Here is a 72,089-nt window from a genome sequence, read left to right as displayed (position 1 = left end):
ATGGCCGCCATAAATATATAATGTCTCATATCTCCACTATCAAAAGATATATTTGAATTATTTAAAATGCTATTATACGGTTTTAGGACATAAGGAATCGTTAAGAATTGGTTACGATTTGATTGGATGCAATGGTCATGGAAAAAAATCCAATATGGTCACCAATAATCCATATCTGATCATATATTTGCGTGCAAATCTTCACCAATCACAAAAAAAAGAGATGATGATTATCCGGTCTCAGCCCGATGATAGTGGTCTGAAGTGTATGGTTCTGAGGCTTGGTGGTTCCATATGCAGATGAGCTTCTTAGGCAGTATCGGACACCTGATGGCCGATTCAGGACTACAGGAACTCCTCGAGATTGCATATGCTAGCAACACTGTTAGCCACATGTTGACTGGCAAAGCTGTGTTCGTGGTCACCTGCTGGTAGATGCTGCACTCAATACCATTCTTGTGGCCGATACATATAACGTTCCAGTACCAACTAAGCAGGAAGCTGATGACTTTGAAGCTGTAGGTGTTCTACAAAATCCGTAACGGTCAGATGATTATGACGAGACACACGATTTAGACACAGACACCATCACGACTGACTTGACTGCAGCTGCGGAACTGTATGACAGAGCAATGTCGTGTTCATTCTCTGTGGAAGAAGTGTGTTCATCAGAAGCGTTAGTGCGACTCCAAAGTAAAGTGATTGCGAAGAAGGAAATGATGACTGGGCGGACAGCAACCTTATGGTGATGGTGGATATCCTGCGAATGTTTCTCAAAGCAGAGCGAACGGGAAACTGGAGATTACATCTTCAGTCAGTACGTGAAATGCTACCCTTCTTTGCAGCAGCTGGACACAAATTTTATGCGAACTCCGCATATGTATATCTGCAAACGATGACCCTGCTGCCCGAAACACACCCCGATGTCCATCAGAAATTCGAGGAAGTGTATTATGTAGTGAGGCGTAGTGACAGATACTGGGGAGGACGACTATTCACAGACCTCATTATAGAGCAGGTGCTAATGAGGAGCGTAAAGACGCACGGAGGCATGACACGAGGAAAGGGCATGACCGAAACTCAGCGCCTACTGTGGGTCATGTCCATGCCGGCATGTGCAAACATGAATGATGCCATGCAGAAGTTCACTGGTGTGTCATATGAGACCAGTGACCAATACAAGGATATGTCAAAGGCTAGACAAGCTTGAGATGTCAATGACACCCTGAATCTTATCAGCTACCTCGCACAGAGGGATTCATTCGTTGAGAATCCATCACTGTTCAACATCGCCAATGGCATGACGGCCCAAGAGGAGGTCAAAAGAAATTGGGGAAGATATTCTAGACTCCATGGTCGGGGTATCTGTAGAAGATTATGTCTTCAGGAAAGCTGACCAGGCCACGACACTTGGATCAAGATCAACAGTGAAGATCAAAGGAGAATCTGTAACGGTGGATCCACAGTTGATATTTCAGAGGTTGGTAACTGTAGGACAGCGTTCAGAAGATGTTTCATCCTTATTCAAGTATGAGCTCTACAATCATCCACCTGCACTGTTTGAATCAGCTGCACTCCCCCTGCAGGCAAATAAGGCAACACTGGCCGGTGTGCTCTGGAAGTCTATGAAGGGAAAGCAACGAGAACCCAATGCAAATGTCCAGTATGTGCTAGATGGTGGTACTCTACTTTATCGCATACCATGGTCAAGAGGATCTAAATTTGACAGTGTGTGTCAAATGTATGTTGCGTACGTCACACAGAAGTATGGAGCTGCTGTCGTTGTCTTTGATGGGTACAAAGATGAGCCCGCAACTAAAGATGCCACACAACTAAGACGAACAGAGGCTTGTGCTGGTGCGACACTACACTTCGATGGTGACATGATGATTCAATCAAACAAAGAAGATTTCCTGAACAACAAGGAAAACAAGCAGCGATTCATCCATTATCTGAGCGACAAGCTGGAGAGAGCTGGCTGTAGCATAGACCAGGCAACGCACGACGCCGACGTGTTGATTGTTCAAACAGCAGTTGCCTCTACCCAAACAAAAGACACTGTACTGATCGGGGATGACACAGACTTGCTGATTCTCCTACTGCACCATGTCGAAATGGACGCACACGAGTTGTTCATGGCACCAGAGCCGAAAACTTTTCACCGAAAAAAAGAGAGTATGGGCTATAAAACAATCCAGGGAGTTTCTCGGTCTTAAACTTTGTGATTATCTGCTCTTCGTCCACGCCATTTCACGCTGTGGTACTACCTCTCGCCTGTTTGGTTTAGAAAAGGGCGTGGCAGTCAAGAATATCAAGAATGACCTTGTCTTCTACAATCAGGCCAAATTGTTCAATCAACCTGATCAAGCGAAGGATGTGATCATTGCAGCAGGAGAGAAGGCATTGGTGTCAATGTATGGTGGGGCCGAAGACGAAGGACTAGACAGCTTAGGATAACGGCGGTTCTGTGACAAGGTTTCAAAAGGTACCGCTGCCGTGGAACCCCAAAGTCTACCACCAACCTCTGGCTCCTCTAAGTATCACAGCCTTCGTGTATTTTATCAGGTTATGGATTGGAAAGATGCCTGCATCAATATGAGTCCAGATGATTTTGGATGGAACGTTGTTAACGGGAGATATCTGCCAAAACAGACCGACCAACCAGCCGCTCCATCAGAACTACTGGATGTCATCTGAGGTAGCTGTAAAAAGGACTGTACCACCCGGAGGTGCACATGCCGAACATATGGCTTGCCTTGCACAAATGTGTGCAGAGAATGCCGTGGTTAAGCTGTACCAACTCACAGTTACCATACTTGTCAAATGCATATGATGACGATGGTTGAGTTGCACCCAGTCCAACGGTGTATCAACTGCAATGATCAATCACTGTATTGACAATAGTATCATGTTGTGTCACCTTTCTGTTATACTCTATATGTGATGTGTAGAATTGATGTTGATGAGTGTATTACTAAAGTTCGATGGAGTGAATAAACTTGAAAATACTTACCTGCCTTGATTATATTAGTATACAATTTCATTCAATGAAATATGTTGTATATCAGCACAAATATATGATAAGAAATGGATTTTTGGTGGCCATATTGGATTTTTTTTCTATGATTATTGCATCCAACAAGTCGTAACCTATTCGAAATGATTCCTTATGTGCAAAAAAACGTATAATAGCATTTTTAATCATTCAAATGTCTCTTGTGATAGTGGAGATATGAGGCATTATATATTTATGGCGGCCATCTTGGATTATTGCATATCTAACCTATTTCCGCGACAGTAATTTCTTAGGACTTTTAGTATGTTATTCAAGACATCTTATAGATGACCTCAGTGCCCAAATAAATTCTGTTGGATTTTTTTCCATATTGAATGATTAAATTGGCTAGATTGCCTGGACTATTTCTTTGATATTTTTATCTTATTTATAAAATCGGGTGTTCTTTTTTTATTCGTCTAATATATTTTTTCTTATAGTATCCTTTTTATTCATCGAACACCCTGTATTTATTTCATATTTGTTCAATTTCTTATACTCTAAATTTTATTCTTTGGAATTCTTGTTTGATATCTGTATTGCTTTAGTTGCGCCCTTTTAATTTTGTTTTTGAAAACAAATGTATTCTTCTTTTTTCCTTTAAAATATAAGATTCGGTAATACTGATTTTTTTTCGTTGAGCATCCTGTTCTTCCGTTGATAACCTTGTGTACCTGTTTTGACTATCTTTTGTTATTCTTATAAATGGCATATCTTTTTACACACCATGTGGGTTTGTTGTATTCGTTGAATACCTGTATGGTAAAATATAAAGCAAATACTCAGTGGTATTTGGTGTTATTTTCCAAGGTTGCTGATATTGGCTTACTTTTGTCCTTTAGAACATGTACTTGTAGAGATAATAACGGGCTGTGCCTGTTTTTGTCGCAAATAAAACTTAAAACTAAGTAGACTCGCTTTATCAGTCTCTACGGTAACAAGCCTAGCTATTTAGTACTCTCAGTTTTCCATGGCCATTGCGTTTGTTTCCTTGCACGTCTGGCCATTGGGCTCGGCAAGGAACATCTACCAAGTCCTGCTAGGACAATTAGTCGGTTAAACGGATTATGACCATATAGGTAGGTATGTAGACATAGCTGTTTTACTTACCATGTACGTACGTATACCTCAGGAGATTAAAAGTCCTTAGATCTAATAGCGGAACACATCGGTGACGTGTCTTCTACACCTCCCAGGTACCACCATAGGTAAACTAATTAACGGACACGACTCCGACAAACTGCCGAGCTCCACAACAGGTGACTTATGTAGTAGTCTGGGAGAAATGAGCCTCTAAGTCTGTAATGCAAGCTATACAAGGTCACAACTGATAGTGATGATGATGGTTGCACTTTTGCAAATAAGCAACTATATCCATCTTAAAGAGACGATATCTTGAAAAGATTTTTTTGTAAATAATATGTCAAAATTGTTAGACTTTTAATGTATTTATTGTGTTTCCTAACAACATTTTCAATAAAATTCAGTTTACCAAACTTGCACATGTATCTTAAAATGTTATCAATCTCAATATCGCAATATCTGCAGTTTATCCGTCGCATCTCATTCACATGTCTATTGCAACGAGTCTTGCTATTATTTAACGTGTGATAAGAGGAAATAATGCCATCATCAAAACAAAGTTATCATCCAATGACGAATTCGAAATTAGACCACAGAAAAATGTTTATTTATTCAATTTTTATTTATTTCTTTTAAATTTACATATTTATGTTTTAATTTTTTTTGTTTATATTTTCAAATTACTTTAATTAATTTGAATAGTTTAAATTGTATAAAAAATAATATCATGAAGATGACGTTACTTTAGTTTGTTTCTCATGCATGCATGCATATAGGATTTCAGTGATGAGATTTACTTCATTTTACAGCCTTCCATTTCGGCACTAAGTAAGGGTCTAATCGCCATATATTCCCACAAAACATTATTTTGACACTCGGCGTATGAGTCGTTCCGTTTGATGTGGATGGCATGTGGCATTATATCTACCTCTTCCCCGTACCCGCATGTCGCCAGGCCAACCCAAGGGATATGAGACAGCAAATTAGCCCAACCTCTCCACGGTGACGGAGTCGGACCATCGCCTGACAGTTCTAAAGCGGTTAAATATCGCTAGGGACTACAAGGACATGGGTAACTGTCGGAAGACAAGTCGTCACAAATGTAGCCAATCATATTATCCGGATATTGTTGATAGCGATCATTTTAAAATTTACCTAGACGAAAACAAGGAAATGTCATCGTGTTTATTTCATGCTATGTCACCTTTAAATTTTAATCTACAAATAATAAGATATTTATATCACCATCTACAGTGCATTGCAGTGTCATAAGATGACGGGAATTGGCGGGCGTTCGTCGCGTGCAGAAGGGGAACATTATGGATTAGGTAGGAGAGCTGGGGCACATCGTTGACATTGGCACGTGTAATATGCAGGGAAAAATGTTATTTGTTATTTTTTTGTTTTTTTTTATGATAATTGACGCATATAATAGATAATTCAACCCTATTCAGAAACGACATTTTAAACTTGAAAGAAATATAAAGTTCCAGTTATTTGTAAATATGAATTGATGACAACGACAACGAGTGTTGTTGTGCTCATCGGATAGAATACGGTAGGCATTCTTTTTAATAACTAAATTTTACAGTAACAGTTTTAGAAATACCTTCATTTTGTCACTCAGTTATTTGCCGTAATTTTTCTCTCAGCTTTTAACTCAGTTATTTGTGTGCTTGGCTGGTTTTAGGCTAAGCCTCATTTGCCGCTTCCCCTGACTGCTTTTACCCTTTGATCAACATTTATCGTTTACTCCTTTTTCATAAAATAAGTTATTAGACATACAAAACAAACCAATATGTCTGTTGGGTGGGAAGGGAGATAACTGATTATTGTAGTTCTGGGCACGAAGTATTGTTAGTTTTAATTATGCTGTTGAGTCGATAGGTAAATAAACGCTTATCAAATTTATTCTCTTACAAAATACATATTTAGCACACATTTTTGTCTGGGTATAAGGCTAATATGTATAAATGTTTCATTGTCTCTTACCAATAAATTATTACATAACCTCATACAGTATGCAACCAATGTCTTTGGTCTAGGTTTATAAAACAATATAGACTAAGTCCAAAGGTTAACTATCTAAAATCCTTCGGTTGTACATGTTTCCAGATTCAATTTAATGTGTATGTGCATACAAATATTGTTATTATGCTTTTTTCTTATTCTAAAGTCAGGAATTAAGAATTGTATACAACGTCGCATTCACAAACAACATGACAATATTTGCACTGTAGGGCTATTCTTGTAGCAAACAAAAGTACAATCACATTATTTATACATCAGTAAATTGTACAATTTTTTTATTTTTTATTTTAATTTTAAAAATATTGACTTATTTTCAGGCCAAACATAACATAATCAATAACTGGAATTCGGGCTTTAATATGTAGTTTAGTATTGAGAATAATTTTGAATACTAACACATATGTTATTGTATTAAAAGTATTCTCACGAATGTCAGGAATATTACAGATATTCTGTACATATAAACTTCATACAAAGGTAAGTCTTCAACACAATATCATATACACCAATGTATATGAAAATAACAAATATGTGTACACTTGTTATACTGTACCTGTGCTTATACTATAAAGAGGACCAGACTTTGGAACTAACCCTTTGGTGTTTTTTGACAAGTGTATTTGAATATGATTAATGATCAATCTGTAGCGAGTAGTCAGGTTTTGAGAGTTTACCTACATCAGGGCCGAAGGGATAATTAATCATTTTAATTATGCGGATAAGACATATGATTAAAAGACCTCATCAGAAAAACATGATTTTCCTTTGTAAAATAAATATTTTTATAGATTTGCGGTCGATAAGACAAAATATGACAAACGTCTTTACCCACAGTTTTCATGCTAGCGAGGGTCATTAATCACAAGGAGCTGTCGAATCGAGGGTTGTAGAAATTTACAATAATAATCATACGTCACATTTTATCAATATTATTTGAAATAAATCCTCTTTAATGGAAAGTTGACCATAATAATGTTGTATAATTAACTTTTGAATAATTTATACAGTGACAAGGATATCTATTTCGGTACCTGCTCGGAGTGGGGTCCGTTGTTTGTAAGAGGGTCGGGGAGGACCTCCCCACCACGTACTCGCCGTCATATCAAAATTAAGATAACAAACCGCTTTGTTGATGAGGTGTGGTCCTCGATGATCTGTTAGTATCCCGCAAAACACGTTTAAAATTTTAACCAACATATCATGTACATAGTTAAGCTGACCATGCTTTTTCATAAAAGTCTCGTTTGCTTTTTATCACAAAAAGCAAACGGTACATTACAATGGTAAGTGGGCAAATTGTGTGGTCGTCTGTAGCAAGGCGATAGAATAGACTTAAAATGGCTAGCATATCTATTAGGTCACACTACTCGCTTAATCCTAGAGTCGCTTCCATCGAAGGTATATCCTATCGATTTATAAACTATGAAGAAATATGATGAATTAATGCATAAATATACCCCTTCATATGGAAATATGAAAAATGTAATTGCTTAGATTCAATGTGGCGAATAAATTGAATTGAATTGATTTTTGTCCCTTGTATTTGTATTTTGATTGCAGTGTAACGTACTCAAGGGATTTGTTAACTTGTATTTAAGTTCGTGTTGGTGTAAAATTGGGATTTTTATTTTACGACTCTTTTGCAACAATGTGAATGATTAAATTTTCAATTAATTGAAGAATGATAATTTCAAAAATGCAAACGACCGGTTTAAAGCTGTATCGTATTGATAAACTACACCATGTGGACCGCTTCCAATATTTTTACTTTATTGATAATAAGATTATATTTATAATTATTTACGTATACACATAACGCATGTCCTGGTGTGTGAGTTTACCATCTGGAAAATCATTAGGTCAAGAGAACGCATTGTTATATAAACGGAGGTTCTGACCTATCTTGGGGCAGAAGGTCGGGGTCAAATTGGGTTCAATAGAGGTTAATGTTAAAATCTGTAAATGAGGGATGTGCGGGACCTCACCCCACCAACACCAACATTAAACGACACTGTATGAAATTTATTTTCTATAGTGCTACAAGAATGTGGCCCAGATCTGCCCCCGCCTCCTAGGACAAGTTACTCAGTTAAAACATGGAAATAGTTGCGATCCCCAACATATAGCTATATATATATATGTGATTGGCATGAAGAGATCAACAGCAGCCATGCTAACAGGATTGGCTTCTAGTTCAGATTTGCCCCCGGTGACTTTGTCCCTGGGTCATAACAAGGAAACGGTTGAGATACCCACCATATTGTATATGTTATAATTGCTAGGCATGTAAAACGCCATTGTTACAAGGATTGCGTCAGGGGCCAGCAACCATTCTAGGGAACTTTTTTTCTAGGTCATACACACATATACACATACCTAAGGTTTCCAACCAAAGCCTTCGAAACATACGGGGTCCTTGTGCCCTTGAAATCAATTGTTATGTGGAGATAGAGTGTAGATCCCGATGCCCGAAAGAGTGGAATGGTGCTTTATATCTTTAAAGCCTACCCCTCTTGATCAGTGGATCACATTTCAACTACATTTGTCATGCAGTAACATTTGGATCAGTTGAAGTGCATTATAACGGTAGGGTGGTGTGATCCCTAGAACTGAATGTCTAAGCTCAAAATAAGAAATATTGTTATATCACAATTAATGTAAATATTTTGCTATTTGAACCAAATCGCCAGAATAACTACTCGCGGTAATGCTTAATGTTTACAGGAATTCGTCAATGAACAACCATATGATCAAAACGATTTGAACTGTACCTAGCATGAGCGAGAGAGTGATTCATCTCTTCCTCACTACACCACAAGGTAGATCAGTATCAGATGATGACAAGTTGAGCGTTTTATCTAATTAATGTACGTCCAATTACTCATATTACAGTATTATCAGTCTAGACTATGTTTAAAGAAGTTCTATAATAAGTTTCCTCAATCAACATTTCAAGAAAATAAACTTATCCAATACACCTCTCGCTTGATTTAATGACGGTAACACAAGTTCACATCAAAGACTAGGAGTGGCGATACACATCAAACTAACATATTAACACTATCTATAATCTGCTCTGTGGCACCAAAACGCTTGTTAATACTTCAAGGGAATAGTGAAGGTTCAAACACATTGTTGATTTTTATGACCGCATGTTTTTAAAGTTTTTCGTTATACGCTTTGCGTCATTTTAATGTACGATAGCTAGTTTAATACGCTTTCCCATAAGTAGACAGAGGGTTTGAGAGGTGCAGCACACCTATCGGTTTATTTGATAGATGACACGTTAGACCAGTGTTACCGTGAGCTGATGATGTACTTTTTATCCAGTGTTGCTCTAAACCCATAACATGTGCAATGTTTCTAAAAATCAGAATTTATCCCAACATACGTCTTGCGAAATGCTACTTCGCTTACTGCGAAAGTATAGAGTAATGCCCCTTCCTAAATTCTCAGGATTCTCATAATGAAATATAACCCTAGTGTCATACAATTATAATGAAGCTTAATGTCGCTGTCGCAATACACTAACTACGGTTTAGCCAAGTTTAATGTCATCAGCCTCGGTTATAATCGGAGATAATTCAAGTATGACATAAGAATAATAATCATTAAGAATATTGATTTATGTATTTATTGATTAAATTGTTTCATTCTGATTTAATGATAGACATTACCTGGGATACAATGTGCGAAAATCTGTAAGATTATAATCGGCATTGATTGCGTATACATTTTTGAAAGATAGGTCTCAAACACAAACTACAAATAAAAGAGATTATGATCAATTGAAAATTAACTTGCTATAAACATTTAAATCGTGCAGGACCATCAGCAAACACATGGCGTGGTTTCTTTCCTCGAACGTGGAGGAATTCGACTTGAACAACGCACAAACTTGCGATGTCGTTGAAAAGCTTAAATGATGAGAAAGTCATGAAGCCGATAGTCCATGTGAGAGCTGAGAGGTGGTGATGAGCAAGCAGGAAGTGGAAATTGTAGAAAGAAGACTGTCTCAAAATGGTACTGACGATTCTGTGCGACTAGGATAGCAATAGCTTGGTACATACAAAAAAGGTTGAGTAAGAAACAGCAGATGCGAGCTTACGGAAAGAAGAGGCCACTCCAGGAGGAAATCAGAAACAAAAGACAGATGAGAAATACGACGGCCGAAGAGTGGCAAATAAAGGGTGATATTTACCCTGCCAGCTTAAGTTCTTGTTTCAGACGTCTTAGACGTCTTACCTTCACCTGATAGTCTTCAAAGACGGGGAATGACATCAGACCAAGCGTGTGCTTTTGGAGAAAGCGAGTGCCTTGGAGTGGCGCCGACCAGATGCCAGACAGTACTTGCCGAAGGCTGCTTCACATTGATGAATGACTAGATGTGGAGATTTTGTAAACATTACTGGGAAGGAATGGAAATAAATAAAGGTAGAGAAGTCAGACCCACTATCATCAGATGCGTGAACGAATGCCAGAATAACAAAGCTTGAAACCATCAAATAACCTGGCATTTTTGTGATGACAGAAGATTTGGTAATGGAGGTAAGCCTGTAGCGGAGAAAGGCTCTCTCAAAAATAGAAGATCGTCTCTTTCTCAAGACATTGAACTGTTTTTTCAGACAAGAAAAGAACCTACCATTGAAAGTTCGAGGACCTAAAGTAACAAGAACATGTGGGCAAAATGTAATGATTTTTTGGAGAAGTGCAGAGAGAAAGGATGATAAACAAGTGACTACCGTACTGAAGATTGATGCGGGGGTTTCCCTGTTCAGTTTGTCGGGAACAACGTACTGGAAGTGATCGGGAAAACACGAAAAAAGAGCAACCCAGAGACTCGTCCAGGCATATGAGCAGATATCCATTTGGTTATGGATGAAGAGGGAAAATGATGCATGGCAGCGCACAATAACTGATTACCACTACTGTGAACCACCCATCTAGAGGGTGTTCCGAGTATAGGGTTAAAACACTCACACAGGAAAGAAATCGGCTGAATAGTTGAACGATTCAACTTTTGCGTTGTAAGTCATCTGATTTTAAATTTAACAAATACTCCAATTCAAAGGAAAGCCAACACAACTCAACAGTAATAACCTTTCAATGCAGCTGGCATTGTTGGCCCTAATAGAAAGTATATCATTATAATGATCAGGTTATCTACGGTATGAAGACATAAGTAAGGATAAGTAATGCTCTACAACGAAGATATAGTGAAGCGAACGTATGATTGGCATTCTTTTAACGTGTATTGTTCTCAGATTGATTTTATTTTTAAATCTGTTTCAAAGCAGCGTTATGAAATTTATTTTTAAAAAATGACATAATTTCGCCGTAACACTATCATTTAAAGTTCTCTAGTTAACGGAGAAATTATAAATCGCCATAGGCTTACAACACAAACAACAACAACAACAACAACAACAACAACAACAACAACAACAACAATAACAAACGATGACAACCCTAGACAAATTAATGGAACTTGATGTAAGATCCAACATATATAGAATGTTTTCCGATCGAACTTTGTTACTTCTGTCTGTTTGCGCGGGTTTTAATACAGACTTCATAGATTCAGGCATATATACCCAGACTAGACGATGCTGATAATTTTAATCTATAACCCTTATTATAATTATTTACCACCTACGTGTACAAATAAATAACCTAAAACCAGTCGTGATATGATTTACACAAATATGCGATTATAATTACAACAGGATATGCACTGAAACTTCGTTATTTTGCCTCCATTTCCTAATAATATAAAAAAAAAAATGCGATTTAAAGGTTATTGCGATATATATGATATATATCGAGGAAACGTATCAGTGTTTCCTTAAGAAAAAATCGAAATGGGACTCGGCAGAAAACGAAGTAGCATATGTTATGAGAGGTGTTATATTGAGATTTTTTTTACATCATATGTTTTCCTGTTTAATGGTTCGAGTTCACAGTAACTTATATTTAAAACATTAGAAGGTAAAGAGCCTTACCACTGTTCCACGGTATACGGATTGACCTATCCACATAATATAGGCAATAAAAAAGTATAGCCCTAATAAACATATCTTAAAATATCTATAACAACTCATTTATACGTTGTGGACGCTTTCAGGGAATTAGAACATTTTATAATTTGTCTTAGTAACATTGCACAAACGTACAAAGAAAACAAATATCACGACGGTAGCGCTGGGGATAAGGCCCCTACTTAATATGCAACAGGTCCAAAGTCGAATGCCCGTTGAGAAAGTTCATATTTGTGAAAAATGATTATCTTGTCGACTTTAAGTCTGCAAGTATGTCAAACTGACGAATACATAGAAACTCTTTTCATTGGAGATGCTACACAGATCATTGGAAGTCTCTAGTTTAATGTCTATACTCCTATGTCTAACGTTATAAATATATATGAATTTTCAAATTGGCATATCCATTAGCAATTTTATTAAATATATTCAAATGATATGTTGAATTATGTTTGAAATAGCACACCCGATGTCTGGTGACAGATCGTCTTATTTAAAATTGTCAATGATATGCAAAGTGGTCTAATTTTTCTAATGACTGGTTGTGAGAGCATTCCAAAATGTCTTGGTAATAGTATGGTTTTAGTGTTTGACTTTAGATAAAACAGGACCGACATATCAATAACTGGTTTTCTTATCACACAAAACACTTAAATAAATGTATTCATGTGAAAATGGATAGTCAACAGTCTACCTATATTACTTTAGTCGTAATTATATTTATCAAAATTGCGTTTAAAAATGTAATACAAATGAAGTCAAGTTGAGATCGTTTCGTCATTTTAATGTTTATTTTTTTGAATTTTCATTTAACACACAGCAACATTTTTATACGTTATAATTTATCAAAAAGTTTCTTCATTTGAAATGAATTAAAAAAATAGCTTTCAATATGAATACTTTTGAATAATCTAAATGCTATTTTTATTCCAGTCTTATAAATAAACATACATATTACCTGCATGATTGCCTTTTAAACGCTCAGGAAAGAAAAACAACATTTATGATTAACGGTAAAACGTATCAGAGTTAATTACAGGTGTGCTATCGAATAGATGAGAGCGACAGATCCTCAACAGGTGAAAATGTATTTTTCCTTTGATCATAAGTATGCCTTTTGTCATGTTTTCCGCAATAATTGCCGCGTGACATATTTATTTTTATTCGTTTTTAATTTCCTTCGTCAATTTTTTCACGGTTTGACTTTTATTTGATATTTTTGGGAAATATTTAATCACGAATAGCGTGTGTACAAAATATATCAGAGCAGCCACATATTGTTTGCTTACTGTGGGATCTGTTAGCAACACGACACGGTCGCCAGCTACAGATGGAAAAGTTAGTGTAATTTTTATCGTATCTGTATTATTTTGAAAATCCTTTAAAATCCTTTTGAGGATTTTGTATTTGTGTATCGTAGCATACGATGTATCTTGAGTTTCATAAACGCGAGCATAGGTTTATAAGTATGACGTTTATTGTAGTGTGTAACATTCCGAATTTTAAGGCAAAAAATATTATTGGGACTTTTTCTTTTCAGCTTGACTCTTATTTTTTTAGTTTTGTTAAGTTTAAAGTTGTCAGTTTGAGAGTTAGTGTAACGAACCAGTTATATGTATAGTGATTGGTTCAATCTCATTCGAAAGTGAAAAGGTAGGGGTCACTTGCCCGACCACCTCGGTCTTCTCCGGGTACTCCGGTTTCCTCCTTTATTAAGAACCTCTGTGCCCTTCCATCCAGTCCAACAGGGGTTATCAATATAAGCTGTTAAAACCTGTTTATAATTATTGTTGTGAAATAAATAAAAATTGTATTGTATTCGATATACATTCAACGGTCAAACATTTCGATTATTTTGCTAGGAAGTCGAAATAAGAATGTACATACACAGAAAACCGAAATGATCAGCTTATAGATTGTCAGAAGATAGTACTATATGTATACAATTTACATAATTACCCTAAAATACATTTAATTTGATTAAATATCACTAAACTAAAATCCTCTATAATTTTTACCATGAATGGTTAATATCTTGTCTGTCCTTACATTGTTTTCTTTAAATTTTTCTTAGGAAAGATTTTTAACAGATAAGAGCATATCTGTATCGGCTGAAGGTCACTTCTTCTTTCGTTAAAGCCTGATGGGCAATTCTAGATAACCTAGTTTTAAGCAAGATAGATATCCATATACTTTATTGACCTTTAAAGCTATTTAGAAACTCAAAATGATGAAGACAATTGAAAATTTCCATATGAAAGCCCTCTGCATGTTCGGGAAAATAATAGGCCTTCCCTTTTCCACTGCCTGATCGTTTTAGTCGACTAATGTTCGGCCTTCTGCAGAATCATGGGATTTCTTCTGCGTCTTCTGATCAGGGGGACTTTAAAGAAACAAACCATAATTGCTATGTTGTCTTCTTTGCATCACTTGGCATACCTATATTTTCCGTCCTTCCAATTCTTCCCTTTCTATAACGTCTTCCAAGATACCTCTGGTTTGCCTGTTGTCAGAATGATATGGCCAGACTAAGTGTGTAGTTACGTTTCAAGGGTATATATAATAATAATATCAATTCGAGGTTCTTGTATACCACTTTATCACAACCTTGTTGTTCGTGGTCGTCTCAAAGTGGTTCACAAATTATTATTCGTGGTTATAGGGCCTTTGTAACCAGCAATTATCTTTCTCAACTCCCTGGGAATCATTCAGCCGGTGATGCCATTTAGGCGCTCACAGCCAGCATTTAACAATTGCAGCACTGCCGAACCACGTACTCATTTACAGCTGAGTAGACTGAAACAAGTGGAGTAAATAATCTTGCTCAAAGCTACATAACAGTTGTGTGACGTGAATCGAACCCGCAACCCTTCGGTCACGAGCCCGTCGTAACTTACCACTAACTACCGTGCATCCATAACATATCAGTAAAGTGACCCTTTAAAGGTAGTATCGAATAACTTCGACACCTTTTGACACCGTCTTCACATGACCCCAGCAGAGGACGTAACAGCGCCATCAAACAATCAAAGGAATACCCTACGATGATTTTGCACTTGTTCTGAGAAATCAATTCCGGAAAGCGTCTGTTCGCGTGAAGTTCCCTTATAAACCGACAGCTAACGGTAAATATTGTGACTTGGTTGTCTTGAATTTAATGTACAGAAAGAAAAATATTGGATGTTATAAATGTGTTTCAATATGCATTTTAATAGGTGTTTAATGATATTTCAACTGCAAGGAACATTACAGAAATAAGAAATTTGATTTAATAGAAATGGAAGAAAACACCGAAGCCACTAAAACTGATATAAAATTGTGCTCTTGAAATATCTGTAGGCATACAAGCGAGTTGTTTGATTACATCACCGCGAAATGGCAAACTACGGTAATAACATATCACCAAGACAGATTCTAAAGCAAGTGTTTGTTTTTTTCCAGGGCTTTAGGTATACCCCGGTGTTGTAATCATTAAAGACAAATATTTGTGTGTTGCGTTTCACGTAAGTACAATAAAAGTAAGAAAGTGATTTGAATGGTACGTGATTATATTTTTATTCTTTGTTAAAATATAAATCAAGTAACACCATTGAGAATATAAGTCATGAAAGGAACTCAGCTAAGCTGTATAATCTCTTGAATTATGTAAGTTTATTTTTGTTACGTAAACTATCAATAACATTTTGCCGATTCAATGAAAAAGTCTAACATTCTGTCTTCGGGGTATATTCTTTTCTTGATGATGCTATGCCTACACTTTGTTTCCAATTACCGACCGCTAGATTTTCTTTCATGCTCTGCATCGCCGATTATCACCTGTATACATCTAGCAAGCACTTCCAGCATTCCGTGTCATTCAGTGCAAGCGAGCCTACGGTCATGCCTTTGAAAAAAAGATTAAAAAAGGTCCGAACGATTATTTTCAGACACATCAGACAAGAGGCTATTGATGCACATGCACATAAAGTGTGTATTCTCGTAAACCCTTACGTGTTTTTCTGCATAATTCTGAAACAGTAAAAAACCCATAAATGTCATGCGCGGCGCTCGTGCACAGCACATCTTTAATAAAGGTTGGCAATTCAAGAATATTGATTTAGATTCTTTAAATACGTGAAATGAATTTGGAGCCAAAAACAAGATTTTATTCTCGATGCGTAGCATCAAGACTATAGTACACACGAGCGTCACACGACGACTGTCAATTTCGTTTCAAACATTTTGAACCGTTTTTCGCTTTCTGAAGTAGGTGTCTTTGATTAAATACATGGAAATCGCAGATCTGATCTCAAGAATTCAGCTGAATGCCTAGAAAAAAATCAAAGTTTAATTGATATTTAGAATATTCAATTAAAATATCAAGGAATTATTGCGTTAATCCGATTACTCTGTAACATGCTGTAATTTGTGCTGATAAAACTTCTACAGGTTGATACGATAGTTATACAGAATCCACAACCGCTTCTTCTTTAACACAGGACAGGTTTAAAACCCGTATATAAGACGTTAAATAATATTACAAACCTGTCTAGATAAATATCGTCATCTCCTATTGCCAACCGTAACACAAGATTGAAGAGATTTATTTTTCCGAGTGATGTCTGCTATGTGTATGTGGTTTGCCTGCGTTGAGGGACTTGTCAGTTTCTTTCTGTTCTGAGCTTAAGCAATCATAAGGTGTTGTCTACAACAGCAGTGAAACAACGTTATCAGATAAACGTAGAACAAATTCTATTATAACGACGTTAAGATAATAGAAGCACGGACTGTTCGCCCCAGGTGGCGAGAAAAAACACGAATGATTAAACGTGGAATTATTTAGAGATAGAATAGAAATTATGACGATCAAGGGAATTATCAACGCATTGCTCAGGTGCAAAATTTCGTAAAGTCATTCAGAAAGCACGGGAAAATCATGAAACTGAAAATCTTGGAATAAAAGTGTTCTTTACAATGTCCTAGAGGGGTTGTAATGCTAACGCGTTTGTTGTGCTTCCAATACATATACTAACATCATTCAGTGCTTGGCTTTTTGTTTGTATGAACCAATGCTGTCTAAATTCAGCGTACCATTACCATGCCAGATGTAGTTTGAACCCTATTTTTAAGAAAAGAAAACTTTACTCAAAGCATAGGCTTAATCGTCTGGTTTGCTATTCGGTTATGTATGAACATATTGAATATTTTACAAAAGTCTGTATCTTACAATAAAGGTCTCACTTTATACAATAATCATTTGAGAATATATCATATCAAACGAATGTTCTATTAAAGAAATAGTATGGAAAGCATTTTGGTTCTTTGACAAATACATTCCATTTATGTTGTCGTTCCGTTCAGAGAACGCCGACAGGGGGCACTGTTTGCAGCTGATACAAACCTACCGACTACCAGCTAATGAATGTTTAGCAGCGTCTAAACAAAACAATTATCGACTATACCGTGATATGTTCATCAATGACTAGGATTGACCATTGCAACAATAGGGGAAAGACGAGTCTTGTCTCTGGAAATGGTAGTTTAAATTTCCAGAACACATCTGTCAATATTAAAAGCCCATCTATTCATTCATTATCTTTGCAAGAGAATGCCTGATGTCCTTTTTCCTGAAGGACTAGCTCAGGGCCTTGCTTTATCCACAGGTTAGGTGCTTCGTCGGTGATAAACTCATGTTCCTTTACTTCAGGGTAGTCACAATGTCTTATCCTTTCTTAGGTAGTAATGTCATACAGTTATAAAATACTGCTTAAAGGGATCTGTTATATACCTTCAAGTTCAAGTCACCGGACTTGCCTTTACCGCATAGCACTATATGGAACATGGGATACAAATTAAAGGTTTCACGCACGTGTCTTATCTTAGGGCAATGTCATACATGTAACTTACATATTGACCTCTGCTTTATCTGAGCTTTACTTTTTCTACCTCTTGAACAGAGAGGCGGATGGAGACAGAGATTCAGGGAGGATGCATTTCAAATTAGAGGAGGAAAATATCGGTGGTCTCATACCATCAGGCAGTTCAATACAGCAGGCCAAGCCAAGCGACAGACTGAAACCAAATGAAGAAACGCTAGTCCGGACAAGAGTAGTGTGGCTTGGGGTTAAATTTGAGAATAATAATTCTCAGTAAAGTAAATTTATTCACCAAATAATAGAGAATTATTAAACAGCTCCCAAAATGCTAGGGCAATTGATGTGATTATTTTTGGAGTTTTGAAAAACTAACCAGTAATCTACAAGTGTTTTAAAATACATGTGTGTTACAATCTGAGTTTATTTTTACTATACTTTTGAACAGGACATTTCTTTAATCGTTTTTGATATGTCATATTTGTGGTTTTAAATTTGAATTGAAAAATAATTCATTGCTTGCCTGTTCCCTTTCTAAGTTAAACCGAACACTTTATACGACAACGCGGTCTCGTAGTCACTTCCGTTACATTGCTGATCCCTTAGATTGATCTTGTTGATCAATGTTTTATCGGGTTTGTCTGAAAATCTGTACTTAATCCTGTTACATCAAAAATATAAAAATGATTTTTTTTAATTACAAGTTAGATCAAAAGAATACATGGTTCCCATGTTAGAAGAAAAAGCTCCGATACAATCTACGTGAAACAGAAACTTTGAAGTTTCGGTGTGATATCATCAGAGAAAACGAATCGCAGCGAATCAGGATAATGTTATTTTATATAGCCACCGTATTGTCCCGTGTTTCATTTTTATAACCTATCCAAAAATGTTTGCTCTTGATGATGCTTAACCCTTTCAACACTATAGACTATAATGGACTCAACCATACCAATGCATGGTAGAGTCTACTAAAGTTACATAGGGGTGAAAGGATTAATTGTCGCTTTTGAGGATTACATTTGAGTGATATAATCGATTATATATTCGTCCTGTTAATCGATGGTCAATTTGATCAGATGTATACTTCCTGTCTTATTCAGTCTGTTGTGTATGGATTGTACGTTTTTTTTATCGTGATTTGGTATCCAGTTTGCTATGTTAGGACCTGCGATGATCATTTTTTTTAAATATGACTTTAGTGATTGGTCATCCGCTTAGAAATTTTCGCTGTATTGAAATGTTCCCGTTTTTCACGTTGATTAAAAAAGCGAATGAGTATCATTACGCGAAGATTTATTGACAGATGACTAAGGAAAAATATAAAATGTATAGATTTCCTAACCATTGCCAACGAGAAAATCAATTTAAAAAGTCACAACGCGAACATTTCTCCACGCGAAAATTCCATTTCTACAGAATTCGGGTTTGACGGGCGACATTTCTAAGCCAGATATGAGGTCAGGAAACTGACAGGGTTCAGTTTTAAGGTGTTATGTTCTCTATTTCAGAATGATAGTACTAATATCATGCAATTACATCAACTGAAAATTGTACAGAAAGAATGTCCCTCTTCGCAGATTCCATGGCCTCGTCTTCGGATATGTGTTAAACGCTCATAAACCCCTCGAGTGTCTATCATCTCATGTCGCCTCGGAGTACAGACTTTATCTTTGTACATTAATTTTGTTTTGGCTATTCTACTTTAAAGAGCATTGCTATTCTTTTAATTTTATTTTTACATATTTGCATGCAAACACACTATATAAACCTGTTTGACTGGTAACAATGGCTGTTTTGATGGTCTGTGACGTATTCGTCAATACAATACACTCATTTACCTAGCTATTTTCTAAATAGGCATTCTGAAATAGTGTACACTGTGTACAATACAAGTTCTTTATCTCAATTACACTTTCATAAGCATGCAAATATATAATAATAAAATGTTAGATATATGAAATTTACAAATAACCCTTATTTAATGCATTAATTCGATTCTAAAATACGCATGTGTTCACATATTCTGCAAGGACTTTCTAAGAAAGGAAAAGACAAAAATAAAGACAGAAAATTTGACTTTTACCAATATTTATTTATTTGTGACATATAACATCATTTTCATCAATATTGTATACAACATATTTTTACAGTTATGAAATTGTTTTTTGGGGGAAATATGATACAAGTCTGACTTAATATCAATGGATGATAGCTCTCAAAGCTCAATTAAAACCCTCCTGTAATACAATACAGGGTAATAACAAGTTTAACATAGAACACGGAGATTGCGTCAATATTTTGGATTGTCTACTTAAGTTTGAATCTACTATTACAATAAGTGTCCGTTGTTTTGTGTTCATACAAACTTGTTTCCAGTTCAAGCAGATTACCTGTTTGTGGTGACTTTACAATGGAGCACTGCTGCTCTTAGAGAGTAGACAGATAGCTGGATTGATTGAGCTTTACAGAAATAGATACATACAAATAATTAAATAAAATGAGTCAACACCTGCGTGTTAAAATTTTCATGGTATATATATCTTTATAAAAAGCGAGCTTTTTCTATAGACTGCTTTCAAATAAAAACACATTAAGTGTTTGACGTGTTCCACTCCCTCCAAATCCCTCGGTTCAAAATCAATTACAGAGGCTTATAAGGAAAAAAGGATTTATCCTGGAGAGAGAGACTGAAAGAGAGAGACACAGAGAGAAAGAAACAGATTGAAGCATTAATGCGTGAGGAGAATCAATCGCGAATATAAAACTCCCGCGATTATTGATTCAGTAGATAAGAAGTACAATATTGAAATAGCTTCTAAATCGCGAATTTAAATGTTCGCGAATAAAAATTTACTTTGTTGGCTAAGTATACGCGAAAATATAACGATTTACAGTAATTTAAGTAAATTTTAATTAAACAGACAAAACCGAAACAAAACTAATATTCCAATTTCAACCATTGGCATTTTCCTCTAGACAATCTTAAATAACCCTTTTGACCCTCACTAAATCGTAAAACGTGCTAAATGAAACGGGAACAAATTTTCTAGACACTCAAAAATGGCAGTAATTCTAGAACAACCAGACGAAATAAAATGGATGTTTTACGTATAATAGGTCACAGTTGGTACGCATCCCGATCAGACTATTGCTACCTGTGCCGGTCTCGTTCATCTTGGAGAGAGAAGTCAACTGCGCGAGCTATTTAACACCTTAAAACAACCACGGAAACATTTGAATTGCCGATCGGGTGTGAGAGGAATTAAACGGAGCAGTGTTTAGACTCGAGACATAAATTTCTACAGCAGAATTTGTGTATCTGTCGCGTAAAGAAATTTCAACTTACTGCAACACGAATTTAGAGGCCTGTATCTTAGCTGTTAAAACGTTTTCCAGATTAATTCGAGATATATATATATATAGATACATAACATAGATATATATGAATATCCCTGACCTTTTTACACTGACAAGTTGACAAAATATTGACAAAACGTCGACCGAAGGTTATGAATGACTTCTGAGATCCTTAGAGACATACGCTTAGTTTATTTTTGTTTTGTTTAAGAAGTTCCTGAGGATTACAGAATTGAAATTGTTTTCCATCGATTGTAATTTGAACTCGAAGGTTCGCTTTTGTGCTTTATCTATTATCTGCTATACACACTTCACCAAGGACGAATGGGAGTCAAATCGTGTTTTCTTTTACTGCTAGTATCGGTCCAACCGATAAGCTTTTTCAAAAAGTCATCAGAAGGGAGGATTTTTTTTAAATCTCAATTAAACATAATATGGTATATGAACATTATATAAACATTTCTAATGTTCCACGTTGTGGTTTCGAAACCAATTAAGATTTGGTTATTTTGTTGTAGTTTTTGAAGAGTCGCTTTCAATATTTAGATTAAAATTGCTGAAACAATCAGATCACCAATAAGACATTTTAACACATATTCTATTCCTTTCGAAATGAAATATCAAATATTCATACACTGAAATTAGTTCCCTTGTGAAGATAATCATAATAGCACGAACACAATCAGAAAACGATGGAATTTTGAACAGATCTTATTTCACCGTATTCAAATGTTTGGAATATCCGAAAGCGTCTTCGTGAATTAAACAACGACATTTTTAGAGACTTTTCAAATCAACAGTCAACAACAACAGAGAGTTACATCTCGATTGTCCTACGCTAGCTAAAAATCCCTCATATAAAGAAATACACAATATTTAGCACCATGGAATGTCAAATAATGAAGCATTTGTTACTGAAATGACAATCTGGGGAAAACTACTAATAGGGGAAGCATTACAGGGTTAATTAAGTGTGCTACGTTAATCAATAATTAAGAGAGAGATATTTTAAGTCAAAACACTGGTTCCAATGCTGATGCCAATCGGCGTTGTAGGAAATTCGTTATGTAGTGTTACATTATGAACATATAGCATACGTTAATCAGTGTTATATTTCTATTGGGTATAAGACGGCGATAAATGAACGTTTAAAACACAGTCTTATTCAGACTGACATATTTGTGTGTCAGTGGAATTTCTATTGCCGGAAAAGATGAAAGGTATACATCGAGAAGTCGTTATCTGAATGCGTTTTACGTTCTTGTCTCTTAAACCAATGTGCATACGATATGCATTTATGGGAAAAACACGTTATGCAATACAATGCCACGGAAAAAAACCTTCCTCTTGTGATTTATCAAGCAGTAATGCATTGTACTGGAAGACGAATTTATTGTACCTTGGATATATTAAATAAAATATCCATGTCATTAGAGTCGGAGGTAAAAGAAATTCTGCACATCAATCTATATTAAAGGAAGACTTCTTCATACGAAAATCGAAATACGAGGACCACTGCAATACATATGAAAATGAAATGTTATATTTAATTACAATACTGTGCTGGTATAATACTGCTCATTACATAATGCTGTCGACTTCTTAAATAAATTAACTTTGATTTGTTGGCACAATACTATGTAATACATGAATAAATCATCATCAAAAAACATTGTTAAATAATACTGTTTATAATGCAATGTATAAACTACAGTTGTCATTGCACTATTCTACTAACCAATCGTCAATACGAATATGAAATAAAAAGTATAAAACTTGTATACGTATAAATTGAAAAAGAAAAAAGAAAAGAAAAAAACAGAAAAATGAATTCATATCCACATAACATCCAGACATGTGCGACGTGCTTGTGCATATGTCAGATTGCAGTAAATAAACTTGTTTTACAAGTACAGTGAATTATACATATCTCGACCATAAGCAAATAACACAGTGTTCGTTAAAATAATAGGAATCGTTAATCTAAATATACTAAAATGTAAGGAGAGTGCGTTTTGCAAAATTATTATTTATTCTATGACAGATAACGAGGTCTAATATTTGTTGTTTTACTTTATCTCGTGTCTGTACGATGATATTCCACACCTGTTGCCGTTACTTGAGCTAGTGTGTGTATAATGGTGTTCTGCATTTGTTATTGTTAGGTAATCTAGTGTGTGAATGATGACATTCTGCATTTGTTATTGTTAGGTAATCTAGTGTGAATGACGACATTCTGCATTTGTTATTGTTAGGTAATCTAGTGTGTGTATGATGGTAATCTGCATTTGTTATTGTTAGGTAATCTAGTGAGTGTATGATGGTGTTCTGTATTTGTTATTGTGTTACGTTAGCTAGAGGGTGCACATTGTATGATGGTTTCTGCATTTGTTATCGTTAGGTAATCTAGTGTGTATGATGGCAATCTGTATTTGTTATTTTTACGTTAGCTAGTGTGTGTATGATGGCAATCTGTATTTGTTATTGTTACGTTAGCTAGTGTGTGAATGATGGTGTTCTGTATTTGTTATTGTTAGGTAATCTAGTGTGTATGATGGTAATCTGTATTTGTTATTTTTACGTTAGCTAGTGTGTGTATGATGGCAATCTGTATTTGTTATTGTTACGTTAGCTAGTGTGTGTATGATGGTGTTCTGTATTTGTTATTGTTAGGTAAGCTAGTGAGTGTATGATGGCAATCTGTATTTGTTATTGTTACGTTGACTAATGTGTGTACATTATATGATGGTGTTCTGCATTTGTTATTGTTAGGTAATCTAGTGAGTGTATGATGGCAATCTGTATTTGTTATTGTTAGGTAAGCTAGTGAGTGTATGATGGTGTCCTGCATTTGTTATTGTTAGGTAAGCTAGTGAGTGTATGATGGCAATCTGTATTTGTTATTGTTACGTTGACTAGTGTGTGTACATTATATGATGGTGTTCTGCATTTGTTATTGTTAGGTAAGCTAGTGTGTGTATGATGGTAATCTGAATTTGTTATTGTTACGTTAGCTAGTGTGTGTATGATGGTGTTCTGCATCTTTTATTGATAGGTGATCTAGTGTGTTTATGATGACATCCTGCATTTGTTATTGTTAGGTAAGCTAGTATGTAAATGCTGACATCCTGCACATGCTATTGTTAAGTAATCTAGTGTGTGTATGATGGTAATCTGCATTTGTTATTGTTAGGTAATCTAGTGTGTATGAGGGTAATCTGCATTTGTTATTGTTAGGTAAACTAGTGTGTGAATGATGGTGTCCTGCATTTTTTATTGTTAGGTAAGCTAGTGTGTGAATGATGGTGTCCTGCATTTTTTATTGTTAGGTAAGCTAGTGTGTGAATTATGGTGTTCTGCATTTGTTATTGTTAGGTAATCTAGTGTGTATGATGGTAATCTGCATTTGTTATTGTTAGGTAATCTAGTTTGTGAATGATGGTGTCCTGCATTTGCTATTGTTAGGTAATCTAGTGTGTGAATGATGGTGTTCTGCATTTGTTATTGTTAGGTAATCTAGTTTGTGAATGATGGTGTCCTGCATTTGCTATTGTTAGGTAATCTAGTGTGTGAATGATGGCGTCCTGCATTTGTTAGTGTTAGGTAATCTAGTGTGTATGATGGTAATCTGCATTTGTTATTGTTAGGTAATCTAGTGTGTGAATGATGGTGTCCTGCATTTGTTATTGTTAGGTAATCTAGTGTGTATGATGGTGTTCTGTATTTTTTGTTGTTACGTTAGCTAGTGAGTGTATGATGACATTCTGCATTTGTAAGGTAACTTCAGCTGTTGTGTGAATGATGAAGTTCCAGATCTAATGTCGGAACTTTTCCAGAGGTTTTTTTTAAAGAGTTCTCCGTTTATTTCAATACCTATCTAAACAGTGTTTAATAGGAGTCTACATTTTGTCTGTATCTATCGAAAGCGTTAGTGAATGAGGTATGATTAGGATAAACAATTGCTGTTGCTGCATCAGATAATTTGTCGTTACTTAAGCTTATTTCTCTTTTGGATGGATCCCACATTTGTTGTCCTTACTTTGGCAAATATGTGTATAACAGGGTTTAACAAAATTGCTATCGCGACTCTATCCAGTGTGCGTAATACGTAGACAATGTGATGTAGGGTTTCACGTAAAGACTATGAAAATGGAAGACGATATTCGGACATTTTAAGTCATAAGCGAAATCGATGTGAGACTGGCATAAACACAAGAAGCGAGTTTAACATATTATTTTTTAAAATCAAATATCACTCAGTCCGGTCATATGTGTTATTTGCTCGGCTCTCGAAAACGTCTCTTTCTTGGCCAAGGTCGAGTTAGCACGCGATCATGTGTTCGACTCTTATAGGAGGAATCACAAAGACGGATTTTTTTTTATAATCATCATCAAAACCAAAGCTGAAAAAAATAACAAAACAAACACTAAAAAATATTTGTCCTTTCGTATAAATCAAGATGTAATATCGAACGATTTTTTCGGTAAGAAGATGAAAGAGGTTTGAATTTAATGTTAAAAATCGAAAAATATAATTGGTGATGTATTAGTTCTGTATTTGTATTCACAAAACTATGTGGATTGCAATACAATTCGATTACCTTATCATGCTCCGTTCGTTCTATGAAGGGGAATGTATTTGAAATATACACACATACATGCCATAACTTCTACTCCTAAATTCTCAGGATAGAAAAGTTTGGAAATATGAATTTTATAATGAATTAGGATTATGAAATGTCCACTTTCATCATCTAATCTAAACCTCGATGGTCGCACACAAGGGATCAAACAAACACGTTTTTAAATTAAAAAAAAAAAAGAAAAATCATGACAACACCACAATACTGTGATAAGTCCAATGGGTCTATAGTCCTACGCTCGGGATGTCCAAACCAGGGACACATTCAAGGGACACGTGTTCACCACCAACAGTGTTAATGTTCCCTAAAGTCAGGAGTTATTTCCCTCATGTTCCCTCACTTTTTCTTAATCTCAATGCATTCCTCACTGTTTTAGATATGCCAGGAGTCAAACATCCGGGTTCTAAATTGATGGAATCCATTTGATTTTAAAATCGTCCACCAATAAAATCTCATGATGTCCATCCATGATCGGTCTGAATCAACGTACAACATTGACTCAAAATATTCCACCTGCCAACGACACACTTTTGTCTAAAGATGGCGATGTTTGGTAATCAGCGCCGCGATTTGTCAGCACATTGGAGTAAGGTCCCGGGAGGGAAGGATTGTTCGCCATTCCTGGTGTACCTTTCCCCACCGTTATTCCACTTGTCCATTTTGAGGTCTCGTTTTGACTTTTGTCTGAAGTAAAGATTGTACAAATTTAATGTAAATTTTATCCTCCTATAATATCATTTGTCTATTTTGATAATATCGATTTCACTTATATTTTAGATATTGCTGAATTCGATCATGTTTTTTCTCCTTTAGAGATGATAGTAAGACCCACACGGTATCGTATATACAGTATGCCAAAAAGGAATTACACTGCACCATATATCTGTTTCGTTCTTCTAGGACAAATCTAAACTAGGTGTCAAAAAAGTAGAAATCTCAAAAAGGTCTAAACTACCGTTGAAATGTGTAAAATGACATTTTTTAAATCTGGAACAATTCCGCTAGGAAATGTATAATCTTTAAGGTACAGTCAGTATGAATTATGTCCCTTACTTGAGCTCTCCTCGGATTGTTTCTGCTTGTCTTTGGAGGTGTTGGAAGAGGTATTGTTGTTGTTGTTAGTTGTACTGGAGTTGTTGTTGTTGCTGCTTGTGTTACCCGGTTCTTGTTTTACAGTTGTTGGCTGTTGCTGTTGTTGTTGCTGCTGCTGCTTTGCCCTTTCAACTTTTCTGAACTTGGCTCTTCGGTTTTGGAACCATACCTACAGAGAAATGAAATTCGGGTTGCTTATCAAAAACAAAATAATACAAATCTCCAATAAAATGGTTTCATCAATATATATCAGTTTCTTACGAATCAATCGTCTTACAACCTGATGGCCCAGGACATAAAAAACCGGACAGTTTGGATTATCATGGTTATTTTTAACACCGTAGTAAAGCCATTGGATAACATGGAGAGGAATTTTTATTAATTTTGATTGTGTTCATGAAAAATCACGTTGAACAATTACCTTTTAGGATATATACTTTTATTTACACAAGGTTTTAAAAGTTTCTCCTACTATATTCAAGCAACGAGGAGCCTTCAAAAACTTGCATTAGAAAATCCATGTATGTTAAACCTTATAATGGAACACCCATGACAAGGAGAAACGAAATAGGTCCTTAAAGGTCATGCGGAATATCAAACACATGAACACGTTATTTCATCATTGAGAAAAACTATACAAAGGCAGTTAATATTACACCAATAACTATATGAGAGTCTCTTTTATTTATTTATTTATTTAGTGATATGTATATTTGTTTATTTATTCGTATTTTCTAAGAGTCTGTGATGTTATACCAAAATAATATACCAATAAATTCAGACTACATTTGACACATAGTTGTGTTTCATTAAATTATGTTGTTTATTTTCTAAACCAAATTCTTCTTTTCTTGTGATAAACGTCAATACAACGCGAAATATAGAAATGTCGCTAACATGCGTTGTGTTATAGATATGCAGGAAATGTTGTGTTATATTTATAAATGTAAAACTAAAGATTTACTTTTTTTCTGATTCAATATTACAAATGCGGCTATGATCTATTACGAGAAGGACGATGCATTTTTGGGACTTTTTCTTGAGGCAAACGTCAACCAATTAGCCAGCAACACAGTGAGCTGAAGCTCCGTCCGATGACTTATATCTGAAGGCTTCCTTCCTCGGATATTTCATATTTTATTCTTTCAAAAAGGAATTCGATATAGACATGATGTTACATGTTCGGTATAAATGCTTTGGTAAAAGATGATATTTACATTTCATAAGCAGTAATATTGATTGATTACCAACGTTCTTATCGGATATCATGAATAAACAAGTACAACTTGAGTTGATTTGAATTGCTATAATTATTAAATTGTTTTCATATTAAACATTTGAAGGTACATATTTATAGATTATCGTCAAACTAACGATACTGTATAATGATCACTTAAACAAAATTAGAACAATTATCAAAAATTATTTTTAGAATTGTAAACAGACAGAAACATGTTTTAAACGCAATTTCTAAATTTAAAATTGTGGCATGGATTATCAGGTGAAATAAAAGACAAATTAAAATAAACTGTAATCTTGTTTTCACAAAAAATACGATGTTTTTAAAATACTACATAAGACAGGTAGATGTTAGAAACACATCAGACTTTAAAGATGTGATGTCTACATTGATGTAAACTCTTAATTATGTGGGGAGGTAATTAAATTCAAAGGACCCAGATTTCGAAAGATAATTGTCGGCGAGATCAAAGGGATATAAAGCGAAGTCATCATTAACCTATCTTTTACCTGATTTATCGATTGCTCAGGTGATCTTGGGTAGACAAGGATCTAGTTATACTTCGTCTGCTTGAACATATCAATAGAAGTTCACAAGATTTAAACTATATAAATATTCTAAGGCAATTGAGCGGTTGTTGCATATCCGTTCTGGGAAAGGATCCTCGACAATGGATTGCCAGTTATTTACAGGAGGTAAGGTGTAAGCGTTAGGTCTATAACTGGTAATTCTAACAGTTATTCGTAATGATGTAGATAACAGTGTAAAGCTATTGAAGCAATAGCGATTTCAGGCAATCTTGTGCAAAAAATACAATATATATGTAATGTTTACATAAAAGATTGACTCTTGGATCGGCCATGCGTATTTCCAGTTATCAGGTCTCAGCCAGTTATTTTTGTTAAATCTTCTATCTTTCTCTCGATTTTATTAGGAAACTTGTCGTAATTTTATGTATCATCCCTAGTAAATGTATAGATAATTGCTGAGCCGATTGACTCCATGGAAATTGGCCAGACATTGAAATCTATTCAGATACGCCAAATTTCCTGTGTTCCTATTTAATTTATTTTAGTGAAATTCAAATCTAAATTTAAATTATTAGAAATTAGCGAAGGAGAAAACTCACTCGATCCGCTGACGCTTATTTCTTGAACGGCTTTATAGATGTAAAGACATCCTTTAGTCAATACATTAAATGTTTAAGACGTGCTGTAGACCCAAGCTCAATATTAGATTGATGTCAATAGGAATTACTTGATATACTTTATTTTAAATGTAATTTTATCAAATGAATTTGTCTTAAAATAAACAATTTTTAAAATTTTGATAATTGTGTCTGAAGAAATCCATTTACTCTTTGGATTTGTTTTGAATGAATGATAAGTATTAAAATGGTATTTTGGTCTGTAATACTACAAGATGTTTTCATTACCGAAGTTGTAAATGTTGATTAAGGTCTTTAATTTAAGATACGACAGTACATATTGTTTATCGGAGCAACCTGGAACTGTTGGATTTGTATTAATGTTTTAATAATTATGTATTGCTATATATTAAGCAGACTTTGGGGTAAGCTGACAACATAATATACAATTTTGATATGTTTCATGATATGTAATTTGAACGTTACAAGAAACACATAATAATGACATCACCTGCAGGGACAAATTGGTGGTATCTTTCAATGATATTCCCTGTAGAGCGTAGGCGTATTCAAATACTTTGCTTTAGTGTATGAGAAAAGAAGAATCTTAAACTCTGTCTACTTTTTATGAAACTCTTTGATACTTGCTAAGATCATATGATTTTGGAACCCAATTGATATCCTCTATTTGTAAAGAGTTCATATACATTTTGTTCGAAATTAAATCTTTCTTAATAAATATTTAAGGAATTTTTCATTGATTTATCCTCTCTCTTTACATTTGAAATAATTGTTTTATAAAAAATATAACATAAAACAGTGCTATCAAAATAATACATATTCGCTATTTTTATATTAAATACACCTAGGCACACCTTCGTGTTTTCATTTTCTTATCTCTAACCTTTTTCAGTTTTATCTATATATGGACAATGGGTTTTTTTGTTTTGTTTTAATAAGATCACAGGGTATGTAATGCTGTCAGAGAATAATTATACATCATACTAATAACTAAAGATGAATATCGCACAATCATAGACTATGTGTGAATATCTAACCAAGCTTGTAAAATATAAAGAATGATGTTATGTTAAAACTGAATTAATATTTGACAAACAGGGGAGGGAATAATAAAACAAAACAAAAATCATTAAAATTCAAATAAATACGTTGCATGGTATATACCTGTACTCGGGCTTCAGTTAGATCTGTTTTCATTGCTATTTCCTCGCGAGTATAAATATCCGGATAGTGTGTCTCTGCGAAGGCTCTTTCTAGCTCTTTAAGTTGTGCGCTGGTGAATGTTGTTCGTATCCGTCGTTGCTTTCTTTTTTCTGGACTTAAACCATTTTCATGGTGGCCGTGTTGGTACATCTTATATGACAGACCTGAAAGATCAAACAAATTGGGGTTAATTAACTTGCATACACTTAAGAGTTTTCAGTACATGTTTAGTTAAAGTTCATTTACTTTACTTTTCTAAGCCATTAAGACAGTATGCTTAAATTTGAAATGTATTAAACAAACTACCTATATTTCTAACCATTTAAAGTTAGCATTAAAACTACAGAATTCAACTTTAAATCTATTTAGGGGTTGTTTTCATATGACTATCTAAAGAAGATAATGTATTGTGTGCTAATTGCAAAAGTTTTCATAAATGATAGTGTTTAACATTTTTTTTAATGTAAACATACGTTAATGGGATTTTTTTAACATATTTTGAATGATTATTTTAAAAATGTAGTTTCGATGAAGATGGAGACAGGTAATGACCTTTAGTTTTTTCAAATATTATAATTAAACTAAGCTACTTTATTTTCATTTTTGAATTAATTTTTTAAGCAGATATTTTTAGAATTTCGAAAGTATGATTTTCCCAAAAAAAACTATACCAACTGTTAACAAAAACATTTTCGAAAATGCGTTGGTTACCTCCCTTGCAATGTCTATATGGACAGAGAATTAAAAAAAAATGTCGATTATTGCTCGAGTTATCCAAAACTATACATTATCAGAGTTATTTTGTAAAGATCTTCTCTTTTTTTGTAATAAGAGGTCGTGCATAATTGTTTTCTGTATATTTTAATTACGTGTTGTTCTGTGACGTCATGTAAACTGTTGTGAAATCAGCACCAGCGCGCGTATTGAACTTAGGTAAAACAAACCTATTAACAACTCGACAAAATTAAATTAAGACTTTTTTTCTGGAAATGTATTTGCCCTTTTACTTGCAAAAGTCTACCACTGTTTTTGTTTTGTTTCAAGTACAAACCTCTATACATACAAAGATTAAATAAAGTGTATGTATATTTGCCAATTTCGCGGGAACCCCGAGACCCTTAATTGCAGTTCACTGGGAAGTATTTATTGCCATCATCTATAACGTAAACCCAGCTAAATACTTTTTTGGAGTTTTAATCTTTGTTCCTGTTCTAGGATATAAACAAGAAAAATAGTAATGTTGTTTTAATTTTGTTATAAAAAGATTTGTTTTAAATGTATATCTACAAAACACGACCGCCGAACATGATAGAGAGGTTTAAATTGATTAGTCGTTGTTTTACCTATATGAGTTTTTTTAATTGTACAAATAATCGAAAAGTCGTGATCTTTATTTATACTTCCTGATTTCTATCTTCTGTAGACGCCGGCTATATAATGAAATTTTTGCTTCGACAAACAATGCTTCAACACAGATTTGGTTCCTCAGAAATCCATACATCACAAGCGCCAATAAGACCATGATGAAGCTTGCCAAACAATACTACGATCATGATGAAGCTTACAAAAGATATGTTTTTGAAACAAAATTACACAAATATAAAAAATCAATAATACGCTTTTAACAAGTGATCTTTATTCGACTCCCACACTGTAATGGCGGTCTGTTCTGAGTCATCCCAGTTTTCAGTCTTTTGTCTACGCTTAGAAATTGGTCTGTTAGTCCTACATAAAGACATATTAATTATTTATCTACCGTACTTTACATAGCCTTATCATGGCATGCTGCTCAGTGCGTGGCAGACAACATACTGCGCCTTCAAGCCCGTCATACACGGCCATTCTATGTCCGAATAAACACACCAGACGAAGTCATAAAAACACCAGCTCTGGGGATGCTCCTTCAAAGCATGGCTGAGTTCTGCTAAGGCTTAGCGCATAAAGCACAACTATGGTGGCATGGGAACTGTGGTTCCATCGATGACTTTTTCTAGCCTTTCTATAGTATGTACAAAACAAACTGTTTGAAAATATTCGGTTAAAATCACAATTGCAAAAATAAGTATTTTATAGGTTTCGTGGTTTTTTTTAAAACAAATTGTAGTTTATTTGAAGGAGGATTCAAAATATACTACATGCCTTCAAATGTATATCGTCTGTGTGGCCATTCAGTGGCCGAGTAGCATAACAGACAGCGCCATAAAGCCGTCAGCAACGGGACCATTAGTTCTAGACGGGAGTAGTCAGAGTCATGCGGAATATTGGTATAAAGGGACTGTCGACCAAATTGTACTTAAATGGTTTCTGGAAACCTTGTGTTGAAAACCATTTCATTTAGTCAGTCTATAGTCGAAATCAGTATAAACAAAGGACACGACAGTTCTGTGTGAAACGCTATGTTTCTGACTTATTGTGGTTTGATATGGCTCTACATCAAATCTTGTTGAAGTCAATATTCTCTTCTGGTCTTTATTAATAATGGGCAGACAATGTGCTGAAAGTTATTATAAGAAAACCAACTATAGTCTATCAATCAGGCACCGTTTAATCATACAGAAAATGTTATTTAGTCAAACTGCACGCAAGTCTATTTACTATATATAATAATAATAGACAATAGATGCCGCTTTATCACACCAAGTTCGTAGGTCGTCTCAAAGCGGTTCACAAATTAGTATCCGTGGTTATAGGGCCTTTGCAACCAGCCAATACCTTTCTCAACCCCCTGGGGAGCATACAGCCAGTGCTACTGCCATTTCGGCGCTCACAGTTAGCATTCAACAATTCTAGCACTGCCCAACAACGTACTCATTTACAGCTGAGTAGACTGGAACAAGCAGAGTAAAGTATCTAGTTCAAAGATACAACACAGTTGCGTGACATGACTCGAACTCGCAACCATTCGGTCACAAGCCCGGCGTCCTACCACTAGACTACCGTACCTCCAATATATATGTATATATACATGTACATGTATATATGTAACAATGGGTGGTTTTGTCTGCTGTATTTATCTCTGACGTACATGTCTTTACGATGAGACAGTCCAAGTACTTCACAGTCGACTGTTACTAGAACCTTTGGTCTGAAAGAGACTCTTATCATGGCCGACAACTTCAGCAGAGGCAGCTTGCCAGAGATACGACCCATCGCCTGTCCACTTCCCAGCCTTATCTGCCAAGAGTCTTCTCCTGAATTCCTATCGCTTCTTTGTGCCCAGTGTTTGATAAGACTCAAGTCTGGTACAATTGTCGTCTTGATTATACAGCAGATATAACCCACATTTCCCTAAACGATTTTGACCTCAAATACATTGAATGCATCATTTCTAACTTTCAACGTTCAGTTTTGGGGAGTTTTATATTTCAGTTACGCACTGATGGCTTTATTTACCATTATATGAGATTTAATTATTAATTTATTTTATCAAGCATCACAAACAAGGAGTAGAACTGTTTAACCTAAATTATTTCAAATTATTAAATAGTTGGATCATCAAAATTGATTACGTACCGTTTTTTGTTTTTGTTTTCTATTAATTTCCCTATTTAATGGTTTACATAACGGAACGTGATACCGAAAACAGAAAACCTGAGATTTAGGATGATTCATGGTATCTTCCCTACTGGAAAGATATATCCACATTTCTGGTCAAGCAATTTTTGTTCTGTCTTACCCCAAGTGGATGACCAGCATAAAACTTTAGTGAACGTGTGCTTAATCAAAGTTGGTACACTGTAACAAATGTTCATCGCTTGGAAGCTTACAGTCAAAGTTCAGTGTAATCAATGACATATAGGGTTGTATTCTTAGCAGCAAAATGCATTTCCATACACGATTGATTTTACAGAATTACCATTGTGTAATCACAAACACTACCATAAAAAAATGTGATTTGCATTACACACGTGTGATGGCTTTAGTTTATTTAGATTTTGCGTGGAAAATGGAGGAGAAAAGCACCATTCCCTACTGTGAGGAAAGAACTATGACTATACCTCGTCTATGGGTTAGGATTAGAGGGTGGGGTTGTTTGTTCTATCCTAAAGCCAGGTAAAGATTTTTCAACAATTCGTTACAAGTCAAAACAACTCCTACACAATAATAGTTTTTATAGACACAGTCCCACACTTTGACCCGATCAAAGGAAAACAAAACGGAAACTACATACCAAACAAACCTGCTAAAGAATGGTGAATGGCTGGGCTTTTTATTTGTAACTTACATTGGAGCATGGATTTATGGACTATTTTATGGTATTTTTTTATGAGCTGGCTTCAAGCTAGTGTGTGTGAATTTCGACACAGCGAACACATTGAGTCGTACGTCTGAACGAAGCCACTATCACGTCCCAATACCCTACGTGTGTGTGACGCTCAGATCGAAATAAGGTGTGAACGCCGTTCATACCCAAATGGACGAGACCAACAATAGCTAACTAAATAATTAATAAGTAATGGTGATATTCTCCCATCTCGGTTGCAATGAACGGATAAATCTTTTTATATGACTTTATGTATATGTACACGGCGATACCATAGATCATTGTCCACACGGAGCTGTAATGGATGCTGACGGGTCAGTCTATGTATCATCTCTGTCCAATTCATGTGATACGGAATCAATGACTACAGAAGGTCGGATAATAGATAGAAGTGTCCGGTCCTGATAACAGGCAGGCATTTTATTAATTTTTTTTTAATTATTATTTCCCCAGTTTACATTATATGTTTACTGTTTGCTTTCTTATTGTTTGTTTTCTTCTTTGAATATCATTTAAACTAATATATGAAGATAAAAAAACAATTCTTATTTTTTTTATCCTTATGGGTATTTTTTNGCAATTTATTTCAAAATGCGACAAGTTAATGACACGTTTTTAGATTGGTTTAAAACTCTTAAATACGAAACTAATATAATTAGATATACATCATTTTCTTTTAATCTAAATAATAATTCATTTTTTTCAATTTTGTTATTAATTATAACATCATACAGGTATTTGTGTCTTATGGCTTTCTAAATATTTTCTGTAAAATTTTGCTATTTGTCTCCGAAAAATTATGAGTTTGTTTGTCTGTTGGTATGGGGGTTAAACGGCCTTATACAACAACTGCGATCATTTGAAGACGTAAGAAAATTAAAAGAAATTGTGTAATTAATATTTATAATATATATATATACTATATCATATTTACAATTTGAATATATTTGTTGTAAAGTATACCTGTTATGAAATAAGAAGCTACTTTTATTATATTTGTTTTCTTTTATATACACTTAAACATTATATATTGTGCCATTTTACAATGTATTGATGCATAAACAATTTGTCATTTCTAACACAGGACACGGACACGTGATCATTCTCGGGAATCCGGAATGGCAGTAATGATTATTGTATCTCTTCCCCGCTTTTATGTCAATCCTACTCACAACCAAACATACATATATATATATATATGGCAACAATTCCCTGATGTTTCCACGGAACAACCAGAAACAATTCTCAATATTTGTTTATTGGCAGTTTCATCTAATAATTTCCAATATAGAGTCTGTTACTCTTTATTTGCAGCCTCCAAATTCGTGAAATAGAATGAGGGGGTCAACCTCAGGAAAATTAGACCCAGTAACAGTGGACATGTGGCTTCTATCAAGGAAAATTCTCTTAGCGAAGGGAGACAACTCGCATATTCTCGGGGGAGGAATACAGAACAAAGTGATTAGGCCTGGTTAATCATATTGCTTCTTCCTCTTGAGCAATAAAGGGGGTTAAGCGGCATTTCCGACGAAAGACAAATGCTTCCGCGCCTTAAACAAAAGAGAAAAATTGTTTAAATTTATCGCCGAGCATGATAGAAATTAAAGTAAGAAAATGAAACCTAATTACTGATGGCATAAGCGACCTAAAGACATGGTTTTCTGCATGTTAAAATTAGTTTAATGCAAAAATAACCGAGGATTGATACAATTAACCATTGTATTTCTCTTTTTCGTTCTACGGTAGCAATCTCTTTATCCTAATTGATGTGTTAACAGTATCAGAATTTAACACAGGAATGTCAAATATATTTCCCTCAACTTCTCAAGCAGCTACTCAGCTCATCCTATGCATGCAGAAACGATTTTAACCTTTATTCAATTTGCAACCGGTTTCTAAATTCATGACATCAATTTTAACTTTTCTACACTAAATGAAGTTCCACAAACCAATCAACATATTTCATGCAAATAAACAAGGGTGTGATGGATTTGCTTACTTTCAAATTTTATGTCAAAATTAGAGAAGTTAAGAATCGTTTTTACAGAATAGTTGTCAGGTACAGTATGAATACACGTTTCTTAAATGTTTAATTGTCTTAATTCTAGTTAACAGCCAGCTCTGTGTGCCAGTGAGAAAGTACTTTACACTGGTAATAGACAATAAAATTGTCAACTCTCATACTTTTCATTGTGCTTAGTTAGAAATGTTTTTTTTTAAATACTGCACGAAATCCAATTCATGGATTCTGAGGCAGCACCTTTAGACACAGTTTAAGTTACTCACGTTTCCTTTATGCTTCTCATATTTAATATAAACATTATAACAGACAACAAAATCACGTATTAATAACTAAACCAACACAACAGTTAATATATACATGTATATAGTTAACAAATTCTGAAGAATTAAGGAAGTTATTAATTTCTTGTTTTAATCCTTTTGCTTAATATAAAACATTAATGCTACCATAAATGAATATTTATTTTTTCATCTAAAAACAACTGGTTTTATGTTTACAAATGTTCAACCGTTTTAAATATTTTTTCCTGTTTTCAATATTCTTCCCTTATTTTCATTTTCATTTTTATAAAGAGTTATGCCCCTTCTGACAATGATCAATATTAAAATGTGTCTTTGCTACAAGAATGGTTAAATAGCAAAGTTTTCAAACAAATATTAAAGAAAAGCATTGGAAAACTACTGTCCTTACATCAAACTTTTCTTATTAATTCATCGAATTAAATTTTCATGAGAAAAAAGTGGTATTCGACTTCTAATATGAGTTTCAGGAAGAAAAATAGCTGATAGATAATTGTTTTAATCAATGCATAGTGGCTAATCATGTATATTTGGTAATTCTTCGAAAACAAAACTCCCCAGGGGTCTTCATGGCAATCTATGAAATATACCTCTAATTAGATAGATGGAGCACCGAGAAAATTAGACGAAATACCGTATTCAAAAATCAATCAACGAAAACGTATTTCATTACTTAAATGCATATTTGGGAATTTGTCCTAGTTTCTCAGGTAATACAGAATTCTAACACCAAAATATGGAATCCTTGTCGCGGATATATATACTCACAGGCTCATGTTCATTATATATTTAAAAAAAACATGAACAAAATCAAGGTTTTGTAATGATTTCTACATTTCGATTATTCATTGACTGAACCTATTCACAAAATGGTCTTTTATTTGAAAAAAAACGTGTACTCAATTATTTCGGTGAACATTTTTCTTTGCTTGCCCCTCTTTTCTGTAACCGATCCTTTGTGAACCTGTTCGGAAACTACATTTTTATGTGTCTAATTATGGTTATTCACGAGCAAGATTAATATTTGCGCGTTAATTCGTCCCCTACGAATCGCTCTGTCTGGTCGACCAGCCTTTATTGAAACATGCGTTCTTTTTATTGTTAGCCATAAGCCATCGAGTCATCTTTCACTACATCCAGACCTCCTTATACCGACAAAAAGGAATGACTTTCTCGAAAAAATATCGGAACCTTGCCCGCATGCATTGCAATACTGGCCCTCACGTGTTCTCGCTAGGTCCATATATCCCCCGCCATCCCCATGAGAGAAGTCTACCACGGGAAATGTATGGCGCCGTGGCCTTTTGGTCTATGAGGTGTCTACCTCCTCATGAAAGCAGTTCATACAGAAAATATTAGCCCTCATCACCAGCTGAAGGCTGCAATTTACCTTCCTGATGGACACATCGGCTTTTTACTGTGGACAGTTTTCCCCTTTGTTTCCCGCGTTTTGTCATCTGTTTTACTTGATGGTTTTTGTGTGTTGTGTCTACGAGAATGCTAAATGGTACCCTCACTTTGACGGTATACCAAAAGATAAGTCAAATGTACTACTTGAACAACTCCCAGACCTTTAGTTAATTTTTATTCATCACATATAAGGAATAAAATAGGCACATCTTCGTGAACGTCAATGACATAAGCTTTGTTCGTTACCAAACTATTTTATACGTACCCATATCATATCACTTCCGAGATCAATTTAATAGCATAATCTCCGTGAGAATGTTTTTTGACCATGGGTTCTTAAGTACAATATTGTTCCACAGTTGGTTTTTAAATTGTATTTTATTGACTTTGAATTGACGCCCGCCCCTATCATTGAGAGGTATTGCGAAAAAATATGTCATTGATCCACATATCTCTATTTATTACTCAATAAAAAAAAACCGGAAGATACTTTTATAAAAAGAAGAAGTTCTTTTTTCAATTTACTTTGAAAGTAATAAACACAGGAAAAAGTAAAAATTGATTATCAATTTTTATTAGGATCTTAAAAATTATTTGTGTAGGTATGAACTTACTCTGCGTTTGCCCATAATTTGCCGCTGTTTTATAATGGTGTTTTTGAATTTAGCACCAATCCGGATCGTTTACGTGTACGTACCGGGCGAGGAGAAATCATCATTTAATCTATTGTTCATAAATCGTATATATAATATAATTATATATTATTTTGAATGTCAAATGTGGTTACTGTTCATCAAAACAATTAATAACTTGTTTTTCTTTAATTGGTAAATGTATGTGTGTATATTTGTGAAGCGCATTTGATATACACAGTGAACAATAATCACTCCCGTTCGATTCGGATTCGATTTCGATACAGATACGGTACGTCAGTTTCGGAAGATGCTTAATGCGAAAACTCTATAATTTTTTTAGTTATGAAAGTATTTCTTTATGACAGTGACTTTCTAAAGTGTATATTTAGATATTTCAATCCGTCGTCTTGGGCGAAACAATTAATGAAATCATTTACTTTAAATCTCAATTGAACATGCATATATGGTGAGCAGTGTTCTGTTATACGGTGCATAACAGATTTTGTTTTTGTAAATTTGAAGAATAAAAATCAATATTCAAATTTATTTAACAAACATGATAATCTAATAATTCACTACATAGCATAACATTCCAAACTCAAAAAAGGAAGCAGAGTTATCAGGTATCATTTGTATTTTGTTAATGTACAAACGTGTAAACAAGACATTGTATTGAATAATCATGAAATATGAAAGGACATCGATATTTTGACACAATATCTGGTCGCATGTCCCTTTCCTGTTACACAATTTTCTCACCTCCAATAATTAGACGGGGGTAAAAATGGGGAAACCCTGCTTCGACACGATACATATTGTACCCCATATATAGAGAGAATTGGAAATTATCCGGCCACTTTAAATTTATGAAATACCGAAAATTTGTAACCGAATAAAATAAAAGTAACAATAGATTTTTTTGTACGGGAAAATATATAAATTAAAAACAAACATATTGAACTGAGGATACAATTATTTTCTCGATATTCCTTTTTTCAAATAAAATTCCCCCCCAACTTGTAAAAATAACACTGAAAAATAATTATTTTTGGGTACACACAGCAACTGCCTAATCCATTTCAGTATTTACAATGCGCGTTTAGTGATCGTAAACTCTTACGTAGCATGTCCTCGTGTCGCGTTGAAATGAGACTACTTTTAGTATTTTGATGCGTTTTAAAAGCTTTACCACGTGTCTGCATAGTTCAGTGAACATTGCTGGGTTCCATGTTCAATATTTAATAATTCCTCCGATATACCAGCCTCACCTTAAACGTAATCAAAGTCTAGGGTATCAAATTCGACACAACATACGCACTTACACGATCGCGCGACCGACACTTTTATCCTCACAACGGTGTGTTGTTACTGATATCAAAAAGCATTTCCAGTCCAATTACTCGAACTTCACAAATGTCCGACAACACTTTCGAAATCGTCTTCCCTACACCCCATATTCTGAGTTTTAATATCAGTTCCCTCCCAAGTGTAATCAAAAATGAGTAATTTTCCGGATGGAAATCATTTCGAGAGGCTGTCGCGTCCTTTGTAAAAATATATAAACGCTGGTTTTAAATAATTTTTTCAGTCTCTTTATTATAGAAAATGTCGATATCGCACTGCCGGGTCCCTTGACAATTCTCGCTGTACTTAAATGGCAGAGTAGTAATCGCAAGGAGTATAACGCAAATCGAAATTCACATATTGATATTACTTTTATATTCACATAATTTAATTGTAGTCCAGGCCGCCTCAGGGTGTCGCGCTGCGAGTAATGGTCTAACCGATTGCTCATCGTGCAGAGCTTCAGCCTCACGATAGTGGAGATTCACAAGGAAGAAAATTAATCGGAAGGTTGAAAACAAGCAGGACAATGGCTTTGAAACTTTTTATTTAATAAAATTCCAATTAAGAAGGGAAAGCGAAGACGTTTAATTCATCACGGTGGAAATCAATGATATTTCAAGCTAATAGAATCGCGTTGTTTGTGTGGCAGTATTGGAAACGAATCTTGCCGTGCCGAGCGTTGTATTTGTCCGGATGAAGCCGGGGCCGACGCCTGTTATTGGTATTTACCGAGAAGTGTTGAAAGGCAGTATCCGGGAAAACTCCAAAATCAATGTTTATCAAATTTACTTCACTTTGAAGAAACGCTGGGTCTAACCTGTCGAATTGCCCGAGGCAAACACAAGAGCATTTGTAACGGGCAGAGAATAACCATCAATTCTTCTTCACTACGTCCTTATTAATTCAATCTACCGTTAAAGTCCCCTGTTTTATATCACCACTCGTTGTGAGAATTTGTATGACTTTTTATTTCGAAACCGTGACAAAAAATAAACACATTTAATATAGCATGCAATTGATGTTTTGACTCAACGAAGCGTTGAAATGCTTTGTGTCGACAACTTTATTTCCAATTGTTACCGTCTTATTCATTTGGAATTCAATATTTGCCCTAATTTACCAAACTTCACAGTCTCATGGGTAGGTAAAGTGTAAATTAAAAAGGAATGATTTATGAGTTTCGTCATATAAACTTCAACACCATACACATTCAGATACGACTCTAGAGTGTGTGGATCAGCAGTGTATTTTGTATAATGTAGTATCTACAGCATAAACTTCACACAGACAATCCAGTTGTTCAATCAAACAACACAAGTACGTTAAATATATGACTTAGGAATTGGTATGGTATAACCTCATAAATACTTAAGAATGAATACACATGAACAATTTGTGTGACGATGTTTTTTTCTTGTTTTTGGAAGGGTTTCATAACCAGAGAGGAGCTCTTGCATCAAAGGTTTTAAAATCTTTACAATGTTTAAAAATGCTATGATAAAATATTATGAAAAATAATTGGAATTGAGCCATTTAAACACCGTGTTTACAGTATCGTTAAAATTATTAACAGGGAGTTATAAAATTATTAAAAAACGGGGTACTACAATACCCATAAAAGCATATCAACTTTCTTCTTAATGTTATCTTAAGAGGAGAATTTAACTGCAAAAATGTCCAATTTGTAAATAGGGAATAAAAAGTTGATTGTTTATATTTTCCTAAAATTCGTGCTGTCCAATACATATCCAATCGTTAAGTTAAAAAACTATTTAAGAATAGATGTATTGCATTCAAGCGCCTTTCCCACCCCAATTAACTACGTCATGTATCACCATGGTAACGACGCAGTTCGCAGTAGAGCGACGTACAGCGTATTGCGTGTGACTAAAATCTGGACTACCTGACACAGAACGGTGAAGAAAACAAAATAATGTTCAATCCGCACGAAGCTAGCGTCTGCCGGCTGCCAAAGAAACTAGGAAATCTGTCGGCAAGTTTGTCGAAAAAAATCCCCAGACATATAACCTCTCTATGCCTTGCGTGATAGAAGTGGGACGGGACCCGGATGTTAAACACAATATGTCAGCTTTAAATGAGCTGCTCATTATTTTGATATAATTACAACTGTGAAATTCTTTAACACAATAAACATACATTTCTGATTTTAAAATAGTAGGCATATTACAAAAATATAATAAAAATGTTCTGAAACGCTCTATAATATACGAAATTATAGTATAGTTTATTTAAGCTAACGGCACTTGCGAGGAGAGTACTCGGACGGTAGAGACATGTAGAGACGGTTTATGATCGGTATCAAAGCCGCCGTTGGATCCAACAGACACCCGCATAGCATCTCCTTTTACGGGCCAATTCCTGGGGGGAGAATCTGGGAGGAGGCGACGGCAGGGAATGCGACAGTTCTCGGGGAGGCAGACAAGACGGGATGGAAGTGTTTTCCCAGATACCAGTGCGGGGGAAGAGGGACCCAATCCAGTTTAATCACTTATGAAATGAAAGAGATTGGTTTCTTTTCTTTTCAAAAGTTTAATTGTTAATATGCTCAGTGCTTTTGTCACAATGCTTGACAGTTTGGTGTAAAATTTCACATGGAGTGACACTTTTAAAAGATATCGCTTTTTTCTGATAAATTAAAATTGTTAAATTACTTTTATTGTTAAAAATTGAGTCATTATAAGGATTTGTCGAAGATGAATTAATACTTACTTGAATAAAGTAATATTAATTTAAAACGAAATGCTTAAGGGGGTATTCATCAGAATTTGAAAATCTTTGTTTGATTCTTAAATAAACAAATTACATTATACTGTATTAAATAAAACAATATTTTTGACAAACTCATCGGATCGTACCGATGTCGGAATGCGTGAAATTTATGATTTTATAATAGACAAAAGAATTCATAGACTCTGAAAATAAATGGCATAATTATGACTATCATAGAAAGGCATCTTTGTCCGACACGACGACAATATATACGCATATAACAAGATGAACTATTATTCAATCGATGAAATGAAGCAAGAAGAAAAAAATCCATAATCACACTTGTAATCCTGCGTCTCCCTGAGACACGAAGTAAATATCCAACCGATTCGGTGAGAGAGTTTTTACTTCATCTGAATAATGGTACTGAATGCTGTATGTATAATAGCGCTATGCTGTCAAACTCAGATACCCAACCTCCGGTTCAAATTGAAGTGAAATTACAACGAACGATTACTGGTTTGTGTAACCAGTCAGGATATTGGTAACTCTTCCCTCAGACCTTGTACACATTTCCTATCATTTCCAATACACCACGTCTATAATCGCTACGTATGCTATCATTTGGAAAATCAGGGCAAATTAGCCTATAGGACAATGAGATTAAATGCAGGCAAAATGCAATATTTTCTGACACAGGCAGGCAGCGAGGGTAAAATTATGTTCTCTTCCACAGAAATGTATTCTGAGAAGAGCGGCAAAATATTTACATCTGTTTATTGTCAGAAGAACTCTGCCGCCGAGGTTCCATCAATAGGGGCATTTCAGTAGAGAATGGAACTGCCACGGGATTTATAGGGTAACGGTCGCTCCAACGGTTTATGGTTTAGTACCGTAGTCATGTATATGCACAACAGCCTCAGTTTTCCTTTGTGTTGTCCACCATGACTTATGGTCACTGCGTGGTCAAACATACAAGTCAATTGGATGGATATGGCAAGATCAAAAATGCCTTCAAAAATGCGTTGCAAATGTTGTTTTAAAGTAGCAATTTCAAAGCCCAACAATCATATATTCTTTATTGTTTAGGCATATGTAAGCGAGATCGCTGTTGTATGGTATTGTAATTTCTCCATTAGTTAAAGAGTTGTGTATCATCAACTTACTTTGTAACGTAAAGTGTTCTATCTATTATAAAAAAAACATTAGCATGTCTAAATATTATCTGGAATTTTAAAAAAAAAAGAGGATAAAATGTGTTGAACATTTTGGGCTCAAACAATCCAAAACACAGTCGTTTTGTTCTTTAATATAAAACGTTTGATTTTGCATTTTTTATACAGTTGTGCCGTAGAAAGTTTTATCCCAGATTTCTTTTCATGAAAATCAGGTTTAGTTTGGGAACCATTTTGAAATTGTAAATTATTATATATAAATGTATAATTCGTTTTTACGTTTTTGATTATCTTGTATTCAAACCTTGCTTCATGCTATTAATTGTTATGAATTAAAATGACCTGTCAACGTGATCTTCAAATAATATTTATAACTTAACGTCAACTTTAAAATGCTCAAATGTTCTTTCGTCTGAAAAGCACACAGCGGAGGATAACAATTTTGATATATTCTATATCTATAATACTTAACCATAAAGTAAGCAAAATTGTAGACAATTTATTCACTGATTCATGATGGGAATATTTCCAAAAGAAACTTCTTTAACAATTTATGTCTTTGTTACAACATCTTAACTTAATCATATAATGCCTTGATCTAATATAAATATGCATTTAACTAGCACTTTTTTTAAGATATTCAATGATATAATGTCAATGTCTGTTATGTTACAGAAGTCATGTGATATTTCAAAACGCAAAGTATTTAATTAAGGTATTCTAATAGCATTTACATGTAAATTTGCAATGCAAACATATTCCGCCTGAACGCTATCGATAGCTTTTGGTTTAAAAGAGTTTAGAAATACATTCTGTTAACGTAGAAACGTTATATTGGCAATTCAAATCTGCTTTCAGTAAGTTGAATAGGATTCCCTCGATATATGTTTTGCCTTGGGTTTTTTTATCTAAATTCGTATTTTTTTTTTATAATTTGAGGTATTTAAACCGTTTTAATGTATGTACCATTCGAACAGTTCACTACACAGAAATTGAAATAATTTACAACAATATGGTACATGTAACAATGTTAAACTTTATAAAACATATTTTATATATATTTACTATATATATTGAAAAGACACGTCTACCTAATTTTAATCCTTTCAGCAATATCATTACATTGTAGAAGAATTTTTGATAACTTCTGTCTGTGCTAAATTCAAATTAGTTAATAAGGCATCTCTCTCTCTTTTATTGGAACTAGTTTCATACTTTGGGGAGAGAAACAACCAAAACCAATTCAAGCACATTAAGAACGTGTAGGGATATAATAGATATACCGAGGAAAGAGCGTCCAGATACTTTTGTATGATGGAGTTGTTCAGAACCATACCGCATTCTATTTACACCTAAGGCACGCAAGGTGAAAGAAAGGGAATAAAAGCGATGGTTACAATGTGTGAAATCAATCTTACTCGCGAAGGCACTGGCAAAAAACGCCAAACGGTGTTTGTCCATCTGGGTAGATCGAAGGGCTCCCCGCTAATACTGGTCACCGAGAGACCAATCTGCTCAGGTACTCTCCGAATCAATTGCAACCGGTCAATTTATGTTTCTTTTCGCATGCAATGTCTTACAGTAAAACCTATATTCATTTATAATTTGATGGGATGTATTTAAACTGTTTTTGTAAGCTCACTAAAAACGTTCGTAGAATGATTGATGGTGACCTTTGCATTATATATTGCAGTTGTGTATGTATAGCTGGTGGACGGTTCTGACCATTACATATAGCCCACATTCGTTGTTTCCGGTGATATTTTGAATAATAATCTTAATGATTTTTCATACATAGTGACAGGGTTATCCAGACAAATACATTCAGAATGATCACAGATATAACTAATGAAATTCTTTACTAATTTCTGATTATTTTCATTCTTTGTCTAAAGCTACTGTAACATCAGTATAATAGTTGTGTTTATTTCTTAAATCATGGGTTAAATCTTTGCAAAATGAGTTTGGACAAAATCTGAAATGCTATGAAATTGCGAAAAGAAAGGTTTCTTACTTGTTTCCATGTGACATGAGACCTAAAACGTGTTATGATCAATATAATCATAGTGTTTATCGGTAATTGTTTATCAATGGATTTTTTCATCAAGGAAATATTTATCGATGGATTAATATTAATCTAATTCAGCAGGGTGTTTTATTTTATTCATCACAAAAGTCTGCCGATTCTTAAAATGTTGACTAAATACTATTTGCTTTATTGTGTCGAAATGTTTAAAGGTAAACAGACTGTTTTCGAAATTGTACATCTGGTTAAATTTAATTATTAGGCAGATTATTGTAATGATACTGGAACTAGTATAGTTATTGCTTGCATAAATGCTGTTTAAAGTCTATTTTTTGTTGACAGTTTAACTATCGAAACGTTCATTTTAAGAGCACTTGTTTATTATTGATTTAAGAAACACGAGATGATTAAATATTTTAATCAACATTATAAAGACGTTCGATTTTTTTTTATCTTGTGACAGGCTTGCTTTCTTAGTTTTTCTTCCATTCCCTCAATAAATTCACCCTGTTTTGACCCAATACATAAAAGGACTTCAATTAAATTTTTTGAGACATTAAAAGCTTTGGAAAATTAATTACAAGAAATGAGATCGGAACAAAAAAGACCAATTAAGCCGAAGAAATAAGCCACATGGTCGAGCGTGTTATAATTTCTTTGAGAATGTACCGTCCCGCCAAGCATCCTGTCACATGAGTACCAATAAATCGAAAATTAATATGTATCCGTTACTTTAGATTGACTGCCTGAAGCTATCAAGTTAATTAGGGTAATTTTCCAAGTAATTACGACGTTATATCACCTTTAAGTCAATTAATTACGAAATTCCGCATCCTGTATCCATTGCGCTGATCTTTATACGGTGAATCGCTCGATAGAAGAAACCAGCGCTCGGAAGGCCATGCTAATATAAGCATGGTTTTCTTAACATTGTAATGTTGGCAATGCTAATATATCAATTAAATCTATCTGTTAAGTAGTTTGTATTAATTTACATTTGTTTATGATGTCTTTTTTCATTTTGTTTACGATTGAGGTTTTTAAATTTAGGTTGGAAAAGTAAGACCACGTGATCTACATTATTGACAGTGCCGACGTTAAGCTGACTTATCTACACGTGAAGGAGAGCCATGTTTGTCCCCGACATAAGGTGATTAGGTAACTCCGTAAATATCCGAAGCGCCAGTTTCAGGTTAAGCAGCTTTTTTCCATCAGATTACAGCCAATTATTTGTAGGCAAAAAAACAAAAGGAGATAAAAACAATGGGTACAGGGGTAGGTAATCAGCATTGTATAGTCGGTAATAAGTGAAGATACCACTAGCGGTCTAAATGTGTTCCGCGTCAGAATACACCGCTGTATATATATAGACTGAGGAAAAGTATCTGCTTAAGATTAAATGAGCATTTACTTACATGCTAGACAGGTAAAGGTGAGATAGGTACAGTCTTTCAAGACATGGGACACAGCTCCCAATTGAAAGCAAAGACAATTGGAATTACCTCAATTCTTTCGCAGGAGGGTATTAAATGCAAGAGAAAAACACTTATTGACTTATTCGTCAATGATTGCATTTCCTAGACGGGAGATAGCCATCCTAGTTAGGAAAGGCAAAGATTACTTTTCTAATCACACTTCAACAAAAAAATTGTAAACTCACATTCATTTTTATTTTCTCATAACATAAGAGTTACTATAATCCTCGTTTTTAATATCAATAAAAGTGATTGAATTATTTTAATTGTTTCCTTATTTTTTCTCTCATTCTCAGTATAAACTTAAAAACCATTGTTATTTATTTAACCAACAGTCTTTCCCAAAGAAAGTTTTTTTTTATACTATATGATGTTATCTGATAGGTTAGTAGGCAGGTAATATATACGGATTTTAAATTAATGTACGAATGAATTCGTCACTCTCTTTGAATTTATATATTTACTCTAAATAGTTGACCCCCAATTCATATATTCATTATATAACCCTGAGATTTCTTTTTTATTGCAACATCGCATTAAATGTGTGACATCACATTAAAGATAGCAACGTTGCAGAATTGATAAATGTGTATATAATCACATTGGTTCGGGAAAAGACGATTACATTTCACATGAATGTCGCATGAACTCCTGCCCTTTACGAATAACCGTTATTACGCATTTTGCATGGGGCTGGAACTTTAGAAAAACAAATTCAGGTATGTCTTACTGTTACCTATATTTTTTAATGTAGTATTGGGTAATAATCAGGTTTCCTCGGATACATTTATAATTACTAAGTTAATATCAGGTTGAAGGGATGCCAAATATAATAAAAGTATCAAGTTCAGCAGGCTAAGAAATCATACAAACTATTTATTTTTACACAAAACAAATATATAATCAAAATGTTTAAGGTTTGTTTTCCCTCAAAGGTGTATTGAAATACTTCATTCTGGGAAACTTTTGCCAGGTGAAATATTCGCCCTAAACCGGTTCATCCAGTATTAATTTTTGAATTTCGCCCTTCAAATGAAATTATTATTTTTAATATGCTGTTTACTTATATTCACTGTCCTGATTATTTCGCTATCATTTCGAAGGATGAAAAAGGTAAAAATAAAATAAAAATATCCCGGTATACAGTAGAAAATGCTTATGAAATTACGTAAGAAATATCTAACTATAGAGCAATCAAAGGGATATGTAAAATTAATATGTTTAAGTTAGGAAAATTCTAGAAATAAAGAAGTTTCATGATACCTAGACCACGAAGTCAAACTGATTTTTTCATCCACGAAACCCATGAAAATATTTACAGAGCGAATGCCTTGTTCTTATGATATGCTCTTTTAATTGTTAATGATTATGTCTCGGAGCTTACTGATGGAAGGAATTTGACTCATTATAAACATTTCCTTGCATATTAATATGGAATAAACCAATTAACATGTTTATGCATCAATATATTCTCAATAGACGTATGGAAAGGAATTAAATATACTTGAATGGTAACTTGTTTCTTTATTTTTAGTGTGAAAGCTTCCACGCTTCCACATCAAATGACTTCAATTAAGTCTAAAAATACATTATTATATTCTGAATTTATTTTAGATATAGAAAAGTAGAACATTTTTAACTTGTTTGATAATTGTTTTTGAATACTGTATAATTCCCTGATATTACCACACATATATATAATTATCGTTTTGCCGTTATGTTTTATTAGAGTATTACAATAAGATCAATGCTTGAATTACCAACAATAGTAAAAACACAAGTTTGATTGTCTATATCTAATTAAGTGTAATCCCAAATCAACGAACTGATATGTACGTATCCTGTGATCACAGCACAGTACCAAAACTATCATAAAGATAAATGAAATTTATTATTTGATTTATCATCTCATACAATGGTCAGTGTGTCTCATAACAAAGACTCATAGACAAAGGAATCGACCAGCTCTGATGGCCGGTCACTGAGGAGAATATAATACTACATCTGGGGAGTCTGAGTTTACGTCAGACTAGTTAGGCTCAATACGTGCATGAATGATCATGAAAGCAACATTTACCGCTATGAAAATATTTACAATTCTAAAGGAAGACCCGTCGTGTTTAACAAAGAGCAAGCGGTGTGGATAAGTCGTGCTGCTGATGAGTATTGTAATACTAGAACATTGACCTAACATAACATCGTCTCCTACTTGCTCTTTGTCCTCGACAAGGGGCTCATCGTTCAGATTTTACACCTGAACTACGCCTACTTAAATTATACAATAGGACTGTCAATCTTTCTTTCACAGTGAACTGAAATCGGAAAGAAGGGACAAATATTACTCGATTGAGCTTGAAAAGCTCTTATCACTTAGAGGACCTTCGTCAAACGGAGGCGGGTGTTGTCTACAACACAGCGGAAATGTCGCACTTTTCTATATTTATGAATATCTAATGGCGTGAAAACTTTATCAATTACTTCACAAAAAGCAACCAGTCCAAATGGTTTTGTTAACGAGAGTATCATTGGCTGGGAAAAAGCACGCGTCTATAGAAGCGCGTGCGTGTATCTTTCAGCGCGTGGCGCTTCAGTGAAGCGTAGTTGTAGTCTAGGGCTAATTGCGACAAAATAGCTACCCACTCAGCTAATCGAAAGTTTAATATGAACCCTGTGCAGACTCAATGTATTGCCATGTCCATGACGTTTTCATTTGAGCCATAACTACAGGCAGACTTTGATTAATCTTGGTTAGTTGATCCACTGGAAAAGGCGAACCATAGCAATATATTAATTAGTCTTCAAATCTCTAAGGTACATTAGGGGAATTGCTTGATATTTTTTCTTGATTGATGCTCAATAAAAGTCAGCAATGCTTGATAGAATGCGTTTCATGTAGCGCGTGATTCTCGATATCTGATCGAGGACAAAACGGCGATTATTCCTGTAAATGACTCTCGTTTATTGATATTGCAACTGTAAACCAAGAGCGCATGTAATTTGCCAAACCGAAACGTTAGTATTCCATAGTGTCTCAAATACCTATTGCCAGCCTCCCAAAGTTATTGATCATAAATTAATGAAACAAACGAAGATTAAAATTATATCATACAGTTAAATTTATCAATTGGGAGATATTTCTCATAAACTGTAAGAAGAAAACTACTTTGATAGTGCATGGTGCCTGCTGTTATTGCGATGCTATTGCACGGTGATGTATGACTTTGCTCAATAAATTATATAGATAGCTCAGTTTACACGTCGCTTCGATTTTCAATCTTAAATAATAAAATCATTATCTTATTCTCAATGACGTAATTATATGGCAGATGAAGGAATTTCACGATTCTAAAGAGGCTATAATTAAATGAAATAAGGAATTGTTGTATGGTTTTATCGCATCCAAGGAATCATTATATTCCTGGAAACGCCACACGGAAGAGTTATATAATAAGACCTTCGAGCAATTGGACGAACTTTTCATGCAATGCAGACAGTCACAAATGCACATTACATTGTAAATAGCTCAATAATGCTGTGTCCAGTTTGACATCCGAGGTTTTAGGGAATAGTATAGACAATTAATGCTGACACGGTATTGTCATTTTGGGGCCAAATTTAATGAGCAGGGTTCCACGATTAAATAGTTCGATCCAAATAAAGAAAGATGGGAAGCTTGTAATGATTAAATGTGATTTCGAGTCAACATTTCTCCTTCGGCTATGGACAAATTACTCAATATTCTTAAATAAAATACTAAGAAAATCAATGTGAGTGTCCGCTAAGAAATGTTTATGATATTTGTCTTAATTCTGAGAAAGATTCATCAATACTTAATATTAGATTTGAAATGTATTGATTATTGTGTATTTATTTCGTTATTACAATGAATATTTCTTAAATTATTTCAAAACATAATTCATCGTCCCTCGTGCAATGGAATACCGTTTATTTGTATCTGATATGTATGATAACGGTCGGCATTGTTAAAATAAAGCAGTGTTCAATTTTTGCGAAAGTATTTTTTTTTTCATTTATATTATTCAATACTCTTCTTGTCGCTATTACACCTGTCGGAGGATTTTTAGCTAAGATGTTACTGACTTCTTTTAAAGTTTTAGTTATTTTACACAATGAAAATATGTTACTCTGTTAGTTATTGCTATTACGTTAACTTTTTTTCAGATATCTTTTATTTAGCAATATTTAATATTGATCACTGCTTTTAATGTTGAAAGATGTTATCTTATATTATCTTGCGTTAATCAATACCTGGTGTCTTTGCCTCCATTTTTATCTGCAAATATGTCCACAAATATATTTTAAAAGCAAAACCTTAGTGTACATGTATCTGGTAAACTTATATAATATTACATTTATATAAATGTGTTTTTTGTTCTACAAAGTACAGTTGGTTATTAATATATATATATATATATATATATATATGAATAATTATAGTATATGCCAAAAGCACGTTAGTCAAAGATGTCTGGTAAGTATGGGTATATGACTTTCTTGGACGATTTGTCATTGCGCTTTGACCGTAAAGAATGGATATGCTGACACTGGCAGGAAGATATAGTGTCGTTGACCACGACACAGGGTTCTCAAAACGTACAGTGGATTTATTGGCTGTTCTGAGACCAATAACTACATATAAGCCGCGCGTGAGAGGCGACACCGCGCTAAGGCCGAGACCCATCTGGCGAAGGTGTCGGTGGCAAAATGAACGACCGGAGTAACTCAGAAACCCCAATTCATTTTTCCTGCGAGCATACAGCTTAAATAGTTTTTCACTTAGCGACATTTCTAACTAGACGGATAGGTAACGGCAAGGAAATGAACGACCCTTCGTCTAGTTATAACCTACACTTCCATACCACAGATATTTAAAAGATAGTTTGCAGATATTCCTAGAAAAGGAAAAATTCGCTGACTTGAATAAATCTTTGTTTACATACCCATTTGTCTTTCTCTAAGTAAATTGCTTAAATAAACGTTATTATTAATATTTTTTGGTTATACATTGGGAAATACAGAAGGATATAGAAATGCGTTAGTATGGTAAACTAAATACATCAAGAATTGTATCTGGTATATCATTATTATTATTATTTTAAAGTCAAGTCAATATTGTTTATTTCAGTATAATATACCACAATTACACTGATACCTATAAAAGTATAGAGTAACATAGCATAAAAGCATAGAGTTTTATAGTAACTATATTAGAGATTAGTTGTAAACCGCATTCATTGTAGCTCGAATGTGTGTACTTTTTAAAAACTGTATCATTGCAAAAGTTATATAAGAGAAGTGAACTTGTGTTAGGAGACAAAGATCTAGAGGTATTATAACATACGGGCGTCAAGTACACATAGGCAATATCTAGAGAATAAGTGATTTCAATTACACACTGTCAGCCATTGTGTATGTATAAAGATATAAAGGATGGGGTCAACCAAACCAAAATGATAAAACGGTTACTGAGCGCGAAACAATATCGAACGTAAAAGGTCCATCACCATGTTAGAAGAGTTTAAATAAAGACTCGTACTGCACTAGTTGTAGGGGTAATAGCTGGGATATCAACAGGTTTAGAGAACAAGTAAGCGCTGATATATTTGTCACAACATTTTCAGTATACCGGCCAACAAAAGATAAATTTGTTGACTTTTAAAACCCACGTAATCAGAATTCTTGATTGGTGTATGAGATTGATCGTTTCTTTTAAAACGAACAGAGCATTATGGATAATGATGCGTTTGGCATTGTATGGTTGTCGGTTGGAATACTCACACAAGAATAAGTTACAGCCCTTGATACTGCAACTTGAAGGTGGCAATTAGTTTGAAGTTTACTTTAGAATAAATGGTAAAAATAGGAATATATCTGTGAGGGCCCTCCGTGTAATTTTATAAAACCATTAGATATGCATTTAAAAAAAGGTCGTAATCCTCCTGAATGCATTAAAATACCGTACAAGGATATAATAAATTTAACTTTCTTAAGACAAATATAATATTTAGAAAGTATAAAGAAATTAGGATCAATGAGATAAAATATATGTAATTAATTTTGTTATTTTATAAATAAAGATTATATATCACGTATTAAATGTCATACTTAACCTGTCAATGTCATTAATCCTCTTATAATATACGCTGAAAGGGCACTAGTAAACAAATAACCAACAAAATAACCAATAAATAAAATATGTATATCACAACTGAGGTTATGTGATATACATATTTTATTTATCCGTCTATAATTCGTGTTTATTTAATCATATTTATCCTTTATGTTCAATCTCCGGGGTTTCATTTAAGCAAATTATGAAATTGGAAATACTATTCCTGTGATGGTTTTTATCTAATATCAATTTATAATAATGTTACTATTATTATTTGTAATAATATAACAAATCAGTAATATTGCTCAGTTGCAATTATAGATTTATTTTTCAAAATCTTGTAAAATAATATAAAATTTAAAGCATGAAATTATTTTGTTAGAGCTGTAAAGCAATACTACATCAAAACAAGATTAATACAGTCGAGAGCAAATTAGCCGAAATCAACGGGGGATACCCAGTCCCAGTCATAATAAAGCAACCTATTTATTGGGGACATTATCAAGGTTCGAATCGGGGTTCGGATAATCGACGTTCTACTGTTTTACTTAGACCAAACACTAATAACAAAGTCGGTAAGCTAAATTGACCAATTTCACCTTTGTGTTGGTTGATATTTCATATTAGCCTGAATAAAACAGAACAGAAATAGCTTTAACAGTGTCATTTGATAGACACGTGTTTCTTATCACCGACAAACAATAAACCCCACAGAAATAACAATGATAGTTTGAACGTTCAGTATCAAGGAACAAGTGAACAAGACAGGAAACGGATGTTATGTATTCAGCGCCATCTACCAACAGATATAACAATATAGGTTGCAGACCATTTCTTTAGTCGTATGTTGTTTGTCAGAGTGTCATATGCGTATTGTTTCTACCAATACACTGGTGAGCAGGTAGGTTACATATACAAACATAAGTGTGGTATACCGTCCTCATATCTGTGAGTAAGTAGCAGTCAGACGTATCACATATTTGCTGTTACTACCTTCAAGTAAATTTGTTTTAATATGCCTTGATAGGATGTCAATTTCAAACCATGTTTATGTGAGTGATTTCTTTACGAAACCTAACGTACGATAATAGCATGCTTTTCCTTCAAAATATCCTTACACTTGGTAATGCACATGTCTTATTTATATTATTTATTTATATATTTTTTAACTACGTTCTCCCTAAAGTGAATATAGTTGTATGCTAGCCCAAGTTAATTGAACTATTATAATATTCTTTCAAATTAGAAGTTTCCTCAACATCATTTGATTCAAAAACTTTTCTGGTTTAGGTTCTAAAAAGAAACCAAAATCATACTGTAAAATAGAAAACCGCGGGATTGATTCTTTGATTAAGATTTTCCCGACTTAAGTACGAAAAAACATAATTTGTTTAAAAACATATAGAATTAGGTAGAAGTATTTTCCTTTGGTACCTCTACGAAACATTTCAATATTTTATCACGATTGCGATTGCCCTGATTAGACGGGGATTATATACCGCCACAGAAACAGTTTCTTACACAGCAAAAACACAAAACTCATCTGTTCTAAGAAAAATTAGTTAACAAAACATAAAAAATAGAAATCAAGAATTAGTAAAAATTAATCCTTTCGGTGCCTCAAAATAGCTAGGCATCACCTTCAATGAATTATTACGTAAGCGGTAGGGCGTCAAATAGCCTTTATTGTTGGAGGAATTTAACGATTTGACAATAGCGGGACAGTCGAGCTATAAAAGTGCCAAACATTCTACGCTCGCAACGAAGTGCACAATTACCGCAGCATGCTTAAATAATTAATGTACTCTAAAATGAAGTTACACGTATCGAGGCCCTAAGGTATGTTGCCAGACATAAAAGCTAAGTGCTCTCAGTATTTCCACATCCTGGCATTTTCAATATGTAGGATGCTACTATAAACTGAAGAGGAAACACCGAATTTGTTCGGTGTCAGATAATGTTCGGTTGTTTTCCTATTTATGAGCGAGGGATATCTAGAATATTTATGAAATTATTACTGACGGAATAATGTGATTCTATCGCAGTGTGTAGCGGTATGAATAAAATGGAATTGTTATTTGTAAACCCAGTCTCCTCAATCATGTTCGGCTACATCGGTCGTAAACTAAAATGTTATTCTCTGCTTAATAACACTTAATACAAGAGTCACGATTAGAGATATTTAGACGGAACCAATTAATGCATAGATTCTTGTAGACTCTCGATCGGAGCTTATCATTATTCATTATATTTGGAAACCAGTTTTCTGTGTGAATACAGGACAGTTATTGAATTAAAACAATTAGCTTTGTCACTCAAGGAAACAATCTTCCTATATTCCCGAATCGACTTTTACTCCTTTACTTAAATATAATATTTTTTTACATATTCATCAATAAATTTTCATTAAAACGTGAAAGATATTTTCAATTTCATAAATATCTGTAGATATGGAGGTCACATATCAAATTAAAACTCCATGACATCTAACATATTTGATATTCTGTCAATAATAGACGCACCCACAGAAACATTGGACACATTATGGTAATACGGCAACATTGTGTAAATAGTCACGCTTTAACGTATGCGATTTAAAAACATTAAAATATAAATTATTCACTACGTACTCAGTTAGACGATCGTCAAAGAAATTAAGTTGAGAAAGAATTTTAAAATTATTAGCACATGGCAGTTTCGATTGGAATCATTAAAAGTGATGAGCTAAAGTGATAGTAACCCATTTGTGTATAATAAAGTTTTTAAAATTTACATTGAGTCGTCATTTTTCACCTAATTTACGACCCACCCCCCCTCATAACCAAATAAGTACATATGACGAATGCAATACAAAAAAAATAACGTTCTGAGAGAGAGAGAGAGAGAGAGAAAACCGCTATGGCGTGATCGGTATAGTTACAATTCATGGGAAGTAAGAATAAGATAAAATCACAAGCAGAAAGGCAGACAATTTGATCAATAAGTCTTTGAATTCTTTGATTAAACGTCATTAGGTTGCCTTGTAAACAGATATATATATAAACCTGACCATTTATCTGTCTATATAGGAATAGATATCTTGATCTGTCGCGAGGGAAATTATATTCAATTTATCAATTCTGTATGATATACTGATATCACAATGATCTAATTATGATATTGTCTTCATGTAACGTTAGTTTGATACCGATTTTAGGTCGATGGTAGTGGAGCAGAGAGACATAGGTACACAGGGTCTCTGAGGATGTATCTCCGTGGGAGATTGCCATTCGCAGTGCAATATACAACACACTAGCACGACAAGTATTATGTGAGAAAGTAAGACACCGGAATCGGATAAAACAATATCAGAAAACCTTACAGCAATCACGAATGGAATAGGTGTGTTTCTAGAAAATTAAAAGCGTTGCAAAAATAATGTATACGTTTGTTTGCTAGTCAGACTTGGCAACCTAACACCGTGACTGATGTTCTCACATATACGGTACATATAGAGCACAAATGCAATACTAATCTTAAGTAAGTTAAAAGGTACAGACGCCTAATAGATTTACCGGGAAATAACATACCACAGAACGGATATCATCTTCTTCTTTTTTTTTTGCATTACTGGTGGGTTTTTTTCGACTAACCATACCCCAAGCAACCTGCTTGTTAGTTGTTTACTTTTTGGATTGCCTGTTTGGATTGTTAGTTTGTTTATTTACTGAACGCCAAACACGTGGTCATGGACAGTATTCTAAGACCCTTATGTAAGACTTTTATCAGCAAAAATTATATTTACAGAACATTTACATCACCATGAACATTTTAAGTATACTAAAAACAGTCTGCAAAAATGTTTTTAAATTAAGTTCACCGATATTGTCATACAATAAAACATGACCTGCTTTTATGTATCTATGTCAGCATGCATGTGTGCATCGTTTTATTACAAGTGTATATTATCTTATAGTATCTGAGTTTACAAAATATGGCGCCAAAAAAGCCCATTAAAACTATATCAGATATTTAATATATTATATTTAGTTAGTTATACATAGATTATATAACCATTTTATATCATTCCGAATCGTTTGACACCATTATTAACATAAAAAGCCGGCTATTACCCACTCACAAAAAAGTGCACATTCAAACACCCATAAAAATAGTATAAACGTATAGAGAAATTGGCTTAAATTCATGAAATATGATGATTAGTTCTCATGACTAGATTTAGATATTGCAATCCTACTAAATCTTCAATTAGTTTAATCTAGGTGGGTAAAAATAAAGACGGTGAGAGTCAAGTGCCATAAAACTAGAAATGTCTTAAATATATTACCAAACAAAACAAAACAGGTATCCAACAAAAGTCGTAATGTAAGGCCACTGACGTCTCTAAAGAATTACGAAGGACACGTACAACTTCCAAGGACATTTTGCTCAAACCACGAGCAAGCACTGCTTTGCCTGATAAGACATACTGGATTAAGGACTCGTAATTAAACCGTTCTTTCACCAATGCCAGCGTAAATACAGTTCTTTACACCTCTACAAAGCGCCATTATGTTACAGCATCAATTCACATTATACGTTAGAGAAATGAACTTCAACACAATGCTGGAATAAAAGCCGACAGCATGTTGGAATGGTAAACGAAAAAAATACAATGTATAACATGGTTCAGATCATAACTCTTCTCCATATGGCTCACTCTGTTTATACTAAATATTTTTTATGCTATTTTTTAGTATTTTATTTTAATCTTCTTGTCTAAGCTAAACAAGAATGATTTAAGCTCCTTCTATATTCAGTATGAAATGTGACTATTCCAATTTGACTAGAGTTGGTAAAATACATGTATATGTATTTAGTTTTTTAAAAAAGAAAATCTTTTGAATTGTAAGATTTTCGGTAAGCTTTGTCGATATAAAGCCGTATCGTGGGAGACGAAACAGCACACTAAAAAATACTTAAAATAAGCCCATGCACGCAATCGGAAGACGTGAACATAATGAGGAAACGGTTTCCCGCTGCCTTACCTAGAACTTAACCTGACATGGGACCTAGTTCGACTACATTGAAAAGATATATACACCGTCTATGTGTTGAAACCGAAATACATTAAAATAAACGTAGATTACCACAGGTTTCACAGCATAAAAGTTATCACGAGACAATGAGATGTATGAAAAAAGAGTTTTTCTTGTGTTTTAAGTGTATTGCTTTCTGATGTTAATGGATCAGAATCACACTCCTTGCCAAAAACAGCTTACCAAAGTCTACTGATAAAAACCCACTTATAACCATTTCCTTAAAACAACCAACTGACAACAACCTACTGAAAGTAATCTACCGACAACAAACTTCTCACAACAAAATACCGACAACAACCTGCTGACAATAGCCTACTGAAATTAATCTACTAACGACAAAATACCGACAAAAAAAATACTTACAACGAAATACCGACAACAACCAACTGACAATAACCTACCGACAACAAACTACTTACGACAAAATACCGACAACAAACTACTTAAAACAAAATACCGACAAAAAACTACTTACAACAAAACACCGACAACAAACTACTTACAACGTAATACCGACAACAAACTACTTACAACGACCTGCTGACAATTAACTACTGCCAACAAAATACTCGCAATAAACTACTGACATCACCCTACTGAAAAGCAACTACTGACGACAACTGGAAACAACAGAATAAACGGATGTCCATTTAATGTATTTTTCGAGATGTTTGTTGCATTCTACAATCATACAAACAACACACAACCTCACACTGTACATAGTTTCTAAATAAAATTCATAAAACACTTCACATTTTGCACTGGAAATAATATATTTCATCAGTAACCTTAACGGTATGATGATATGAAACAGTTGACCAAATTTGAATATATCTTCAGATTCCACATTCCATGGCAATTCCTAAACTTGAATGTAGATTAAATTTACCATTAAAATAAATAAAGTATAGCTATATTGACAGATGTTTTGGAAAACATTTGTATATATTTCAGAAATAAAAAGTATAGATTTGATAGGGTTAAAGGCTGTCATATCGCAGTTTGTATCACATTGCATGACAACTAATTTGAAGTAGAAAACTTTTAACTTAATATTTGTTTTATTTAATACTTATAATATTGTGTGTTTATAATAGGATCTTATAACGGCATCATTATCGGGGATGTTTTTAGATTTTTAATCTAGAAATAGATTGCACAAGCGTGCTGGGTTTTTTCGTTTAAGAACAATGGGATGGAGAAACGAAAACATATGCTACATACAGTAATACGATTATATAACTCTCCTGGTAGGTAGGGGGTAAATCTCAGCACAGTAATGCCGGAGAATCCTGTGAATCAACAGCGCACTCCGTCACATTAAAATGCTACCGTTTCAACATTATAGAAAACAATATATAGCTAAACCATAAACGTCACACCATTGTACGCTCAAGTGTTAACATTTTTACTCTGCCTTATCCAGTTTACATAACAACTTTTTTCAAACACTAGGGGAATAATCCACAGAAGGATTTCGAATGTAAAGCGGCAATCGTCGAATGCAATTATCGAAAACTTTCGTGCGCATTTTTTTTTTAAATCTTAATGTTCCCTACCCATTTACATTTTTTTAAAATATGTATTGTTTAAATATCTTCTTAGGAAATCGCTTTGTATTCAGAGTTCATAACTGCACAAGTGTGCTTCAATCATATGTAATCATTATCAATGCAATGCACTATAAATCGGAGTTATGTGTAAATAATAAACTTAACGTAATGGCATAGAATAAATAAATATCTCCTAAAGTATATTAAAAAATAAAATTCTGATCATTTAAAACACATATATTTGACTATTTTAAAAACTAAGTTGGAAATATCTTGAATGATCCATTGATGATTATGAAATATGTTTATAAACGTTATATATTTCATAAAACAATACATAACATTTAACTAGCTCGAAATATATTGCGAACCTATATTGCCGTAATTAATATCTCCACATTTGTCATATTGAACAACATGCAGAAAATAAAATCGATCCAAAATATATATTATTTTAAACCCAATAAACTGCCTCGGAATATTTCTATTACATTTACTTCAAAACACATATATAGTTACGAATGTAGGATTGTTTTTGTTTTTGTGTTTATTTATTTATTTGTTTGTTTGTTTTGTTTTCATTTTTCATTGAAGCAATACCAAGCTGAAAGTTAGAATGTTGTCGCCGGACAAATAAATTGGTGGCAAATAGTTGTTTTACTTTATAGTTTATTATGTCGGAATCTGTATTAAAATATTCGAATTATATTTTTTTATCAATGACAGTAAATTATGTATCTAACATTTTATATTTTAATTTCAGCTATCACAACGTAGTAAGTTAAGACCTTAATTTGTAATTCATAAAGACACAATTGTATCGAGAAAGAATATTTTCAGGATAATATGCAAAACATGGCTACTATCAGAATAAGTGAAATGTGATTGTATTTATAGTATGTTAAACAATGACCCTGGTAGATGTTTTAAGCTCTGTCCAAATTTATTTTAATTACAAATTCCAATCACCTATTCCTCAAGGTTTCGTGTTTTTTTGTTATCATTGAACCGTATTATATATCTTGAAATGTATTTAAAAACATACAACTGTGTGAGAGAACTTCATGATATATTGAATCAGGAATTCAATACCAATTAACCGTTTTATGTATTAGTATTTTACCATTATAGCAACTCCCTGTATGAAATATTGCCGTTATCTCTTTGTGAAAATAATTACATTGAACCGGGCTTACGAAACTCCCTCTTCAATCGATTCCAAAAGCTGTTCACAAATTCTTTTAGTGTCAGTCGTTCGTAATGTCCTAATGATAGGGGAGAGACTAGGGGTCTCATTTAATTAAACATTTAGCAAAGTTCTTTATATTTTCCAATTATTTTCCGAAAAGCATAGTTACTGAAACAACAAGGTGCAGGCATTTCGCTTGATTAGATTTTTAATAATACTGTCTGTTTGTGTTACTACTTCAACCTCATTTTCGTTTAATTGTCCCTGTGTTGCATGTTTTCACATTCAAAATCATTTCGCATTTTTACTGATAACCTTAACTAGCGCTATCAAAAATGATAGTCCGACATCCGTTATATCACAAATCAGAATAGATAAAATAATGAACACGCTACATATTTTATGCATAATATCAATAATGAAGGATTCATAGCGTTTATATAATTGTTGTCGTCTTTTGCTTTAGAAAGTATTAATTTTCAGCTGATGATGGAAGAATGTTAAATAATTTGATATAGAGTCTCGTATTTGATCGATTGAATTTCAGCGATATTCCCAAGACAGATATGCTGTGCATTTGATAATAGACACATTTCTCTGCCAAACTAGCTAGTCTGATCTATAAATTCTATCATTAATAAATAAATAATTAGAAATTGGTAATTAATTACACATGTTGTATAATAATGGCACTGCTTTTATTTTAATAAGGATGCGTAGATTTTATGCAATATCAAAATGTCAAATTAATTTACAGATAATTCCTTAACGGTTCAAAAGCCTTTATTAAATATATATTGTATATTAGTTCAAACAAAGTAAAAAGTATAAGATTTTGTTTACGAAAGTATAAATAAACATAAATTAATACCGTTGTATGTCTCCCTATGCTGGTTTTCATGCATTCTTCGGTACACTACAAAACACAGGTAAACAAAAAAATTAAGTCTGCATTATTAACACACGAGATAAACCCATAAAGCTCTATTTAGACATCAAAGACAATGTCCCCGTCTTACTAACACTTACTCGCTGTCAGGAGAGTCAGGTATATTATATTTAACAATAAGTAATCTACGTTAATTGAGAGTGACATGATACTAGTAATAACTTCTTAAAATAATTATGTCATATGATAAATTTAGTCGTGTTGTCCGCAAGAAATTGTAGAAGGTACTTTTTTGTTTCAATTTGAGAAGGGTTACATTGAATTATAGATATTGAAATTGCAATATTTGATCCTAACAGCCGTCATAGATAATAGAAATTAAAAGTCTAGACATATCCGGATCAAATGATATTAAACATAAGGATAATGCGCGGATTAAAATAAAGAAAAATATCAGAAACTTACACATTTTTTTCTTTTGAATTTAATTCAAAATTACAGCATTCCCTATGGGAGTTTACTTAATCAAAAATCAATATTTACAACAAAATAATACAATTAACAGTAAAACAATCTATAAATAGAGAGATCAAAAGGTGAACGGTTGATAATTGAACTTATCTAAACACATGATATTACAATTATATTCATACACACAATGTCTAAAAAACAAATTTAATTTAATATAAGAATATTATTAGTAAATGACAACAGCAATAAGTCGTTGTGCATATGTATAGTTCCATTGGGCTTCTAAAGAACATAACAGTTGTTCCCTTCCTTTTTATAGTTTAATAGATTCATATATGTTTATAAATAGCAAATCAACTATTTTCTCCTTTATTCATAGTTGTCAATGCGCTATATCAGTATCACGTAAACGTTTTGGGCTGAAAGCAATCCCCTAGCTGTAATAATGTTTTATCAAATAAAACCAATTTTATCCGACTCCTGTGTTGATAAGACTTGAAAGCTCTAAGCATAAAACTACAATTATTATTACTATATACAATGAGAAATTCGATACAAAAATGAAAAAGCATTCAAATGTTCTTGTCATATACTTGGATCGAAGTAATCGTCTATTGGGGAACAAATCGAAAATGACACTTTTCTGAACGTATCCATCCCCGGTTTGCCGAACGAAGATCCAATAAACTAAACAAATTACTTTTGACGAAGATGAGCCGGGAAAGGTTATTTAATATTTTCAATAAAATCTAAATCCACAAACGTGATTATGAATGCAAAAATGATGCTGAAACCAACCAAATTATATTTTCTTGCTATTACCAGCGACCGTAGTCTTATTATCTGTCGGCTTGCGGTTTAACGGAGTTAATTCAGTCCACACAAATCTGTAGTGAAAAGAACTGTCTCCTTATTTAATTTCCAACAATTTTTGCTGTTTATATCAATTTTACCTCGTAAATAAATAGAAAATTTTCAGCTAGAGCGAAAATTATGTAAAATGTGTATTTCCACATTAAGTAATCCAATTTGCTTCCAATCAGCAGCGCTAAGTAGACGCCGCTAACACAGTTAGACGAACGTAAAACAATTTTCTTGCCCCAAATCTTATTTCACTCAACAATGGCTGTGCAATATAAACTGTAAAATCCACTTTACTTACCAGTCGGGAAAACCGGAGGCTGAGAGTGGTCTCGGGGGCGAGGTACCATGCTACAACTAGCTGAGGTTATAGCAGGATTTGGGGGAAAGGTCCGCACCCCATTGTATCGATACCCTTGGGCAGCCATTTGGCCAAAGGGGTTGGTATCTCCGTAGGTACATGGAATATTACAGCTCGCCAGAGGATTTTCCATTCCGGGTATACCACAGTTGGTATCGAAACTGTTTTGTCCCAAATAGGAGTACTCCATAGTGCCGAGGTTGGTGACAGACTGTTCCTTCGGATGATGTGCTCTCGTGTTGCCAAATCGGCGGTGTGGGTCAAAGAAGCTGTGTTTTTCCACGTAGTGACTTGTATACTTATACTTTCACGCTGTGGTCAATGCCCAAACCAGTTAAATGCTCGCTCTGCTAAACCCGAGACATATAAGGTATACTAGAGAGAACTTATGTTTTAGCAAATTACTCTTGTCCCGGTCGCTATATTTTGATTAGTATAAATGAGTATTGATGAAGTTTACAAAGTGAGAAATTTACCAAACTCCTGGGACATTTATTTATGGAGAACCTGATTAAATTATGATAGGGCATCCATATCATATACTCCTCTGGTTACTCGAATTTCATTGGAGCATTCGATCGGAGAGGCGGTGAAGCTGTGTTCCGATCAATATTTAAATATAATAACGATCTCCCTCCCTCCGTTACAGCGCTGCGCTATCGCCCTCTACGCCATGATGACTTGTTTAAGCTTCCAATCGAAGAGAGACGTGACGGGGAACGGAACCCATCGTTATCCTTTGTTAATCTTTTGGCCAATTAAACACTGTTCTAAGGCCTACCAGCGTTTGGACAAGTGTCCCGGTAGTAACTTACGCCATCTTGGGAACAAGCTATGTATATGTAATTGCTAAATGCAATCTGAATGATTACAATGAACAGTTTCTTGGTTCGGCAGTTTTCAAACGCTATTTTTTTGTCTTTCCTACAACAGGGATTGCTCTTTAGAAAAATGAACTAATTGATAAAGAAATCGAGCAATAAAGTCACAAGATTACTGGGATATTGGCCTATTCTCTAGGCATTTCTACAATTTTATTGCCCATGTTTTATTCCCATTTACACAGTACTTGATATCGAAGCGGAATGGATACGAGACTAAATTAACACCGTAGCTTCCCTCCGATCTACTTATCTAATTTTAAAAAATTTGACCTTGGGAAATTAAATTTTGACGCATTAAACTTTAAAAACAACAACTACTAGTTTCTTTTAAAATTACATATGATTATTTACTGATTCTGAAATGACATTCGATCTAGTAGACCTGACCTGTTCCCTGAAACAGGAGCTAAATTAAATCAATCTGAAACTTCGTTAGTGTTATTCTTCATTACAACCTCCATGACATAATATATGTGAATTAAAGGCAATAAAATACAAAAAAATGATGTTTCTTATTGCACAAGTCAGTGCCATGCGTACTTCTATAGTCCGTGGCTGGAATATTGCCCGAACAACAGATGACAAAATATTAAGCATAGATTGTCATGTATTGCAAGTTTAACATATTCTCCGATATATGTGTTATATCAGTTACATTGCCTGTCTGCCTTTGATTTATAGGTTAATTTATAACACACCGTTATAACTGTAAACAAATCGCATGGAATAGTGGGAATGATATGTTCAACTAGACATCGAAAAAAAAAGGTTAATCCAGAAATGTATGTGGATTTATGTTTCAACGTGTAACGCATAGATAAAATCATTCAAAAAATGTTTTCGCACAAAAATTGAGTCTTGTTTTATTTTTTCTCAGCACAGATTGTCGTGTTTGCAAAATTAAAACTGCTTATGGCTCTTTAACAAATCATGTTTCCTTTTTTTCTTTAAATGAATGAACAAACTTTTGAATATCAAAGACAACTAAAAATGATGTGATAGTATATCGATGGATATTTTTTGCAATCAGTCATTCTAGCATTTTTTATCAGTGTACTATAAATAATATATTTTACATAGACTATAATATAAAGTGTTATTCTACTGCTTGAATCCCTCTGTAAATGATATAATTCCAATATAGTATTGATTGCTTGACATAAAAAAAAAAAAGCAATTCAATAACACTTTAATGTTCATCATCAATATAAGATAATACGCATATTGCCGTATGCGTACATATTTTAGCTCAATCAATTTCAAACCGCGTGGCATATAAGCGCTGACGTAATTTAGCACATCAACGCATCCGCGGAAGTCTTTGATTTCAAGACTGTTTACTAGCAGCCGTAGCATTACTTTATCACTAAGCAGATGCTTTGAAATATAGATATATTGATTCATCCTTATTTATTCTTGGTTTACATATAGGATCTTACATGAGTTTCCATTTCATATGAGGTTTATAAAACGAGTCTAAGAATTTTTTAATTAAGCGAGCCTCTGGCGAGCGAAAATGAAAAACTCGTGACGAGTTTCATAAATTTCATATGAAATAAAAACGAATGTAAAATCATTTTTATCACAGAATAAACAACAATTTTCATGAAACCTTGAAATGTAAAAAGCCGCGATTTCGTCTCCAGTCTGTGACGTCATGTACTTGTTCTAGGCGTGACGTTACAATTGAAACAATTGAAACGTACAACCAATCACAGGGCTGATAGGTCATATTACATGAGTTGATACGCAAAAAAATATGACATGGGTATATTTACTGGATATCACAGTACATTATGAGATAAAATAAAATATTAAGCTGTATTTCTGTGACAGATCAGTTTATAGATTTTTTCGAACTTGTGGAAACGTAAGGGTTTTCCATACGAATCACACACGCACACAAGAAATCTTATCCTAACACATTAGAGTGTGTATACTTGTTATCAATATAAGAATATTATCTCATCTGTTTTGATTGTAGCATATTTCAAAACAGTAAAAGTGCTAAACATAGCGCTTAAGTATTACACACAAAATGGTGTCCTAATTAAATTTATAGAAAACAATCAAATACTTATAAGAAGAAGATAGATTAAAAAGTATATGAGTAGCGATATTTATCATTTTCTGCTAATGATATTATTCATATTCAGTGTGAAACTCAATTAATTTGAAATCATAACATATTATACTGTACATATCTATCGTCTTTGAAAATAAATTGATTCAAATGCGACAAAAAACACCATCACCCATTACATGGTATTATTACGAAATGCTTACAGAACGTATATAAATAATAACAATAACTGGAATATGAATTTATCTGAATCACAGCTGTATACCATATTTATTTAACAAATGTGTAACAAAAATAAACTTTTCAATCATTTCAATTCAAATGATATGATAAACTCATTTGGAATCAGCCCCTCGATGTTTTATATACATTTATTTGTGATTATATAACGTTTTACAGGACACCTTGCCATTATAACGGATTGAAAAGCATTGCTTTCATGTCAAAAGTTTGTTTTTTACATAAACTAATTTACAAGCCAAAACTTCATGTCATCGCAAACCTACTAAAATGTATCCATATTGTTGCAACATTAAAATTTACTATTTTAATGAAATAAATACAAATTACATATTTATCATACTATCAAATTTCATATCTAAATGTCCCGTCATTTACCTACGCTTGAAATTCTATGCACATGCTGATGATTAAAACATTAATTTGCAATGTACAAGAAACAGTTGAATATATAAAACAGCTGAAGGGTAAATTGTATATGAATAAATCAAAAAGCACCTCTAAGTCTGACGAGGTTCACAGGCTACCAGAAGCAAACACGTTTCGGAGGGTTTCGGAGCTTTTCTTATTGGAAGAAAGTACACTACACCTTGCCCTTTCCAAATCGAAGTGTTAGCTGAACAATTTCTACAAACTTTTCAAAGCGGTTTTCTGTTCCGAATGTACCGCCACCCCCCGCCCAACATATTTTTTTGTATTTTTAAACGATATTAACCTATTTATGCAACAATATTAATTCGAATATCTTTGTAATAAAGAATGATATAATGCATAGCTAAAAATGACTAAAGATTGATCAATAGGGAAATATTTACTGCTTTCTTTTTACATAGTGCATAGGGCCCATGTTGTCGATACCGCGTTACAGTGATTGACTAGTATAGTTATCCCCATTCTGGTCCAGTCTTCGCGATCCCGAGCCTCCTATTTAACCACGTAATCTAGTATAAACATCCTGTGTTTTGGTATCTCTGCATTAGTAATAAAAAAATGAATTATTCATATCACAAATTCCAATTGCACAGATTAACTGAATTCGAAGAATGTAATGATTTGAATGAAATTATTTTTATTTATATTTGAAAGATGTTTAACTATATATTGAATTATTTGGGTCAGCTCTGCCATAATAACTACACGGCAAGCTACACTTTTCGTTTCTGTATTTTTTTCGAAATTGGGTTTCATTTATATTATATTAAATTAACATTATATACAATATTATGAATCGATTTGGAATAATCTTTTTTCCAAAAATGTTATTTTGATTTTGTGTGTATTTCTTAGGAGGCAAACACGTGTACCATATTTTTTTGAAGATGGAATGTTTATAATGTACAAAATAAAACTGTTAAAATCTTTGCAAAAAATTCACTCAACCATACTAAACAGTAACCTAACGGGACTAAATGAGGATTGATCACAATGGTTTAAGCACGTCTATATCATGTTTAATTATATGCCTATTGTGTTGTGGATCAGTAGAGTAAATGACAAACGGAGTGTTCATTGTAATAAGTTGTTCATCCTATATAGGTATCGGGGCATGGAATCGTCCTGCCCGTCCGCCGGATAAGATTGGAGGATGACGCTAGCGATGTCAGACAAGAACTACACAGACAAATGTATTAGCTTGCAGGGATCGCAATTACATTGTAATGGAAACAAATGAAGGTGTTTCAATTCCCGCGCAGTCAATGCGATTTGTCCACGTGAAATGTCACGTAATGTTGTTATCATGTTTGTAGGAAACATGGATAGTTTAATTTATGTTGTTGTCGTGTATAAGTACCTGTTTTCGAATGCAGTATACATACAAAGCTTCCCGTTAAGTATTAGCTAAGTAGAAAATCATTATATGTTCCCTTCATTTTTTTTTTACTTAACAATTTCTTTTGGGAGTATCTTTTTAAACAAAATAAGTTCATGTTATTGTGTACCCAATAACTACCATACTTTTGTTTGACATATTCAAACTGTGGTGATATCAAAATGAGCTGGCAAAATATACATATCAATATTAACGTCAACGTTTACTTATAAGACTCCTTCATATTGATAGCGAATTTATTAGAACCAATGACATTTTTTTTTTCTTTATTGTGCAGATATCGCAAAAGATTGCCTTCAAGTTGCTTTGCTTAGGATTTCTTTTATAATGTTAAGAAAAAGTCTTGAAACAATGTGTATGCGTACCAAAATGGTTTGATTCCCTTTTATTTTATTCTGTCAAACGAACATGAAATGACACGAAACTCTAGATTTATTTTTTCACTATTCTTTAATCCGTGTTTGTTGGAAAGGTATTCCAAGGTTGAAAATTAAATATTCCAAACAGCATTGTCATCTATTCACATTAATCAATGCTTGCGTTATGCATTAATGAAATAATAGGCTTCGTTGAACTACTAAGGAATTCAAATGTCTGCGAACCACAGAAGGTGTATCACATCGAACAACAGAAATATATTCAAAAAAGAATAAATATTTATCATGGCTAGATCTAAGATCACCTTTTACAATACCAATTGGACTATAAACAAAATGCATGACTTTAAATTGCTTGTATTGGCTTTCGAGTAAATAACAAATTATAAGCATATCTAAAACAAAATACAACGGTATCGGTAATAGTATTACTGGTATCGTTTAGTATCGGTATGGTTTGGGATATGAAACATGCTACTTACAAAATCAATGTATCGTGTCAGGAGGGCGCACGCTTTACAATGCAGAACATACTTACAAGAAAGCATCAAACAGGTATATATTTTATAAGTATAGATGTTCCAAAATGTGAGCAAACCGTCACTCGTTGATTTATATTTCTTTTGAAATATCGATTATATACCTTTGTTTATGATTGACGATTAATTTATATATGGGTCAAAGAAACAATATCAACGGTAACTTCGCAAATAACACTGGATCCTTGCAAACGTGTGTACATTGTATGTAGGATAAGAATTGCTTAAAATTGGTATATGGTGCCAGGACGTAATTCTTACAGCATAGACAATATGATGATGTCAAATTTTCGGAGTAATCTGACACATAAAATACACAAAACAATCACACAACATAATATTTCTAATATTGTTTTCATGAAATGAAATTGTTTTGTGTATTTTTCTTTGTCTCGATAAAGGAGTGGAAAAATTGCAAAATAATAATGTCTACACTGTTAGAATGACTCCCTTGCCCCATATATTATTTTATATATATTTACTATCTGCGGCGGAATTGAAACACCTTCATTGTATATCTTTCATAAGCTTCGAAAAACAAGAGTAAACTATGGGAAAAACTCGTTGTACAAGTTGGAATAGATCTGTTTTTTACAAAAATAAAAATTGAATGCTGTACTTTCTTAGAAGACAACCTCATATTATATAAATGACAGGAGTCATTGTCAGCAGACTTACAAACGAAGCTACTCCAGCACATTATATGAACCAATTTAAGGCATGACGATTGTATAACTCTAACAAAATCAGATGTCATTCATATAAGCCGTAAATGGCATGACCTCAAATTTTGTGTAATGTATAAATATCTTAATTGAAACGATGGATTCCACTAACCATCTATGGATGATGACATTTTGGTTCATTAAATATTAAACTGTGAAACATGCATTAATTTGAACTTAATACTGAATTTTGATTAATGAGTGTCCAGTTTATATAAAATTAAAATAGTTTTTACAAAAATGTTTTTAAAAATATTTGTATTGAGCCGCCTTTAGTTTGCATTCACATGCATAATGAAAGCAAACTAGAAAGAACAAATTCAACATGAAACATTCATCATGACTATACGTCAAGAACGTCAGAATTGAAATCGCGACGTTTTTTTGTTTTTTTTTTCTCTGTATCTCCGATTGTTCAAAATAACAAAAGTAAACGTATACACACTTGCAATATAAATAAGTCATTTTTCAACAAAGCTTATTCTCTTAAACAAGATGACATTTCCAATTCTGTTCTGATAACATGCTTTAATGTGAAATAGAATTTAAACAAAATTGAGAAACATTCCGCTTGCCATGGTAAAAAAAAGTAAACAAAATATTTGTCAATTGAATGAAACAGAAAAGGTTATGTTTTTCGTTCATTTAAACAAAAACAAAAAATGAATTATATCAGAGATGGAAGCATTATCAGTTATTTATTGAAAACAACCCAAAATATAT

General features: G+C 33.8%; 1 protein-coding gene across 1 annotated transcript; it reads right to left on the bottom strand.

The window, feature by feature from the left end:
- Positions 1-26,006: 26,006 nt before the first annotated feature.
- LOC110454873 (paired mesoderm homeobox protein 2B-like) lies at positions 26,007-65,094 on the bottom strand. Its single transcript, XM_021504625.1, has 4 exons — positions 64,628-65,094; positions 30,727-30,929; positions 27,116-27,323; positions 26,007-26,746 (listed from the first exon to the last, which is right to left on the bottom strand). Exons 1-4 carry the CDS (start codon positions 64,875-64,877, stop codon positions 26,562-26,564), a joined length of 846 nt encoding a protein of 281 aa, XP_021360300.1. The 5' UTR covers positions 64,878-65,094; the 3' UTR covers positions 26,007-26,561.
- Between the last annotated feature and the right edge of the window lie 6,995 nt (positions 65,095-72,089).

This window comes from Mizuhopecten yessoensis, unplaced genomic scaffold, assembly GCF_002113885.1.
Source record: "Mizuhopecten yessoensis strain PY_sf001 unplaced genomic scaffold, ASM211388v2 scaffold8071, whole genome shotgun sequence".
Lineage (NCBI taxonomy): Eukaryota > Metazoa > Mollusca > Bivalvia > Pectinida > Pectinidae > Mizuhopecten > Mizuhopecten yessoensis.
The sequence above is the reverse complement of the archived record's forward strand: the minus strand, read 5'-3'. Positions and strand labels throughout refer to the sequence as shown.

Coding starts and splice junctions, on each gene's coding strand:
- LOC110454873 (XM_021504625.1), bottom strand. CDS start 64,877: ATGGAGTACTCCTATTTGGGACAAAACAGTTTCGATACCAACTGTGGT. Junction 30,930..64,627: donor GCCTCCGGTTTTCCCGACTG/GTAAGTAAAGTG, acceptor TTGATCTTTCAG/GTCTGTCATATAAGATGTAC. Junction 27,324..30,726: donor TAACTGAAGCCCGAGTACAG/GTATATACCATG, acceptor ATTTCTCTGTAG/GTATGGTTCCAAAACCGAAG.